This window comes from Onychostoma macrolepis, chromosome 02 (assembly GCF_012432095.1).
Source record: "Onychostoma macrolepis isolate SWU-2019 chromosome 02, ASM1243209v1, whole genome shotgun sequence".
Taxonomy (NCBI): domain Eukaryota; kingdom Metazoa; phylum Chordata; class Actinopteri; order Cypriniformes; family Cyprinidae; genus Onychostoma; species Onychostoma macrolepis.
The window spans coordinates 4,607,495-4,679,583 of record NC_081156.1 but is presented as its reverse complement, the minus strand read 5'-3'; the positions used below and the strand labels follow the sequence as shown (position 1 = coordinate 4,679,583).

Below are 72,089 nucleotides of genomic sequence, written 5' to 3'. Positions count from 1 at the left end.
CTCATATGTCTGATGAGACTTTATTAGTCAAAGGCTTTGAGGCAGAAAAACATGTCTGTTAGATGCAATGTTTTTGCAGTTTGTCACCTTTAGATAATATTAGATTTTATTTCATTTTGTGCCAAGTCTACAGTGCCAAATTCAGCTTCACCCCTGTGATTTCTGTCAAGACATGATGACCTTTATTGCAACTGTGCGCTGTGTGAACCATGTCTCTTCGCAAATCATTTACAGTCATTTGCATGGATCTAAACAATGACAAAGACACATGCAATTGTTGTATTTCTGTTGTATTGTTATTCATTATTATTGTTTTGAGTTACTGAGCTTTTATTTGTACTGTATATGGGTGATTGGAATTGTTGGCATAACTTACTGTATGACGATACATCAGATATATAAAGTTCTGGCATGAAACTCTAGATGGCGCAGTTCGAAAGATCTAACTCAATATGACATAATGACATCATTATCACATGTCACAGCTGATTGGTTCTCTCCTGTATTGATAGCCAAAGAGCTCACTGCTCAACATTCAAATACTTGGCAGTGTGTGCTGTAGCAGTAGCAGCGCACTTCAGAAACCCTCCACCTTCCCCAGCTCCACCTGTATAGATCTGCTACGGGGGGATTATGCATGATAGGGGGGGTTATTCATATATGTAATATGTGCAGAAGCAATGTTCCTTACATGCTCGCAGCAGCATGTTGTGGATGTATTGGCAGTAGCAAGTCTCATGCTCTGCCACAGCAGCAGCAGCTGCAGCGTAGCAGATCTATTTCGCCAAGACAAAATACATTAACATTGTTATGTATATTACCATGCAAATCACTCCGAGACTTGTCTTGACAGAAATATTGACAGTCAGATTACTAGACATTTAAGATTTATACACCAGATCAGAAGTTATTGAACGTTATACTTACTTTACTCTCGCTTAATTGGCACCATGTTAATTTCGCCCCAACCTTTCCTTGTAGAGTGTGTGAAGGTGACATAGATTATGGCAGTATGCCTCTGAGGGGAGCATGTGTCATGTTTTTCGGCTGGATCAGCCTAAGAGCCGTCCTCAGAGAGATCCTGCCGTGTCTGTCAGCCTGGCCATTTATCTGAGTACAACTCAAACCTCACAACTGATCTTCAACTGGGTTTCAAAAGGAAAATCCTTTCTATTAAATTGCACTGTAACATGGCAAGTGTTTCCAAATCCAGAGGAGATACGGATTTGGACTCCGGCATTATCAAAAACTGCCACATTGCCTTTTTTTTTTTTTTATTTAAGAAGCTCAAATGAATTTCAAAGTGCTCGCGGAGAAACTTCTCTGGGGCTTCATACTGTCAGTAACATCCAAACACTTAATTTAATTTCAAGTTGCATTCTTGCAAAGATTACAATGCCATCTGTCAAACTGCCTGCTCGCCTATTCATACTAATATCATCTAAAAGGACTGGAGTTTGTTGAACCTGGATTGTTTGACAACAACGTTCATAAAACTTAGATCCCTTTGCCCCATCATAGAGTAAGTACAAGTGTGAATATAACATATAAAATCTATCATCAATTGGATGCAATTATTTTGTACAATTGCTTGTAAATACATTTTATGTTATGCCTGCTTAAGTATTTTAATAAACATTAACATTTATTGCTAAATATTATTGTGAAATGTTTGCCTAATTGCTCACTATTACAACATCAGTAAATAAAAAGAAATACTTTTTCAATGATAGGACAAATATCTTTAAATAGTTTTAAATGCATAGGACACCATAAAGTGTGACAAAAAAATCCATTCACACCATCTGAATATAGAGAAAAGTTGACATTTGTGTCTATCAGGTGATGCTTTCCTATAAGTGCTTGATAATGAATGGTTTCCCACTGTGCTTTGCATCAAGACATGCGGGGTATTAACGGAAATTGCTCTTTAGTGGTGATTTTCAATCACATTTGCAGTCCCTGACGTATCACAGCAAGAATATACTGTAGGTAGGGACATTTCACAGCACCATTAAATGGCAACTTTCCCTTTACTGAAATGCTGACCTCCAAAAACTTGGTGATATTTTACAGTGTCGCCTGAAAATTAACCCAGAACTTAAGCGAGTGATCCGTAAGATGGATCAAAGGGGTAATGAAAGAGCAGGGAGGCCTTTAATGCACCGCTGCGAACACAATAGCAAGCATTCAAACGGGCTCATAGCATTCCCAAAATTGCCCAATTGAAAGGAAGCCAGGTTCTAAAAGAAAATTACCACCGCAGCAAGTAAGCGACAAAGCAGGTAAAGAAAGAACACAGTGTATTTTGCATTGATCACATGAAATGTCCCAGTAATATCAAGTTTCCTGGGCCTAAAGCACTGATGCTATTCTATAAAGAATTTGTCAAAGTAAATTGGTCGGCTGAAGCAAGATATCTCAGTTCCCAGATCCTACAGGATAAATAAATTCAAAGTATGTCAGCACTTTTGCTGACGTCTAAAAGTACTTTGATAAAGCATCTCGGACAGTCAAATAAATAAATAAGGAAGTGAAGACAATAGCAGTTAGAAAACACTAACAGTCAGTAAACGCACAGCACATCTATCCAACATCAAAAATGAGTCGCGTTCATAGGGATCTGATCCAGCTCAGGTTTATTTTTGTACAGTCTCTGATGCTAAGTATGCACGGGAGGATATTTCAAATGCCCAGGAGGATTTCCACAAGCGGAACACAGTATCTTGGGTTTCTCAGGCTTAGACAGAGGAAAAAGGTTTATCCAGGCGCTGAGATTATCAGGGCAGATTACAGTGATTGTCTCTGCACCAAACAATAGTCTGGGCACTGTGATAAGACTCCGCCAAATCGTCAATAACACCAAAAGATGATGGATGAAATGTAATATGACCTATACTGTGTTTAAGTCCTTTCGCTGCCACAGTGAGTTTCCAAAATACATTTACGCAGCATAATATACAGTAGTATTCCACTCTGTTTCGTTTTTCTTAAAGAGTTACAGATGTGAAATTTTAAGAACTCATGGTATTTAGTAATGTTTTTTTTTCGTTTATCAGAGCTTATTTGTCCTAATGCAGAATATATGTAGCCTATAAAGTGCTGTTTTTCCTCTGTTAACCTGTGATATAATTGCACATCTGATTAAATTCACTCTATTAAGATGACTGTTAAAGGAATATTCCAGGTTCAGTAAAGTTAAGTTCAGTCAACACAATGTGTGGCGTAATATTGATTAAATTCCTTTTACCCTTTATTTTCTTAAAAATAAATAAATAAAATAATAATAATCTGGGTTACAGTGAGATACACACAATGGAAGTAAATGGAAGCAATTTGAAAATGTTAAAATACTGTTTCCATTCATCCACAAGACATTAACAGCACACATTATTTTAGTGTAAAAAAATAATTCAGGCTCCTAACCTGTGTTGTTATATTATGTTTGACGACTTGACAGTGGAACACTCTAAATACTCTAAACAACTGGAAAAATAATAATTTAAACAGATTTGCACCCTGTATAACATTTAAACCTTCCATGTAACAGAGTTGCAAGATTAAACTGGTGAACCATTCGAAAATATGGATCTCTGCAAGGTTTGATCATAAAATGTAGCCTGATCTTCATGTAAAATACAATTTTTGACAAACACAATGTGAATAAACTGTGAATAACACACAATCAGCTGTACTTTTTAACGTCTTTTTGAAGACGCTGTTACCATTGGCAGGGCAGTCTGGACAAAGTGAACCTCTCTGTCTCTAAAAGCTGAAAACGTTCAATAACTGAAAATGATCATGAAGAATTGTGTGAACCATGTCTCAATCAAAAAGATTTCACAGGTCCAGAAAAAAAATTTATTTTTTTGCCACTAGAAGCTCATATAATTTTTTAAGAATATATATATATTTATACAATTATAAGATTCACATTTCTGCTTTTAAATCCTCAAAAAAAGGAAAAAGAAAAAAAAGAAAAGAAAAAGTCCTGATTCACTTTCATTACTTTCAGCTGTAACCCAGCTTTTTTTTTTTTTTTCAATATTCATTTTTATATTATGCCACAAATCCTGTAGATTGAGCCTAACTTGTATTGAACTCAGAATATTTCTTCAATGATAACCTGCCTTGATTCTGTCTACATGAAAGAGCACTACATTGTTGTTTACTCAAGTTAATGCAATCACGTTCTTCAGGGTTTTTTTTTTTCTTCATAGATTTTTTATTTTTTTGTGTGATTAAAGACATGATCAGAGTACAAATTACACAATGATCTTTAGAGAAGGGCTTGCATGATGCCCATAATGAGCACAAGGTCTCCACTGTGTGTATGTCTGTATATACGCAAATAAACTTTTTGTAGCCAGCTTTGATTTGTTTACTAAATGCTAAATGTCTCCAGCTAGAAACATGTTCAGCGATTTTTCAATTAGCAACACAGGAAACATCGATTTGTTGTTGTCTGCATCATGCACAGTTTCAGATTATTGTTTGCCTCTGAAGGAGAAAACATCTTATAAAGAAAGAGGTCTTTCATTTGAAGTGTTTTTATATAATTAGAGACATTCAGACCCTCGACATATAACACAAAAGCCACAATAACACTGTCCATCAACAAAAACATCAGTAAAGTAAAAAGATGAGATGTGAACATTACCGCAGCAAAATTTGTGAACTCCCTGTTGGGCCAGCATTCACGGTCATTCACATTTCCTAGCATTTAAGATTCTCTGTGTAAACTTCGCATGCGCAAAGCGCTCAGTTGCTCTCAAATAGTATCAACATATGTACAAAGGCTTGTTTTTGGAAATGTATTCTCAACCAGGGGTCCCAAACTATCTAGGAGTTGCTAAACAAGTGGTGTTCTCCATTGGTGCAATCAAACAGGTACAATCATACAGTTGGCACAGTTATTTGTAAGGGCAGACTTTTGAGATTTGAGCAATTTATCTCTTCCTCATCCATATTGCTTAGCATGCTTAGTGAACTAATGACTCCTGAAATTGTATTTCTTGAGAACGCCATTTTTTTCATGCAGGCAGGTAGCTGCTTAGAGACCAGGAATGTTGATTTGGTTTTGATGTGACTGTCTGTTGTTTATATAAGGAGTCAGGACTAAAAATATATCAGTCCATTCAAACAGATGATGTTTGAAAATAAAATATTTTTATTTCAGATTAACAGGCAAAATAAAGAGGCTGGAGTATGATGAACAGAAATTATGGATTTAGAAACCTACGTTAACAGAAAACTTGAGTGTATGGTCGAAATTTGTGTATTTTATGCACAATTATGTATTATTATTTACACAATTATTTGTTTTATTGGGCTTTTCAAACAAAATTTCTTCAATTTTATAAATGGATTGAAATTATACATAAACCTATTGGAACAATATATATATATACAGTATATATATATATATATATATATATATATATATATATATATGTAATAATGTCATTATTTAAAAAACTAAAATATATGTATTTTTTTTCTGGCAGCTAATATTGGTAATTATGTGACTATGTAATACACTTTGCTTATGTGGCACTGAATAAAATAAATAAATAAATAAATAATTCCTGATCTGTAACTTACCTTCTGGCAGCTAAAGTTGTTAATACTGTGAATATATAATATACCCTGTTCTTGTGGCACTGAATAAAATAAATTATAATATAATAAAATAAAATAATAATGAATGAATGAATGAATGAATGAATACAATAGATCCATGCTGGGAATTCACCTTCTCTGTATCTGTGTGTTCAAGACACACTGTAATTTTTGCTTTTTATCACGTCTCTTTTAGGTTTTGTTTATGTCTTATATATTGAAGTTTGTCATAATCATGCTAGCTGTTTTGTCATTTTGTCACAGCTCAAACCAATGTGCTCATTCTCCTCTGATCTCTGGCATCAACAAGGCATTTTTACCCACAGAACTGCCACTTACTGCACATTTTCCCTTTTTTTGGACCGTTCTGTAAACCCTAGAGATGGTCATGCAAATCCCAGCAGATCTTAAATATCCAGACCAGCCCATCTGGCATCAACAACCATGCCACGTTTAAAGTTGCTGCCATGTGATTGGCTGATTAATGTAGATATTTGCGTTAGCAAGCAGTTGAATAGGTGCACTTAATAAAGTGGCCAGTGAGTGAATAGCCCTCATGTTTCCTTTAGGCCTGTCCAAATACCACAAGGTGATATAAAGTCTTTGCACTTGGCTACTTGTCTACTTACATGAAGTATGTCTTGTATTTGCCCCAAGTGGGCGTGAAGATCACAAGTGTGTGTAGAACACAGCTTTATTTGAATTTTTAATACTTTGCATTTTAAAATAAATGCCTAAATGTCTGTTCAGTAGTCCACAACAGATGACACAATATAGTAATTGTGGTGGTTATAATTAAGTAATAAAGAGCAGTTGCAAATGTTGTTCAAAATACACACTCATCTTTACATCAATAAAATGTGCACCACTTTATGTTATATTACTAAATTATATGCAATATAATTATTATTAATATTTAAAATACACTACATTGGAAAGGTTTCGGTCATCTTGTGAGAAAGTCTCACGATTTATTTCCAGAACATGATGCATGATGGGATACGCTAAGCCTTGAATGCCGCTCTGTAGCTGAAGTGTGGATTAAGAGTGTATTAAGGGCACTGCACTTTGGCATTTTGAAGACCTGGGACTATTTTTTGCACACTTCATGTTGTGGCCAAGACCGCAAGTCTGGGAATTTAGACAGGCTGTTGTTTTTTTTGTTGCTGTTGGTGAGTTTTGTCAAACTGTTCAAATCAAGTTCCTGTGAACTTCACAGTGTGAAGCTCAAGTCAGTTCAAGTTGCCATGAGTTAATTTAGCTTATTTTGTACATGCTTTACTGTCTGTTAAACAAACTGCATAAGTTCTCAACTCTGACTTGCCATCAGTGGATAAAGTGGGGCACATATGTGGTGACTCCTTCACAAATCTGATTCACTCAGAAACAAAACAAGAGCCTGAATTTATGCACGAGTCATTGAATCATTCTCTCAGTTGATTAATTTGCTCAAATGGCTATTTCATTCAGGAACTGCCACTATTGTCTGTTTCTTACAGACATGCAAGGGCTCTGCTGAGGTTTTGTTTAACGTTTTTTTGCATTGATTGAGCAAAAACTGACAAAGTAACTGGCATATTTGGGGCTAAAATTTAGGCTTTAGTTACTCAATATTACCTTCTTGTTTGTTTTATAAAAGCAACTTGGTTTTCTGAATATCAGAATGCCTGTGATTACCAAAGGCCTTGCATTCTGATATTCAGAAATACAGCACTCTTGCTTCTGTAATATTGCTTAAATATACATATATTAGCCTGATATTTAATAGAGCCCTAGAGAACTGCAATGAGATAACATTAAAGCTGAAAGGTTGAAACCGCTAGCCTAAACAGATGGGCAAATCTGCTGGCTGGCTCAAAGTTAAAGTACCCTAATGTATGATATTGTTTGCAACTAATGCAAAAATGCTCATAAGCACAACAATTATTTGTTGGATTGTTTACTATAAAGTTGCAGTCATATTAAGAAAATGCCATTGTAAATTGTAAATTATTAATAGTGTAGCAATATATGAAGTACTGCATCTTATTTCCAAACTGAGCAGCTATTTATTTATTTGGTAAATGCATAACATTTCTGAGTCTGATGTGAAATGCACACTTTGCCATACAAAGGTAATGCGACCACACTAAGAGTGCCAAGAAATTTACCAGCTTTTCTATCTCTTTTTAATCTTTTATCTTTTTCAGATCTGTCGTAATCATTCAAAAGAGTGCTTTGAGTGTAACTCCATCATTAATGCATCTCAGATGACTGCAGTACCGCTGGCAGTGTGCCTATGGAGCACCTGCGCTGGAACACCAGAGAGCGAAGCGAGAAACTGATGTGTGCCGACCCCTGGGGGAAGCTCACTGCTTTTACCTTTGTTCTTGTTGTCAAATTTTCTAATTCATTTGACAGCACACCACTTTCTTTTCTCTTCCTTTTAAATGAAAGCTCTGTCTTGATTCATCTTAAAGTTTCTTTTTTTCTGGGGCCCCATTTCACAGTCTAAACTGACAGTTACACAGAAGTTATTCAGTGCTTCTGGCAAAGCTGATTTTATGAGAGCTTGCAGACTTTTCTTTCTTTCTCTCTCTCTCTCTCTGCTCTTGTAATAAGTAATGAATAATCAACAGGAAACGGGCCTTGAACAAAAGGTAATAACCAAAAGGGTTTCATCGCTAATCATTTATCATTGTAAGTTATGACAATAGACCATGATTGCATGTTTGTTAGTTTTCTGCTGCAATAATTCGGATGAATTTGAACTTTCAGTAACGAGAAGCAGTTTTTTCAATCAGCCAGAAGCTTGTCTTGTATGTTCTACTTATATATTACAGATATTTAATAATCTGTTATTTAGATATTTCTTTCCAAGCTGATGTGCATAATATTGGTGTCTTAAGGCATCTTAAAGTGCAGAAACAACAGCGACTCAACCAATGGTGTGAGTTTGGAGGTGGGACTATCTGTTTTTTGACCAATGAAAGATGGTTCCTTTTAAAAACTTCCTTTATTTATTTATTTTTTTGATATAACCAACATAGAAATGTTAAATATTAAAGAACAGGTCACTCACTCTTTTATCAGAATATCAGCTGCCATTGATTGGTATTTATCTTCACTCCCAGATCTTGGCACACTGTTATTCTGGAGTTTTCAGCGATAAAGCACGGTTCTGTTTGCTTGATTTAACGGCAGGCTCTGGGCCAGTCCACTGAAGGGAGTTTTATAGAGAATGAGAGAGTGAGGTTTTTATCGCTTCACCTGAGTGATGGAGCTGCATGATAAAGAACCAAAGATGATTTGTTTTCAAGCGTTTCCCATTCCGTCACTCTCACTCAACGCAGGAAATGTATGAGTCATTCTGCATCTTTATGACACCTAGGTAATTAGCTGTGTGAGGTTTAAATCATTTGCTTCATCTTTTTTCATAAGTAGTTGGGCAGTGAGAGCTAAAACGATTACACTGAAACATTTCAAAATAATCTTGTGTCATTACTGTCAGAATTTCAAGAAAAAATAGGTTCACTCAGAAATGAATATTCCGTCATCATTTAGGGCATTTTCAGACCTGTAGATCATTTGCTGTTGAACATAAAAGAAGATATTTTGAAGAATGATGGTAACCAAACAGCTGCCGGTAGCCATTGACTTTCATATTATGGAAAAAAATAAAAATAATACTATGGAAGTCGATGGTTAACAGGTGTTCTTCATAAAACCTTTTGTATTCAACAGAAGAAAGAAACTCAGGTTTGGAGCAACATGAGGATGAGCAAATGATGACACAATTTTTGGGTGAACCCTTTAAATTGTTACATTTTCATCGTCATTTGAGACGCTTTCACAGGGTAACATTTTAAAGCGTAACAAAGTGTGTTAATGCGAGTAAACATTTGAGTAAAACTGTCCTTTCATTGGTCAGTGTAATCCATCAAGACGAACTGACATGTTAACTCCACTGGCTTATTTTAGCTTTATCTGTAGCTGACGTTACACAAACACTTACATGAAGTTTTGTATGAGTAATGGTTCAATAATGTACATAATTATTCAAATATAATCTTGTTATCTGACCTCTTGATGCAAATATCCAGAGAGAAAGAGTGAATGAATCATTTATATCAGTATTGTAAACTGGATCAAATGATTCAAGGATAAGATCTCACTCAATAGAATGAGTCATTCACAAATTGGCTACTTTTCTTAGGAATGTGTGAAGGACAGGTTGCGTGGATGTCAATATTTTTACCAACTAACCATGACACACAGAGCCAGCGAGCTGACAGTGTGTTCTGCACTAGTTGGACCCCCATTAGAGGCTTCACGGCCAATTGAGCCTGTTGAACTGGCTGCGAGGCCCAATGTTTTTACTTTGGCTGTTTAGCTTAGCCAACTAGAAAAAGAGCAAACAAATTCAAAATTCAAGAGGTTACATACAGACAGCTCTTCTCATTTTACATCTTCATCTTATTTGTGTTGAGTGAGATTGGTGAGAAAGTGATATCTGTAGTCTTAGCTTTTCCAGTTTCCATTTTTAATGACAAATATAGACTAATGCCATTTGCTGGTATGGAGAGTTATAAGGAGTTCAAGCGTGTAGTGCTGTAACCCTCTTGTAATTGTTGAGATTTTCAAAGATCAGCATTATGACCTAAAAGTGATCACGCAGTCCAAACTGTAAGGTGTAGAGACCTGAAACTTTGAGGGATGGTAGTACCCACCCCATCTACAATGTCACCAGTGCTCGCCCTGATCAGCCTGACAGGGGCGCTACTCATAACTCCTAAAATGCTTGTCGCAGCCTCAAGAGTCTTATATTATTGGAATCCTTGGGTTAAGACAAAATGCATGTGATTGGTTCAATCACCACTCAGCAAAATGTTCAGCAAAATGTAATTATCAAATAAAATAAAATAAAGTATTACAGTATTCTCTAACATTTTCAAAACTATAACAGGGTCATTTGGAAAATGAGCATGGCCAAGTGTGCCCAAAAGTCTGTTATTCCTAAATGAAAACTCATAACTTTACGAACTCATCGTAACTCATGCAACGTGCGCTCATTCAACTACTAAAATAGTACTTTTCACGGGTTTTGCTTTTGGATTCATATTTATACATTAAAAAAATCACTGTTATAACATTTAAAATTACATTTTGTCAAAGTTGGCCACTTCATCTGCAATTGAAAAATCAGATTTTGCAATTATGCAACATGATTACAGTGAAACCTGAAAATGTTATATAAGAAGACTTGCAGTAAGTATTTTGTTTGTCATTTATTTCATATATAGATTTATATCTGTAACAAAATGTGTGTGCATGTGTGTGTTTGTGTGTGTGTGTGTAAGGATGCTTAGCTTTAACTATTTTATTTGTGAGTGTTTGTGTGTGTGAGTGTATTCTCCATCATGGATATGTTTTAGTTGCAACCATACATTTCCGGTTCATTCATTCATACATTCAACAGCATCCATGTCATAAATGCCATAAAGCACTTGAATGTAATCACTGCTTGCAGCACATTTCTCTCACATTCTCACATCCTCTCACATTTGCTAAATGGCCACTGACTGTAGTCTTTGCAGCATTTAAGTGCAATATTTTGGCCCAGATGCAGGCAACACCGTAGTCAGCTTTCGTTGCCATAGTTCTTTGATGTCAGTTTAATGTTTCTTAACTTCTTAATTTTCTTAACTTAAATTTCTGTCTGTTCTTCACACAGTGTAGATATCATATGGCTTCAGAAGACTTGCCATATACAGTAGATCACAAGTCAAACAGTTCACTGTACTTTTATGATACTTTGATACTGCTTTCTGATTTTGTACTATTACACTACCGAGTCCCCATTCATGATAAATGCATGAGAAAAGAGCAACATTCTTCAGAGAAGATAGTCTTAGAAGCTTAGAATGACATGAGGAATTTTCATTTTGGAGTGAACTATTCATTTAAGCCTATTCAACATACTAATTTGCTGATACCACTTAAAGCAGAGTTTTGTGATCTCTTTAATATAGCAAATGCCTTGGGGAACAAATCACTCATTAATATAACTCCGTTTTGACGTGTCGTTCAAATCTGCAGGCTTGACAAGTGAGAACATGCCTGCAATTAAATGAACTGACAGCTTTTATGACGTCATGGCGGATGTGATAAGAAACTTTTACCTTGGCTGTAATTATAAAACTGTACTTGCAGGTTCTTTTGCACAGTAATCTTATTATTAGGTGTGTTTTCACAGCTCTGCAGCGGTCTTGCTGGCAAAGACTATAGTCAAACATTCTGTAATCTAAATCCAGCAGAGACTAAACTGTTCCCAGCACAGCGTGGTATTAGGACCAGTCCCCTTGTATCTACTACTCAAAGAAACCCACCTGCTGAGAAAAGATCTGTGAGTTTCTGAATAAGCCTAGCTGGATTTTCGGTGACGCTGGGCTGTTTTTCAAGCCTTTGTATGTTCTTTCTTCCAGCACTGTGGGTGTTTCAGTCATTCGATGAAAGTGCATTAATTGATTTGGTGAGTGCCTAAATACAGGTCCTGAAGATGTTTCATTGAAAGGTGGCCATGCAAGCCTTGATACTCTTGACTAACACAGCCAGAGTCCAAAACCTCTAAGAAATGTTTGAAGTTAAATGTTCCCAAATTCCCTATTTGGAAATCCGGTTTGGTAAATTCAGTACTGTGGCAGTGCATTGTATTTCACTTAAATGGTTAATTTAACACCTAAGAACATCAGAAAAGAAGTCCACACGGCTTGCCAAACATTTTCCAATGCGCACAATGCACGAATATAGAGTTTCCCACTGTTTGCACATCATAATTATATTGATAAATATTACAAATAAACCACTGTGTCATGCTTCTTATATTTATCACGCATTAAAAATGCCCCTCCCGCGCCCAAAACTAGTCATCTGTCATCTTTATTCAAAAGGAAGAACCGCTCGTTCCACACATCATACATCATTACGTATTTCTACGGCATTGCAAATGCACAGTAATTTCAGTTTAGGTTTTCAATCTGATTAAGCTTTTACATGCACTCTCTATCGTATTAGAAAAGGAATAAACCACCCCTTTAAATCCGGTTGGAATTTTGTTCAGATCGAGCTCAATCGGATTGATTAAGGTGTTTGAATGAAGGCTTTTAAGTGAAAGCGAAAGTGAAGTGACGTGTGGCCAAGTATGGTGACCCATACTCGGAATTTGTGCTCTGCATTTAACCCATCCAAATGCACACACACAGTAGTGAACACACACACCGTGAACACACACCTGGAGCAGTTAGCAGCCATATTTCTGTGGCGCCCGGGGAGCAGTTGTGGGTTCGGTGCTTTGCTCAAGGGTCTCAACTCAGTCGTGGTATTGAGGGTGGAAGAGAGCACTGGTTATTCACTCTCCCCACCTACAATTCCTGCCGGACCATTAGGCCACGACTGCCACCAATTAGTCATATTGAGCCATCAATTCGATTAAAAATTGATTATTTGGTTGCATGTAAATGTAGCCAGTGTGTTCCTTGCTGTTTCTTTGTAATTATTTGTGAAAGTTAATAGACATTTCTGTGTGAAAATAGTTTCAAAGTAAATCCAACACCATTTTTTTTGTATAAAAAAAACCCAACAAAAAAAACATGGCATACTCCAGCCCAGTAGGTGCTGGAAATGCACCGTTCACCCTCATTAACACAGGCATGGAATAAGGGTTAAAATGAACTTGACTAAGAAATCATCATAACCTATATCTGAGTGAAATGGCTCTTGAAAAGTAGAAAAGAAGAATGGGACTTGATTTTATTTCTTAATTGTTGAATGGATTGTGAAAAGTGAGCGAGTGTTGCACACTGGAATGAATGTGATTGGCTCAAATGCAGCATAGATTTGCCTACTTCAGCAAAGAGAAATTATTCATATCGAAGTAAGAACAAGTTTTGATGTTTTGGTTAAAGATTATGAGGTCCAAAAAAAAAAAAAAATGCACTGATGAATAATTTACAGCAAGAACAGTAGCATGCATGAATAAGATAAATAAACACTGAAAATGACATAGTAAAATGGTGCATTTGCAGAATTATTGGAAATAGGATTGAATTCACAACCAAATTTTGACAGCTTTGTATTCCTGAACAACCATTAAATAATAATGGAAAAAATACCCTAAACAAATGTAAATAATTAAAATAATAATAATTAAAGAAATAAGCACAGTTTTGTGATCCATCATTTGTAAAATCTGTGATAATACAACATCTGTGAATTCTTTCTTTCACACAAAATGATTATTATTCTACTGGACGTGGAGCCTAAAGTGCCTGAACAACAGCAAAAATGATTTGCATACATTTATGTAAACTCTCTTCTGTCATTTAGCACTGCTGAGTCTCCATTACTGTGTTTGTTCCATAGTTTTGAAAGGTCCAGGCTAGGCTGTGCTAGCTAACCTCTCCACCCATTCTTAAATTTGCTTCCATTAAAAATGCATTAGCACTGAAAAATCCTACTTAGTCCATTATCAAATGGGACTCAACGGATCCTCTGCCATGTATTTCAAACTATCCCACCCATGATAAATAAATGAAAGCACAGATAAACAGCTCTCATTTATAACAATGCCTCAAACAAATTGAGGGAAATCAAAGCTGCACATGTCAATTTGCTAGAGGGGGTTTGCTCGGGAAGCCTTTGAAATACAAATGGCATGTGGTGGCTTAATGGTTAGGCATCTGGATTGCTAACACAAAGCCCATTTTACACCTGCAAATAACATCCGTCAGTGATACGATCAGTGCTACAGTAAATACAGGTGTCAATTTTGTGATTCAAACCCTCAAACCACATTTCTAAGTAAAAAACATGTGCATTTGTATTGTACACAAACACATGCTGGAAAACTCTAAAAGCCTACTCACCTGTCAACAGTGGCGTACCGTGGGGTTTCAGTCAGGGCCTTCAGTAAGCAAATGTAAACTATATGTACACATCTTATACAGCTCTGTTACAGCTAACGCAGCCATATACATATAATGCACATATTATGCCGCACACAGGCTCTCAACAACAATGACGGCTGATCAACAATTTCAACAGTAGGCTAGATTAGGGTGGGTAAATTTCCCTACATGGTCAATAAAAATAATCCTCCAAAACACGGGTCACTGTGCACATTCACGTCACTCTAAAATGACGGCGCGCCCAAAGCAGCAAAACTGTACAAATGCTGGACATCCACACACCACACCACAGTATTATCAACGCACCACGTACACCTCCATAACAATGTGCATGATACAAAACTCATCAAATAATAAAGCACTCACCTGTCACTTGTGAATAAAGTCCATGGGTCTGTCATTCCGTCCCTTTACTCGTATTAAAAAGTAAACACGGCCAACAAAATAACTTGTGCTCGGTGCTAGCTGTTAGCCACTCATAGCACTCATAGTTGCATTCTTTGAAATGGCGCATAAAAACTTTGCTGGCCTTTGTTAGCAAATTCAGTGTAGGTCTTCCTTTCTCAGTTATTCTCTTTTGTCTGCAAAAGAGCGCCTTGAAAAAGGCATTTTTAGTAGATCGGCAACAAGATCTGGTGTAGGCGCCGATGACTGCGGCTGTCATTTTCTTTTCGTTGAGTTTCACTTTCGTACCTTGGAAATCCCTGACTAAAGGGGCGGTCTAACGCTGGGGGTAGCACTGGGCACGTAGCTAGGCCCAGAGGGCGGGCTGTCATTGAACATCAAAATTTGATTGACTGATGATTCTGTCACTAATGCTCATAACAAATCAGATGTGATGTCTTTCAACAAAAGGGTAGCACTATCTGTAGTGCTGGGCTCATACTTTTTTATGTAGGATATTCCAGTTCAACCTCAATTTTGTGGACATTACACAAATTAAAATGATACCTAAATAATCAATAATAACATTTTTCACACAATTTTATTTTTTATAGGGCCAGCAGAGAAGGCCCTGCTTCCCCTGACGGCCCACCACTGCCTGTCAATCAATCACTGTGTTAAAACAATGACTTAGAACTTCACTGGTATACAACTTTATTTTTTCATCTGACCCTCCATAGACAGCAAAGCAACCACGTTCAAGGCCTGGAAAGGTAGGAATTGTTTAAAGTCATTATTATTGTTATTATTTATAAGTATTCTTGTCGCTTCATAACCACTGATGTCACATGGACTATTTTAACAATGTTCTTACTACCTTTCTGGGCCTTGAATGTGGTAGTTGGCTTGCTGTCTATAGGGTCAGAAAGCACTTGGATTTCATCAAAAATATCATCATTGTGTTCTGAAGATGAACAAAGGTCTGACAGGTTTGGAATGACATGAAGGTGAGTACTTAATGACAGAATTTACATTTTTGAATGAACTGTTCCTTTAAAGTAACTTGCAATTATCTTTGAACACCAGCAATAATGATTTTTGACATAGCATAGCAATTCAGTATATACCTGTTACAGTCAGATGTGCCTTGATGAAAGCTGTGAACCTGATTACTCAATTAAACATTGCCCAGCTTGCTTTTATGAAGATTATTGGGTCGGCACCCATTTTTACTTTACTGATTGATTCACAGTTAAGGTTAGTACACAACAGATCAATCAGAACACACTTTATTTTGACTTTATACTTCTCTGATGCAAGAAACCCTTAGCTGATCTTAGCTTGTTCAAGATGATGTCTCAGCCAGGTCAGACTGGTGTTTAGCTGGGCAGCCAGCCTGACCAACTTAACAGTCCTCCAAACCCCTTTAAAACCAGCCAACAGATAAAGATTTTATTGTTGTTGTTTGTTTGTTTGTTTTCTTTTTTTAAAATTTAAATATGAGTTATTTATCGTTTAAAGTTAGTTGTCATTTTCCTGAATATCAGTTTTTAAGTTATAATACATTACTTTGCCTAGGTGGAGATAATGCATGTGGGTGACTGGGGAATCAGGTCCACACATTACATGGCGGGGAAAAATATATACCTTGGCATATATGTGGAAATAAAGAATTCGTTCATACAAGTTATTAATTTGTTTACTTGTTTTAGTAACTCATGGCCACATTGTACTATTTTGTTATCTAATTTTGTTTTAAGTAAAACAAAGAAACAAATTAGTACAGCATGGTCACTGTTTTCTTAAATGAGATAACAAATTCTTAATTTTTGTCCACAAGTCATGTGTGGGGCTCTGTAAATAATTTCATGATTTAATAATTTATCATTTAAATCTATATTTTTTAAATAATTTAAAACAAAATATTATGACATGTTAATTCTCAGCTTTTTCTGAAAATTACTTTTGCTGAATGGTGCCTGTAGTTTGTCAATAAAATATCACCCACAACATTACACCAGTCAAGTCAAGTCAAGTCACCTTTATTTATATAGCGCTTTTAACAATACAGATTGTGTCAAAGCACTTAACAGTATCAAATTAGAAGATAGAGTGTCAGTAATGTATAATGATAAGATTAAACACTCAATTTTCAGTTAAAAGCATTTCATTATTGAATTCTGAGATGTCATTGTCTAGCGCAGTTTAGTTTAAATAGTATATGTGCAATACCAAATTCGGTCCCACTTTATATTAGGTGGCCTTAACTACTATGTACTTACATTTGAATTAATCATTTGGTACAATGCACTTATTGTGTACATACATGTATTTACATTGTACTTATATCTTTAGAAATACCTATATGTAATTACATCTGTAATTAATTTCTGTAATTACATTTATAATTACACTGTTGACCCATCACTTACACCTTAACCCACTCTTAAACCTACCCAAACCACCAAACCTGTCCCTAACCTTACCCATATCCCACCTCAATAGCAGCAATACTGTTTTGCAATACAGTATGAACACAATTTTTTGATGCAAGTACATAGTAGTTAAGGTCACCTAATATAAAGTGTGACCCCAAATTCTAACTCTACCATCCAAATGTTGCAGCAGAAATCGAGACTCAGATCAGGTGACCTTTTTTCCTATCTTCTATTGTTTAATTTTGGTGAGCCTGTGTGAATTGTAGCCTCGGTTTTATGTATTTCATGGCACCCGGTGTGCTCTTCTACTGCTGTAGCTCATCTGCTTCTAGGTTTGATGTGCTGTGCCTTCAGAGATGCTCTTCTGCATGCCTCGGTAGTAATGAGTTTGAGTTTCAGTTACTGTTGCCTTTCTATCAGCTCAAACCAATCTGACCATTCTCCTCTGACCTCTGGCATCAACAAAGCATTTTCGCCCACAGAACTGCTGCTCACTGACTATTATCTCTTTTTCGGACTATTCTAAACCCTAGAGATGGTTGTGTGTTAGGATGTCTGTATATCAGCACTTTCTAAAATACTCAGACCAGCCTGTCTGGCAGCAACAGCCATGCCACATTAAAAGTCATTAAATCACCTTTCTTCTCCATTCTGAACTTCAGCAGATCATCTTGACTCAATGCCTAAATGCATTGAGTTGCTGCCATGTGATTGGCTGATTAGATATTTGTGTTAACAAGCAAACAGGTTTACCTAAAATAAAGTGTCTGGTGAGTGCATATAAAGCTACTTTTGGGGTTATTTTTTCATGAAAAACAAACAGTTCTGGGCGATCACTGACACTTGAATTCATAAAAAAAAAAGAAAAAAAAAAAGGAAAACATGTGCACAGGGCAAAAAACATTGTGGCCCTCAGCCCGCTCCAGGGGACCAGTCTCTCAATCACTCTACAGTGTGTTGCTGTTAATAAAAAAAAAAAAAAATAATAAAAATAAAAAACTTCTTCTGAATCTAAAGTAATCAAGTAACAGATGTATTTGGATTTTGGGCTCAGCATGCTTTTTCATTTCATTCCTAGTCGCCTCCAAAGACTATTCACCGCTGAAATGAATGACCGTGTTCTGCGATGATTGTGTGATACAATCACATCAGATTCCAGATGTCTCAACTGCTGCTGTATCATTAGAATAGTGCATGTGAAATGAATAAAGATAAAAGAATGTAAGAAATCCCTTATGTGTCTATTCAAAAGCATGGACCGTGGGAGACAATAATAGTGAAGAATTCATTTTCAGTCATGCAGACGCTGCGGAAGTGATGCTTGCCCTGCTGAAGGTTAATAACAACCCATGGAACTACATAGGTTATAATTAAAGAACTGGGACTTGGCAGTATTCCAGTACAAAACATTATGAACCTGAAGAGAAAACTACTATTATCAATAATTATCCAGCATGTAGAAGCCAAATTATTTTAGAAACACCCTAAGGCAAAAACAAAATGATGATGGTCATCAAACTGTCTGTTCTCAGATTTTTGCTAAGCAAAACGTACTGTAAATCAAGAAAGGAAAAAAAAAAAACTCCTCTTTTTCATTCTGCAGTAGCAGTTAGCATAGACTGTGAGCTTTTCCAAGAGCTATAGCCTTCAGATGACTATTCCCTCTAGTGACATTGAGTTGTAAATCATTCTCATGTTACATATTGACCTCTATTTTGACATAACTGCATTTACATGAAGTTGTTATCTTCAGATAGACATGTCCCTTGGGAAAGTCAGCGGCCGTTCTACAATGTGGTCAGCACTGATATGAAGAAGAATATGGCTGAGTGTGTGTTGAATATTAAGCAATGCAGCATATGGGCTGTGAATTAATTCAAATCACACATTGTGAAATTACAGTTTCATCTTAAGAAAATAGATTAACACTACATCAGATTTATATCAAATACATTGTTAAAACCATTGGTTAGCAGCCTGAGCTAAAATTTTTGAAAAATAATAAATATGTATTTCAACCATTGCTCATGGACAAAAATGAATACATATAAGCTGTAGGATTTATGTTATGTATTTAGTTTGTGTCATATTTAATAAATGAAAAGAATGTTTTTAACCTGTGTTAAATTCCGTTCTTTGTAATTGTAAATTTCTCTTCCTGTGTGTCACCTTGAACACTTTTTTCAGTTCTGAATTTTATATACTGTAAGTTAAAAATAGAAGTTTATTCTTGTTTTATTTATAAATTAACTTTTTATTGTATTTATATAAAATTATTTAAATATTATATATATTATTTTACATTTTATTTATAATATAAGAATAGACAATAAATACAATAAACATACATAAATATAATAAAAATAAGTTATTGAGACCAGTAATTATTAATGAACTTGTAACAAAAGGGTTCAAATTTAAGTTTATTCTTATGTTTCATTTATAAAATTACTTTTTATTGTATTTATATAAATTAATTTTAAAATTTTATTTATCAAATAAATTTTTTTTTTTTAAATTTTAAAAAACCTACCTTAAAAAATATTAACTGGAGTAATAAGTGTAGCCTTGGCATCCCCAATAAGCAGTTCATACATTAGCATTGGTGTGGGTGACTGACTCATATTGCCGGGAGGCATGATTAAACACCATGGCTGAACGCTGACCCACAAGCAGCCTATGGCGACCGCTTCAGTAATGCTTTCTAAATATTTTGCCATTAATGCCATGTAGTGCAGACTCTTGATATTTATCCTAACATGCAATGACAATAGCTGACCTTCTGCATGGCCCTGTTACTCAATACAGCCAGAAGCACTGTTCATTTGATGGGATTGTTTTGTAATACAGGATTATGTGTAAAATTACATGTCTCATTTCATAAGATGGCACTCCTCACCCCAACTCATCAGAGGTCAGGAGTCGCCAGTGATTTCATGTGTGGCAGACAACACACAGAATTTGATAAAATTGTACTCCACAAGGATAATTCCATTTCAAGGTATTGTTTTTTAATACTTCATTTTTTCCTCCAGGCTTCGCTGTGTTCATTTCGCCCCCCAAACGGAGGCTGAGTAAGCAAATCGATACGGTAGCCCAGCATGTCGTCTGGGGTTTAATTTGCTGTACCGTTGTAAGTAATCGAAGAATCTAGAAACAACTATTCAAGGTAAACAACCAAATGCATTAAAATACCAGAAAGACCCTACAGTACTGTACTTCATGAATACTGCAAGCTGTATATGTCGATCTGAAAGGACTGCATCAGATCTCATAACAGATCTCATAACTCATAACAGATCAGCAATACCAGACTCCACTACAAAGGGTATTATGTGCATTCATGTCCGTTTTGAACGCTGCACACTGAAATCAAAGAAATTGTGTCAACTGATATAACAGAAAAGAGGTGATTGTGATTGTGAATGCTCTCGTGTTTTGCTCCTCTGCCCACTGTAAAATGTTCTCGGTCAGCCCTTTACTGTGGAAATGTGACTCAAGGCACAGAGGGCATGAAGACGTGTGCTGCAGAAAAAGTAACTGAGAAACGGTGCCGTGTCAGAGCTGTGATACACAATGTACTGTTTCCGCTCAGTACCGCTAATGAGCCAAGTCAAGACGAAGGGCTGGAAAATGATTTCCTCTCCGTTTGATTGTCCAGCGTTTCTGAGGACAAAGCTCGAGTGGAAAAGGGGGGGGAGATTTTCGTGATGGGAGAGAGATGTTCACAGACTAACATCCAGCCAAACTAAACAAATGTTTCAGCAGCCAGTGATGTGTTTCTCAAAGGCATAGTTAGCCAACTGTATCCGCAAGTTACGTCATTACCATTACCAACATAGCTCAATGTTTGGCATTTGACCATAGTTCCAAAGAACATTTGCAAACAGCATCGCAAACTTGTGTGGTTAGAACTACAGCTTTTGACCTGTGGATAAAACCTGTGGAAAATAGTTTCTTCTTAGCATAAGATCATGCTCTTGACCACAATTAGCAAGCTAACATGCAGTATACATGGATACTAACTGATTACATGTTTACATGTGATCTGAATTACATAATCAGATTCCAAAATTAAGTTCTTGTAATTAGAGTATTACAATATAAAATGCTCATAATCATATCACAGTTACTTTTTATGGAATTACATGATTACGTGTTATTCACACAATGGCAGTAAATTATTCATAATTTCTTGATTCTTCTTTTTTCGTCTAATTTCTAACAATGCTGATGTGTGTCATACCATTTAGCTTTGATTATATTCACAAATACAGAAAGAAAGAAAGAAAGAAAGAAAGAAATATTTCAAGGAATATATTTTCTTTCTCTTTGCTTTTCTATATTAACATGGTATGCTTAATGGAAAGTTTAAAACAAGTTTGAAAAAAAGTAATCTAAAAGTAATTAAAAAATGGTAGTTAAAACACATTACCTAAAATGAGTAACCTAGATTATGTTACTTCCAGAGGTGGGTATAATGCATTACTCATTACCTTTAATAAATCACTGGAGATTGCCAGCTAAAATGGAGAAGAGTCCTACAACATTTAGATGCAATGAAAGGTTGAAATCATATTTCAAAATGTTGCACTCGAATTCACATATTTTAGTCTGGCATTATAGTTTTGGAAAAGTTCAGCAAGTGAATGTGTACAAGTTTATGTCACAGTAGCATTAATATAAGTATAAATGACTAATCAGAATGAGATTCTTTGCTGGATTAGGCCGCATCGCATCGCATTCTTCTTCTGAGGTAAATTCAAGTCCTCACAGTGCGTCTTCTTCCAAAAACGAAAAGTAGCCGAGATGAACTTGATGAATCTTTATTTGTTTACAGAGGTGATGTGGAGAACATTTACATGTTTGCGCGTCTCAAGCTTGGTTTGGCGTTGATGATTATCTTATAGCACGATGTGCATGGGCATGATTATATTATAGGTGAGATCAGACGGGAAAGACTGTACCTTGCGTCGGTTTCATACGGATTATTTTATCAGAGAATATTTGTTTTCAACATGTCTAAAGCCCAAAACACACTGCACGATTTTAGCAATCCTATAAGATCGCTGCATGTCACACTGTGCGACATGGATCTAATAAACTTGGCTACGACATGTCTGTAGATTGTACGATGACTCGTACGATACGACGCACATTACTATAGAAGAATAAAACGTCATCAGTATGTGTTAGTGCTAAACAAAAAGAGCGTGATAAATCATAGTTTAGCAGTTGTTTTTTTTATGTGTGCTGAAGCGGCGAAAGAGGAAGGGATAAGAGATTTAGGTAAGCAGATTTATGTTTTAGCGCCATGTCGTGTTGATTTCATGTCACATTTTATTGGCTGGTCAGTAAACGTGCATCGTTCCAGTTAACACACAGTGAGATGATCATTCTGTATCGTATATCTTTGATCGCAAGACCGTGATACGGCCGTCTTTGAACTTCTCTCACTGTACGACACAGTGAAAATCGATTAGGAGCCACGATCACAGAAATTGCCACGATTGTTTCACAATGCCAATCTTTCATCTGGGACAGCCGAAAATCATGCAGTGTGTTTAGGGCTTTACTTTATTTAAAAATAGACAATTCAAGCTTTCTTTAGATATATTTATCATGTTATTTTCGTTCATTTTAGTGACTCCTACCAGGAAGATATTCGTGGAGACTGAGAATGCAGAAAGTGCACCCTATTTGTTTTCTTTATTTTACAAAACCAAAAAAAAAAAAAGTGTTGTTGATATTGCAAGTGTATACAAATAATACTTATGTATTTTTTCAGTCAATATTAAATTAATGAAAGAACAATGAATTTTACTTTGTAGTGTATTTTTTAGGTTTTAACTTGAAAAGTAAAGTAAACTTGAAAGTAAGTTGAAAGTAAAGTAATTAGTAATCTGATTCCTTTTTAAATGCAGTAATCATTAATGCAATCAAATTACAATTTTAAAGAAGAAATTAGTCATTTGTAGTGGATTACTTTTTTTGAGTAATTTACCCAACACTGGTTACTAGTTTTTATCATGTAATCTGTGATCAGTAACGGACTAAAATTTTGTAAGTAATCTACTCAGCTCTCTCTCTCTCTCTCTCTCTAGCAACAGTAAATAGTTAAGAAGTCCTTAGATGTCATGTTCATTAATAGAATCACAGAAAAATTGTGTTAAAAACTGCTGACTGAATGAACCACATTACTATGTGAGTAAAATGTACACCATTTACAAGCTGCGTTATTTAAAATTAAATGGATTGCTTTTTTTAGTTTTATGCAAACTTTTTTCTAACGTTTACTTTTCTAACCTTACTATGATGATAGAAGCAGTGAAACTATAGTTTATAATCACTAGACACCATGATTTCATTGTAAATAATATCAGCTGTGCAGCTTTAATGGCTGTACTCATGCCTCAGAGGTCAGGGGACAACTACGAAAAAAATAAACATTAGATGCTCAGAGGGCCAGGTCTTCTATGTGGCTATTACTGTTTCTTAACTGTGCATTTCAAATCACAGACTTCCTAAAGTGTGTCATCTCTCAAAAAGTCATATCCATTTTTATCACATCCATAACGTAAGTGGATTTCTCGATTTAAAGTGAAGGGAAACTTGTCTAGATTGACATCTGGACTGTACCTGCAGGGGGTTCAGGTTATTATGCATAATAATAGCTCCACATACTAGTGATTTCTTTCTCAGTGAAGTTACATTTAACATTTTCACTGCAAATGTTCCGTCCGTTGATGGAATTGTTCTTTATTTGTACCTAACTGCTGTTCAATTATTATTGTTAAAAATTACCTTCTTTTTGAACCATTTGTAAAAGTGCGTTGAGGCACTGTCTGATCTCTAGTAACTAGGGGTGCGCCGATCCTATATTCAGTATCGGTATCGCTCAGACCGATCCAAATCCGATATCGTGCGTATACTATTGTGTTATTGTTAAGCCCCACAAAAGCCACGAACACATTATAAAACACCATAAAGTTTCCGTGCACTATATTTCAAGTGTTCTGAAGCCATTACATAGTTTAATGTGAGGTACAGATGAATATTAAAATCAAGTTCACAAACTCTTCTTCCACTGCGGCTGTCTGTCATCCTCCATTCAGCGTTCAAACTGTGTGTCGCGTTGGGTTACGGGTCAAGACGATGAAACTCTCTGCACAATTATTAAATGTTCCTAATATTATACTTGATCTGTAAATAAAGATAAATGGTCTTGCATAAAATGACTTTATCTTGCAGGACTTTATCTTCGTGCTGTTTTCAAAATCGTGTTGGTGTCTATTAGATCACAACACTGGACTAGAGAGCACTATGTTTTTCATTAATGTATTTTACAACAATACAAAGAGCAATGTATATCATTTTACATTATCATTTTAGATTTAGTCATACACATATCACTTTTATTTGTTCCCCACTAAATAATGTTTTTTTTTTCTAATTTTAGATTTTATTAAATTGTGCAGTCATGATTTTTCTAGAGTAACTTTTGCTATTGAATTATCCTCTAACCTAGTTTATAATAGCATTTTTGTCATAGATTATAATTATATATGCATTCATTTGTTGTTTTTCTTTACAATAAAGTTGTCTATATTTAGTAGATTGTGTGTAGCACAAAAAAAAGTAATGATCAGGTCAACACACATTGAGGTATAAAAATTCAACACTAATATAAAAAAAACTGCCCAGGTATCGGATCGATATCGGTATTGGCAGATACTCCGAATTTTTGGTATCGGATCGGATCGGGATCGGGATCGGTTCTGAAAAAGTGGTATCGAGCCACCCCTACTAGTAACTCTCATTTCTCCAAGTAAACAATGAAAACACTGTTCTTTTGTCCTCTGGTCTTGCCGTTGGACAGTATTACTTTAGAAAATGAATAATTTACAAATTATTTCTTCAAATATTTACCATGTTTTTTTACTCTTATTTCCTCATCTAAATTTGAGGCACTGCTTTCAGTATATCTTCATCTCCCCTGCACATCTGAACTCTTAAGGACCAACACAATCTCATGGCACATCATGAAATATAATTTTACAATATTTGTAAAATTTAATTTGTGAGTTTTCATATGATCCACTTGCATCCCAGTGATGATTATGTTTAGGGTTGGGCTTTCATGCTTGCTTTTTGTAAAAAAAAACAACAAAAAAAAAAACATCTTAATGGGGAAAAATATAATGCTGGATATCTATACTGATATGGACTGGGTAATGTGTTAGGAACAAAGGGATGCCACATTGTTTGATGGAAATGAAAATTATCAACCTACAGAGGGCTGGATTTAAAGACACCCTGAAAATCAAAGTGAAAAAATGATGCAGCAGGTTAGTCCATTTTGCTGAATTTTCATTGCAGCAACTCAAAATGATACTCAGTAGTTTGTATGGCCCCCACGTACTTGTATGACAACGTCGGGGCATGCTCCTAATGAGACGACGGATGGTGTCCTGGAGTATTTCCTCGCAGATCTGGACCAGGGGGCGTATTACAGAAATATCCTAACTTTAAAATCTCATCTTATCTGTTTGGTAACCATGGTAATTTCAGTTAGGACCACATTTAGGACAAAAGCTATTACAGAACAGCATTCCTAAGTGCGTTATCCTATCTTAACTACAGACAGGAAGGGGGTATTACAGAAACCTTCTAACTTGACAAAAAATCCTAAAAACTGTCTTAACTTTAGGGCAACGCCACAGCTGTCCTAACTTCAAAATCATTTGAAAGCTAACGGAAAAAACTGCTTACAGTTGCGCTGTCCAACAATGGTATTCTATTTATTAATAATCGAAAATGAAGATAGGAGATGTTTAGTGGTAGAAAGACTCTTGGAAGACCCTGAAGACATTTTGATGACAAAACACTTATAAAAGTAATTACAGACTGCCACGCAACAGGAACTGCAGCCAGCATTACAGAGACCAACAAAAGCGTCACGGAGCATTACCAGGTGTAATGCAAGTGACTAATGCCTTACGTTTTTTTGCAAAAGGAGATTTTCAAAGTGAAGTAGCATTTGTTTACCTCATCAGCAGCTCGCGCAGTGTTGGTTGCTTGGTAACAGACCTGAGAGTGGATTGTCGAAACTAGAGATAAGATACGATTTTGTAAGATAAGATAAGAATCCCAAATCAAGTTAAGATTTGCTTCTGTAATACAAATTTGCAAAAAAATCCTAATTTAACATATCATATCTTAAGTTAAGACCTAAGATAAGAAACTTTCTGTAATATGCCCACAGGGCATCACTGAGCTCCTGGACAGTGCTGAGGTGCAACCTGGCGGCGTCAGATGTCTCAGAGGTGTTCTGTTGGATTTAGGTCAGGTAAACGTGGTGGCCATTCAATGGTATCAAATCCTTCATCCTCCAGGAACTGCCTGCATGCTCTCGCCACATGAGGCCAGGCATTGTCATGCACCAGGAGGAACCCAGGACCCACTGCACCAGTGTAGGGTCTGACAATAGGTTCAAGGAATTCATCCCGATACCTAATGGCAGTCAGGGTGCAATTGTCTAGCCTGTAGAGGTCTGTGCGTCCCTCCATGGATACGCCTCCCCAGACCATCACTGACCCACCACCAAACCGGTCATGCTGAACGATGTTACTGGCAGTATAACGTTCTCCATGGCTTCTCCAGACTCTTTCACATCTGTCACATGTGCTGGGTGAACCTGCTCTCATCTGTGAAAAGCACAGGGAGCCAGTGGCGGACATGCCAATTCTGGTGTTCAATGGCAAATGCCAATTGAGCTCCACGGTGCCGGGCAGTAAGCACAGGGCCCACTAAAGGATGTCAGGCCCTCAGGCCACCCTCATGAAGTCTGTTTCTAATTGACCGTTCACAAAACCCGCCCACCCTTAATTACTGTTGCCATGACCGACAAACAATGCCGCTCTCACACTACACTCATGTTCTCACGCAGTTAAAAATACATTGCAGAGCAAAGAGGAAACTGACAACACACCGACAGAGAAGACAGAGCAGGTTACTTCTGATATGAAACAAGGTCTCAGGACCCTCAGCTTTTAAATTGTGTAATTTTTAAAGAAATTCAAACAATAAATACCGTTTTGTGGCTCTTCAATGTGTCGTGTATTGCCTCAGTTCAAACATGTGAACCGATCGTCTTTTCATATTTACTTAAAGCACGAACATGAACATGAATAAACATCAGAAAGTATTTTATTTCAACCGCGGAACACACCATTTTTCAAGTTTAAGTCTACTGAAGTTAATCTGCTCTTCTGTCTGATAGAGTGTCGCAGTGACCGTCTTTTTGCAGTAAAGGACCTGTCATAGTTTAATGAGTGGGAAGATGACATTTGACATTTGCATTGAAAACAGATGAGCGCACATGCATAAAGCCCCCGATCGGGGCAAAGTTCATGCAATTTTGTCCACAGAATGATAAGAACACACGTTTTAACATTATTTTATTATTTAACACTCAGTATTTAACTTAAGCGCTGCAAGCCGTGCATACAGCGCCGGACATGACATATTTTCTGGTACGCAAAACAAGTACTTTAAGGAATACCTTAGCTTATTGCCGTTATTGTGGCAGCCAACAACAGCACAGCTTAACCCTCCGCACATATTTATATTTAATTATACTGAAAAAGTTTCAGTTCAGTCAATCTTTTTTACCCCGTTTTAACATGTATTTCTATGGAGACAGGCCGTAGCTGTCGGGCAAGATGGCGGATAGCAGCAGCGGCACATAATATCTGCCTTCTGATTGGTCAGATCGACTGTCAATCGAGATCTTTGCAAACGGTCAATTGTTTGGTCAGAGACATTCACACCAGTGGCCTGCTGGAGGTCATTTTGTGGGGCGCTGGCAGTGCTCATCTGTTCCGACTTCCGGCTGATTCAATTAGAAACTAAACTCACTCGATTCGTTCAAAAAATGTATTCATTCAAGGAACGAAACACTGGCTGCACCCGAAAACTCAGGCAGCTGCCTTACTGCCTCGCTGCCTTATGAGGCAATGACTTTGCAGGCAGTGTTAATGCACGAAGGCACCACACAAAACTAATTTCAGACAGGCTTCTGAGGCAGCGTAGCGGTTTAATGATCTACAACAAAATAGAACGAGTTTTGGTGATAACTAAACGAATATTTAATTACTATAATACTAATTTCTCGCTAGAAATAACATCAAAAGTGCAAAAAGTTAATCAGAAATATACATTTACACACAAACTAACCACCAAACGCAACTTCCAGCCACAATCTTTATTTTTTAGCTCAACCGTCTCGGAATGGAACGCACAGGATTGTGGGATATCAAAGGCAGTAAACGATACATCTATGCTGCCTTCAAAAATCGATCAGATGAAGGCATCTCAGGAGACAGGAAGTGAAGCTAACTTTGGATTCGGACGTGCCTTGATTCCTCCGAAGGCAGCATTTTTCAGTTTTTGGATGCAGCCTCTGATTAAAAATTGAGCAGTGTATAAAAGTATGCGAAATTGTCACCTCATAATGGTTCCTGTGAGATCAGGTTACAAAAGACCTAAAAAGAAAATGTTAAAAAATCAAATCAAATCAAATCAAACAAGGATTTTTGAATAGTGCTTATACTACAATTACACAGAGCTAAATAACTCTCAGTTTGTCATGACTCAGCAATAAACTACTACTACAGTAAAAATTAAAATTCTGTCGTGATTTAGACACTCTCACACAGAGCCTTAATCAAACAGGGCAACACCTTAATAACATCAAACTTGATTCTCGCATGTCATGTGACGTTGTGACACCAACACCTGTAAGCTTTGATGTTACTGATGTGTCACAATATTTGCTTAAATATGATTTTTTTTCAGTTGTTTTTGTTCATAGAGTGAAAGTCAGTGGGGTCCAAAAAGGACATAAAGGTAATCCGAACAATTCCAGTGGTTTAATCCATGCATTCTAAAGCGATACGATCACAGAAGTAAAGTGGTTATTCACTCGCAAAATAATTCAAATCACTGATCACATACAGAGCCTTAAGAGTGCATGAAAAATTGCTGCATCAAGTTCTTGCCATGGTTCTTCATGAACTCAATTTAATGTCATGCACACAGCCATAGTCCCGCAGTGACCCAAACCATCAAACCTATTTCCTGGAGATAGAAGGTTACACATGCATCTCCACATTCTTTTGGCTTGGTTGAAAAAGAAAAAAAGTCTTTCCTCCGTAATGGAGGACGTACCTCTGCGACCGGTTCATCTATGCCGGCTGAGCGACTGAGGTGCAGGAGATGATTACCACACAAATAACTACAGTGACTGAATCCCTCTGCTCTGCAGGCAGCAGGAGGAAAACAACGAAAGAAATGGAGCAACAAAGAGACGAGAAGGAATGGGGAGTAGAGGGTAAAGTGAGGAACAGAGAGTGAAATGAACAGACAGAAGGAATGGGAAATAGGGAAAAAGGGAAGAGTAAGGCAGGCCAAAGGTTTAGGAACATTTCAATTACTGTGTAAACAGACAACAAAGACCCGGAACACTGGAAACTATAACAGTCTTTAGCCTCAAGGGAAACTCATTTCCCCTCCTCAACTCTGCTCTTCACAGAAATAATGTCAGAGACACACAGAGCAAACATTTGATGTTCTGCCTCTGCTGACAGACTTTCATTACATCTGAAATTATCTTCAAAAGCTTGAGGGTAATGAATTGCCCGTAAAGATTAACTGTGAGCAACTTTCCCAAGAGTGGAGATCACTTTTTAAGTTTTCGTGGAGAATATTTCTAAGTGTCCAGAGTATTTTTAATTTCACTTTAATTAATGTTGTAATTGCTTTTGTAATTGGTTGGAGCTTCACTTGGAGTTTTAGGTCACACACAGCGAATAGTTCACCGATTCTTCAGACATGGGACAGACCACGAAACACAACTTTACCTGCCGTTCATTTTTTTAAATGGCAAATCTTCCACTGTGAAATTAATCAGAGATGATCACTAGAGTGTTGTTAACAGAAAAGTACAATTTTATTGGATTTGCTTTATTTAATTTAAATGATGAAAGCACATTTGCACTCTTTCTATCCAAACCACCTGTCCACCATTATTTCTGAGAGTAGCCTATATACTGTATAAAGCACAACTGTCGATAATATGAAATGTTTCTTGAGCACCAAACCATTATATTTTAAAATGATGACGAAGGTTCATGTGACACTGAAGACTGGATTACTGGTTGGTGGAGATTACATTTTAAAGTACAGTATATTTGTATAAAAAAACATAAACATTTAATTGATTCCTATTAGCAAAACAACAGAAAACAAAATTGCTACTTAATTTACTTAATCGCTAATAAGTGTGAAAAGCAAAATTTGTCAACTCCATAAGATGTCTACACTCACAGATTTTCTGTGACATTTATCATGTGACTCACAAGTTCTTGCTTCCACTGAAGCTCAATATGCTCTTTGGAAACAAAAGGGAACATACCATTTCTGACATTTTTCAGTTATGCTGATAACATATTGCAATAAAAACTGGTCTTAGACATTTAAACCCCACTGTATCTGTCAGGAATTCACTTGAAATATTAATAATACCAGACGGTATATGGTAACACCGTATCTAAAATGTATCACACGTTTGGAAGTAAAAACATTTCCAATTAAAAATCCAGCAGAGTAGCACTAAAATAGAATGATGATATTCCAGCACTTACAGATATCCCATGCATGATTGATTTAGTCTCTTTGTGAATATGAAACAGTTCTCCTCTAATATTTCCTCTTTTCCCCACAAACCTAATATTCTGGTGTGTTTTTTTTTTCTTCATCATTTTGTAATCAATGCTTTTGAGACTATTTACAGTGCACAGCAGAACAGAACACAGCTCTTATGTGTTTTGTTGATATTGACTTTGTGTGTGTGTGTGTGTGTGTGTGTGTGTGATCACAATTTATATGTAGGCCTATATATATATATATATACATGAAAATTATTTCATTTATAATTTAATTTTGTTTATGTAATTTTGGAGGATGTTTAAAGTATGTTATCAAGTTGTTTAAGTATAGTTTATACTAATTTCTCGTAAGATACTGTACGTAAAAAAGGAAGGAAAAGTCATTTTTTGTATTTTTTGGGCTATTAAAACAGCTGGTGTCTCAGGCCCCCAACAGAACATGAATGTTAATGTAACACCATCATGTACAATAAACTTATAGCAAGTGACTTACCTTATTTAAATTCTGTTACTTAGAGGAAATAAAACCACATCATAGTACATTTTCCAGGGCACATTCTCCAACAAAAAGAAGTGAATGCGCAGAAGGAGGGGCGTACAGGGTGAGAGAAATAGAGAAAGGGTGGGGGCACGAGAGTTATGCTTTATATGTATTGCTCAGTGTGAAAGTGTTAAGGCAGGAGATGCACTCGTGGGGAAACCGGCATTCATGCTCCATCATATTTTACAGCCGATCAAGACCGAGAGAGCATCCAACCTGCTCCCCCCGAGAGAACAGAGGGATCTAAAGAAATCTCTCTTTTTATTCCCGCGAAAAGCGTTTCCCATAGAACATTTTTTCCTACCTCTGTCAGATGTGCGTCAACTTCTTCCATTGCGCGCCAGCTTGGATTTGGGAACGCGCGCGCACCTGCTTTCGCCTGATGTGAGAAAACAATTGATCGACATACTTTAGACCTGTTCCGAAAAGGATCGCTTTCCTGGGCGGACAGTTGCTCGGAGGATTTCCAAGTGTTGTCTTTTATAATTTCCTCCGTGTCTCGGATAGCCGAAGTGTAACTCATGTCAGGTAGTGCCTGCTCCTCTTTCCGAAATCTGTGTGATGGTGATGTTAACTTGAGATCGCCGTTTGAAAACAGCTATTATTTTGAGTTGCAGGACACAGCGGGGATTTGCGAGGAGGAAGCATGTATGGCTGAAGGATGTGGGCTCGGAGCGTTGGTCCTAGACCGCCTGACCTGATGCTCTTATGGGAGGGGATGGTGATCTGTCTCCGCTGGGCTTGTGTGCTCGTCTCTCTGGCTGTGTATGTGGGCTCCGCGGAACCGCTCGGATGGCTGCTGTCCGATAAAGGTCCTTTCCATCGCTCTCAGGAATTCATCGAGTTCACCGAGCGATACCAACACGGCTTTACAACCAGATACAAAATATACAGGTACGACAGGTCTTAGAAACAGTAATGTGGCAGTGTAATTCATTTCGGTTATGTGTGAGTTCAGGGTCAGATTCCAGCACCCTTTGGCCTTTAAACCGTTCTTAGGTGTGACGGGTGTCTTTTTTAACCCGGGCTAGAGTGCTGCTGTACTACCGAATATCATCAGCATGACTGATTCGCCTTAAGCTCGAGCCCACAGGTGACTCGAATGTTTTGATTCTGTTCACTATAAAGAGTTGCTCATATTCCTATCACATTCTTATAGCTACAGCATTCTATAAATAATGAATATTGAGAACTTGAGTTGGTTGGTGTATTTCTTCTCTGCCAATGAAAATAGTTCCAAAAGAAGCCCAAGCTTCAAGCACTGAAGCTGGAAAATGATAGCAGATAGTGTTCACTTAGTATAGGATCACATTACCACCTATCTAAGGAAAACAAATCCTGCTTAATTATATATTTCTAACAAATTTAGCTTTTTATAGAGAGAAAAACTGTGTAACTTTTAAAAATTTTTATTGCATTTGCATTTGCTAAATTAAATGAAAATGCCAAGAGAACATGAAATGTACCAGTAAGATAAATATAATTATATACTAAATTTTTTTAAAAAAACCTCCTCATGCCTTATTCCAAGTGCTACACTAAAAAAAAAAAAAAAAAGGTTGAGCCAACTTAAAGTTTTAAGGCAACCAGCTTCAGCAGATTTTTGAGTTTTCTCAACTTGTCATTTTAAGTTCATACAACAAAAATTTGAGAATCTCCCACAAAAATAAATTGAGCAAACTCAAAAATCTCCTGAAGCTGGTTGCCTTAAAATTTTAAGTTGGCTCAACTTTTTTTTTTTTACAGTGTATGAAGGCATACAGTTTGTGTGAAAAGCACGGCAAAATTTAAGTTACGTTTCACTGAAAACTTATTTAAAAAGATACATCCACACATTAGCATGTTGCAATCGGTCGCAAGACGAATAGATTTTGATCCAATAGATTTGATGTCACTGATGTCCAATGTGTCACAACACTTTCTGACACTTTTGGGTGTTTAAATTTGAGACTTCAGTTAAATTCATCACATTTATTGCTTAAATCTGGGTCTCTTCTTTAAACAAAGCTGTTATATTACTTCAGAACTAAGTGGTTTTATGGTGTTTTTTTCAGCGATTACCCCCCCACCACCACCACCTTTTGAGTTCCTCAACAAAAAGTAAATGATCATAATAAGTAAATAACATAATTTGAATTAATTTAATTTGAACATTTTAAAGTTTTGTCATGAGCGAAGTAATGGAGTCCTCTGGAAGGAGTACCAAAGTGAAATTTTCACAGTGCAGGATAAAAGTGGTTAGAGTGATGTTTCCTCTTGAAAGTGTGTTAGTGAAATGACACATCTGAATATGTGCATGTCTGTGCATGTTCCTTTCAGTGGAGTGTTTTCTTTCTAAAAATACAAAATCTATTGGATATTTTTCTTAATTCATGGTTAAGTAACTGGGATTTGCTTCCCCCCACACAAAACCACGCAGGATATTCTAGCCAAGAACTGCCCACTTAAACAACATGAGACTGTCTGACTGACATGGAAAACAACCAACCACAGGTCATCTGTACAAGCTGTTCAGAGGCAGGTTTATCAGAAATGTGGGTTGCACTTTATTTTGTAGTACGTGCACTTACAGTGTACTTAACTAAGAAAGAACTGGGTAATATAAGGTAACTACCTGGGTTAAGGTTAGCTTTAAGGGTACATTCAGGGCAGTGTTGGGTAAGTTACTTTCAAAAAGTAATTAATTACAGTTACTAATTACATCATCAATATTGTGTTTAAATTACTTTACTAATTACTCTGTCTGAAAAGTAACTTAGTTACTCAATAAGTAACTTATTTATTAAAATCACTAATTAGGCTACATCTTAAAATCCCTATAAACCTTCATAAAAAATTAAACTCTTTATTCTTTCAATTTGAGTCAAACATAGAATAGTTTAGCCTTTTAGCTTTAAAACAACTGTAATACTTAAACATTTTTATAAAATATGTAACCTTCTTTGGTTAACAAATAGAAATACTCTGAATAACAAAAAAGCTTAAAAGTTAAACAATACATTTCAGTTTGGCAAGATGTTCAGGAAAAGCCCTACTAGTAAAATCCATACAGGTTTATGTAAAAAATAACACGTTAACTAATATAGGTAAGAATAAATTACAGAAATGATCTTTGCTGAATAAAGCCGTGTCAGATCGCGCTGTTCTTATGAGGTAAATTCCTCATAGCAGGTCTTCTTTCAAAAATGATGAAAATTATATGAATCTTGATTGTTTTTTGAATCTATTTTTTTTTTTTTTGTATCTAAGTGTGGGTGTTTGTGCGCAGGTGATTGCATATAATGAGCTCAGATCGGGGAAATACTGTACCTCAGTTTCATACGGATTACATAATCAGATAATATTTGTTTTCAATTGAAATTCGTTCATTTAAAAGTAGACACTTCAGGCTTTCAGATACGGGAAAGACTGTACCTCGCTTTAGTTTCATACAGATTACATAATCAGATAATATTCGTTTTCGATTTGAATTCATTCATTTAAAAGTAGAAACGTCAAGCTTTTAGATACGGGAAAGACTGTACCTCGCTTTACTTTCATAATCAGAAATATTAGTTTTTGATTTGAATTCGATCATTTAAAAGTAGACACTTCAAGCTTTTTAGATTCTATTGATTTTAGTCTTATATGTATCTGAGTATTTAAGGTTTCTCTGCGAATCAGGAAAATCTGAAAGTGAACGAGCCGGCGTGCAGAGGGTTAAAGCCGCTGCATTCAATTTTATCTTTAGACGGTAAATTTAGATTTCAAATTCAATATTGTTTTTAGAACTGTTGAAATTATTTACTGTATGTAACGCAAGTACTTTATAAGTAACTGTAATTAAATGACCTAAAAATGAACAGTAATCCCTTACTTTACTTTTTCAGTGGATAAGTCATTTAATTACAGTTACTTAGTAACGCGTTACACCCAACACTGGTTCAGGGTTAGTATCTGGTTATTACCCAATTTTACTATAATAAGTGCATAGTATGTATGTAAAACAAGATTGTAAAATATGTGTGTACACATTGCTGTAGAATCAGAAATGTTAATACATGCAAATTATCTTGAAGATCACTCTTAAAAGGAAAGGTTCCAAAAGGGAATTTTCTTTCAGAAGAATATTTTAAAAATCGAAGGAACTTTTTTCAACTATTTGGAATGGAACGTTTCCATAGAGGATTAAGGCTCTTCATGGAACCATCAAAACCAATTAATAAGTTGTTTTTTATTTTCATTATAACTCAGAAAATAAAGTGGAATATACAAGTCGAAAATGCCTAGTTTACTTGATTTTGAGTTCCTCAAACAAAACTCGTATATCTTGTAAAGATTTCATCCCACAGCCTTACAAACTTTGGCAATTATAAGGTGATTTGCTCATTATAGCAACCTTATGCCTTCCAAACATGACTTTTTGTGCACCCCAACTGCTGAAAATTGTGTAAAGTCAAGCAGCCAATCAGATTAGAGCTTGCCAGATCAAGAAAGTACTAGCCATTTTTATTCAATATGCAACAAATGGACTTTGGGTGGTTTGAGGGTGCCGTTTTATGCCTTTTTTCTCTCTCTAATGATACGAAAACCCACCATACACTATTACTCAGTTTGTCAAGTGGTGGTGTGCCAACGTTCCTAATGTTTACTGAAGTATGTATTCTCATGGGCTCATGTATTAGCCATAACCAAACAAATCATAACACAATTCTGTATAACATCCCTGGTGAAAAGACGTCAAGTATCATAAACTCAGCATAGCGCCTCAGAAATCACCAATAAATATCTTCTCCAAACAAGTAATAATGCATAAACACACCTCCACAGCCTTCATGAAGCCTTGCAGCCGAACTCTAGAGTATTATTAGCGTAATTTTCCTCTTGATCTCATCTTCATTTATGCCTCTGGTTTCTGCTTCTGATTACAAAATAGCTTGTGGCTTTTGATTACATGGTGCCCTCAGGTCTGCACCGCAGGCTCTCAGAGAGCTCTCCAGTAAAGGAGCGTTTTGCCCTCTCTGGTTTGTCGGTGGTGATCAGTGGCTTAGGTGCTCAACGCTAGTGCTCATCAGGCGCCTCATCTGATACTTACACCATCCCTCGTTGGGCTGATTGGTGATAATGACATCCTCCATTCCCTTCATGATTGTTCTCTGGATAGGGCCCTTCATGTGAGTGATTGGATTGGTTCCCATGAGTTTTAAACTCTCTCACTAGTATAGAGGGCTGTGGTTTAATTGCTAATCTCTAAAGAGAGATTTCTTCAGCCAAGGTTGGGGAAACTCCTGTGTTTTCTCCGGTGTTGGAGACTAATAACCTTGTAATGGAGATAGGGAATGTGGAAAATAGGATGAAAGAAAATAATAAATATTGATCTAATGGTGTGGTCTTGCGGAACCTGAGAAGAAGAGGCATGTTTTTTTTTTTGCTTGCCATGCAATTTGTACACTGCCTGGATACCAGTAACTGGATTTGTATATAAATTATGAGATATTTTCCCATAAGGCGAAAAGTACTGGCTACAAATCGAATTTGCTGTTATTCGACACACTGATATTAAATGATCTTTTACTGTATGAGATGCATGAAAAGACAGATATAAGCTACTATTCAAAAGTTGTGGGTCGGGAAGATTTTTAAACATTTATGTCTCTTATGTTCACCAAGGATGCATTTATTTGATCAAAAGTACAGTAAATTTTTGAAATGTTATTTCAATTTTAAATGACTGTTTTCTGTTTGAATATATTTTAAAATGTAATTTATTCCTGTGATGCAAAGCTGAATTTTCAGCATCATTGCTCCATTCTTCAGTGTCACACAATCCTTCAGAAATCATTCTGATATGCTAATTTGCTGCTCAAGAAACATTTCTGATTATTTCAATGTTGGAAACAGTTGTGCTGCTTAATATTTTTGTTGAAAGTGATAAATTTTTTTAGGATTCTTTGATGAATAGTAACTTCAAAAACAGCATTTAGTTGAAATTTAAACCTTTTGTAACATTTACTTGTCTTCACAATCAATTTAATGTATCCTTGCCAAATAAATGTATTCATTTAAAATTTAATAAATAAATAAAATTAGCATATATTGCATATATTGAATCAGCATATATTGAAATGTTAATAAATTAACATTTATTGATTGATTCAAGCAGAAAGCAAGCGACTTGCTCACAAGTCTTTATGAATGAGTCACTGAATCGTTAGCTCGCTTGTGGATTCATTAACAAAATGCTGCTGTATGTTCTCAGAAAAGCAGCTCTGCTGTGGCTTTGTTTGGAGCTCTTTTCATTTGTAAAATTGAGCAAAACTATGATATTGACAATAACGTGTCTAAATTAATATATACACACGTGGTCAGAATTGTTGGTACCCTTGGTAAATATGATCAAAGAGGCTGTGGAAATAAATCTGCATTATTAATCCTTTTGATCTATTATTTTAAAAATCGAACCTTCCATTGGAGAATAAGAATTTAAAATGGGGAGAAATATCATTATGAAATAAATGTTACTCTCTAATACACATTGGACACAATTAACGGCACCCTTTTATTCAACACTTTTTGAAACCTCCATTTGCCAAAGTAGTATAGGAGTTTTGTGTCCAGTGACCCACAGAGTCTAACAGAGTCAGTCACTTATTGATTTTTTATCTGTTGGTATTTGATAGAATCAGTGATGCCATGTGTCTAAACAAGATGTCCAGGACCTCCAGCAGAAATATAGGTCCACAACATTAAAAATACAGCAGTATATTTCATTGTACACATGGGGTACTTTTTATCCCTGTGTTCACCAAACCCATCTTGAGTGTTTGCTGCTAAAAACAAAATTTTAGTTACATCTGACCATAGAAGCCAGTCCCATTTGAAGTTCCAGTCGTGTCTGATAACTGAATATGCTGGAGACTGTTTTTTGGTGAAAGCATTTTCTTTTCTTGATTTTTTTTTCTTGAAGCCCTCCCAAAAAACATGTGGTGATTTAGGTGCTGTTTTATATATATTTTTTAATGTTTTCTGACCCCGAAACTCAACCTTTTTCTGCAATTCTCCAGCTGTGGTCCTTGGAGAGTCTTTAGCCACTCAAACTGTCCTTCTCACCGTGCATTAGGACGATATAGACACACGTCCTCTTCCAGGCAGTTTCGTAACATTTTCTGTTGATTGGAAATTCTTAATTATTGCCCTGATGGTGGAGATGGGAATTTTCACTGCTCTAGCTCTTTTCTTAAAGCCACTTCACTAATTTGTGAAGCTGCAGTTATCTTTTTCTGCACATCAGAAATATATTCTTTGTTTTTTCTCATTGTGATGGATGATTAAGGGAATTTGGACTTTGTTTCCCCTCCTATTTATATTTCTGTGAATCAGGAAGCCATGGCTGAATAATTTCATGTTCATAATCACGCCGGAGTGCTCAAAATAGTGAATATGAATGGGAATATATTTCAGATATATTTTACTCATAAGAATTTCTAGGGGTACCAGTAATTGTGTCCAACATTTGAGAAAAAAAATATTTCATAATGATATTTCCCCCCATTTTAAATTCTTTTTCTCCAATGAAAGCTTAGATTTTTGTGAATTAAAAAAAATTAAAGATCAAAAGGATTAACAATGCACATTTATGTTCACAGCCTTCTTTGATCATATTTACCAAGGGTACCAGCAATTCTGACTACACGTGTATCAGTTTATTTCTCGTTTATTTTGTATAAAATCAATATTACATTTATATCACAATGTCACATTATCACTTCATGCAAATATTCAGGAAAAAATAGGCTAGTTGCTCTTGCTCAAATGATATTGCTAAACTGTATTTTTTAATTTTATTTTTTACGTATAACTGCATTATCATATGGCTATACAGCATGCACTGAGTCATTGCTCTGCATCATGTTCGTCATTAAGCAATTGCATGCAATGTAAGATAACAAACAGGTCTAGGCCAGGCCAGGGTGTGGTACAAATGTAAAAAAAAAAATCTAAACATTGTTTTTTTTTTTCATAATCAATCAAACCAAATTAACAAATGAAATCAACAGCCCTAATAATTATATTAAATTGCATGTAAACATTATGATATTTTCCCCAAAGGCAAAAAAGTACTTTTGAGTATCACATTTATTCTTAATTGCCTGTATGAAATTCTTATTATTATTTCTTTTTTTATTTTTACACAGACATATGATCATGAATCTGGAATGTGATGCTTAAAATGAGTGTGTTTCCACACAAAAAAAGTTTTGAAATATAAAAATAAAAAAAAAAGAAAAGTTTAACATTCTCTCTCAAATTTTGCTACAGCGTTTAGGGACGCACGAGTGGGATGCTTTGTTTGAAGATCTACCATCTGAGCGTTAGCTTCAGGGAATGCAACAAATTCTGTCAGACCAGATTAGAACAGAATATCAGATGACTAAACTTTGAAACGGAGCTCTCTGGCTGTGTAATAATATATGCAAATGTATTTAAATGGAAAGAAACTAGATTCCATTCTCCATCCACAATACCTATTTCATAGTTTAGTGGGTGTACAGTATACATTTTAGTTTACAGTACTTCCTTTAGTCAAGCAAGGGATTGCTGTTATTCTGTGTGAGGGCATAATCAGATAATAGTTCTGAAAGGAAATGTAACTGACATTATAACACGCCGTATCACCTCAGCATTTGGTTAGAGCGGTTAAACAGACATTTACAAGCTTTACCTTGTTCAATGTACTAATATGCACAATTCGAGATGCACAGGCACCACACAGAGTTTAAAGGAGGATCTTAAGGGATTACATCCTCACATTTATTTGTAGAAATGGGCTCAGATTGTGCACCTGGCTCCCTATGGAGGCTCTTCAAGCCCCTAAACAATGAAATACCACCTACCGTCCTGGCTGCTCTGTTGAGCCCAAAAGAGCTTTTTGGAATAGGAATAGAGCAAGCAAACATGGAGAGAGGGACAGATGTGGAGAAGAGCCAGACTGAGGAGAGGGTGACATGAATGTGACTGTAATGACTAATGCGAGCGGATGTGCTGATTATTGTGCTCCAGTATTGGCTCATGCAACGTCTCACGAAAATGATTATGAACTCACAGGGAGTTCGGCCGATGGAAGGTCAACAGCCTTGCTGCGGAGAGACAAGAAGGCAATGGGGTGGCTGTGCCCTTTGACCCCGACTTTATCCATAACATCAGGCTTCTGGGGAGAAGGCCAAGCTTGCAGAAAATTACCGACACCATCATTAAGAAATACGGGACTCATTTCCTGCTCTCTGCCACTCTGGGAGGTAAGAAAACTATATTATGTGTGAGCTAGTAATTATCCCTGCAAAATAGATTTTCATTCTCGCCTTGTTCCTGAGTTGCAAGGACATCTTTATATAGTCTCAGTAGAGGCTGACGTGACATTATGCATTATTGAACACTGGGGTTAGTGTTGTCTAATGGATATGACACTCATAACTTCAGTTCCTGGATTAACTTAATAGGTCAGACTACAAACTCAAAATTCAACCCGTTTCATTTATTAATGTACATTTCATCGGTGCATGTTATTCCAAAGAAAAAAGGCTTGTCTTTGTAACCTTTCTTTAAAAATGCAGTTTTGTTAAACTGAAATGCCTACATCTAACTTGCCAATCAAATTTTTTTTTTCTTCAATAACTATAGTTTTTATTGAAGAAAATAAAGTTATATTGTGAAATATTTGAATGTATTTTAAAATGTAAATTATTCCTGAAGTCTCATGATCCTTCAGAAATAATATGCAGATTTGCTACTCAAGAAACATTTGTTATTATCATCAGTGCTAAAAACAGTTATTATTATTTAATAGTTATTAACAGCTATTACTATTTAATATTTTGTGGAAACAGCAATATTATTATTATTATTATTATACTAAAACAATCTAATTTGATCAAAATGCTAAATAAGCACAATCAAGATAATGTTTCTCCCTCAGTAACATTTTATTGAAGAACAATTGACATAATCACACAATGAATTATGCTTATATATTTATAGTTATGGTTCTGTTAACGTTACTGTATGTTATATAGGGGGTCCTCAGATATTGTGTTAGACAGTTGAGGCCTTTGAGTCAAAAGGGTGAGAATCACTGACCTATAGGCCATGTGGGCTAATAGTTAATAGTTAATGCTAACAAATAGCTTTGTTTGAATTTTTTTAGGCTGTTGTTGTAGGTAATTCAGCCCTTCTGAAATAGTCAACACAATACATGCAATATGTAATTTACAGCAACAATAACCATAGGCTTCCTTTACAGCAGCAAAAACATTTCTCACTATATCACTTTTATATTGTTTAATATTCATTTTAAACACATTCGATATATAATACAGACATTTTTTTTTTTTTTTTTTTTACAAATCAGAAGTTAGTAAGGGTTTGAGGAAAGGGGAGGGGGGTGGTGGTTTAAAATTCTTATTATGGGGAGATAATTGAGAGAAATTAGATTCTAAGTGTAATCCAAAGAAATAATTCAATAAATAATAGGAAATTGTTGATTGAATTGGGTGAGAGCAAAAGAGTGCAGTGCCTGAGTGTGAAAATGATGAACTGAATTTTTTGCAGCCCGACCTCATCACATATTACTTTCATTGCTGCATACGGATAACGAAAAATACATTTGCATTTACACCTTCATTTAAATGTAGTCAAAATCCATTCCAGACCACTTCAAAATGTGTTTGCAGTGATCCGATCACATTTTTTAATGTGGTGAAGTGTGATCTGATCATGACACAATCACAGAAAATGCATATTAATGCTGGGTGTACATGGAACCGTTTTGCTTTGGCTCATGTTGAGATGCTCTTGACATTAGCACCAACATCAGAAGTTCTGGTAACGTATCAGGAATCTTTTCCCCTTTTCACTGTCCAATCAGTTTCCCATGTGTAAATAAAGACCCTCATAGTTTTTCTCCCTGAATATTCTGTTTCACTCACAAAAATGTCAATACAAAAGTAAAATGGATTGCGACTGCCTTGTCAGTTTCCATAGGCAAGATGAAAAATGTGGACAGGTACATTTCTGTTTGTTTAGCTGCTTTTCAGCTCTGAGAACTCGTCTTCATTTGTAGATATATTGGAGAGCAGCAGTCTCTCTGTTCTCTATAGTCCTTTATACCTTGCCTGCCGAGAGATTGTTTACAGTATACACCTCTTCAAAAGAGACATTCTCATTCATCAATATCTTGCTCCATAAATAAACTGCTTTTATGCTATGCCTGAGGCTGAAAGTGGAGATCATTTGAAGGTCTGGCTAATGCTCCACAGGACACCTTTTGACTCTAACATTTTTTTTCTTAGGCATTTATTCTCTCCAAACAAACCCACCAGCTGAGTCAATTGATTTTCATTGGATCGCTCTCACTCGGAGATGAAGGATACTCTCATCTGTACCATGCGTGTAATGAGAGCTGACGCGTCAGATGGGGAAGAGCTGCATGGCTTTGTGGTCCCCCGACGGGCCGAGACGGGGCGAGCTCATGCTGTAGATGATTAGGGTTGATTAGCTTCTCCAGCTGAGATGATCATTTTTGTCTGGCTTTTGATCAGGCGAGGAGTCCTTGACCATTTTCGTGGACAAAAGCAAGCTTAGCAGAGGTCAGCAGAATGGCGTCGCCTCCAACGCTACAGCCGGTTCGCTGACCCTCGAAGCCCTCCACCAACTGGCAGCATCCTATTTCATCGACAGAGACAGCACACTCCGGAAGCTCCATCACCTCCAGATTGCCTCCACCGCCATTAAGGTATGACCCCCATGCTACCGACCAGGTTTGAAATGTGATGGCAGTGGTAAATAAATGCAAAAATCGATTTTGCATCTATGTAGTAAATAGGGCTGGGCAATACATTGCATATTAGGGATATTATCACAATATATTTGCTGATGATATAAAATATGGAAATATCATATATATATATCGCAATACATTTTTGCTTATAAATTCAAGTCAATTCCACCCCCTTTTTTGACCATCATAGCCGATAGGCGGCTGCTTTCGAAAATTTATCTTTGCACGCTTTGTGTTATAACATACTCACAATTTGAAAAAAAAAAAAAAAAGTTTTATTTTTCAGGCTGCTTGCAGCACACTGCAAATATTCTGAACTGACAACTGTATTTAAATGCAGGATTGAATTTAAAAATGAAATGATAGGCAGTGCTAACCATGGCAATAAACAGTACCAAAAACTTGATAATGTATGTCAAAACATATCTATGCATAAAATCTTGTGTGAGTGTAAATGCAAACTAATAGACCTGACACTTGTTTGTGGTGGCCAAGAGAGCTCAACCCTCTGCAACTGCAAATAGACAAAACACTTGCAAATTAAGAAAGCATATTAAAATATATAGGTATATATATCTTTGAAAACACAAATACTCACAAGGCAACACGCTGCAATGCAACCAAATTGCATTAAAAATTAAAACTGCTGCAAATAGCACAGACTACAACAACAAAATGTTATTCATGCCATCAATCTGCAGTTTTGACTTGGTTTTAACCATTAATTTAAGCATTATGGACTTTATTGATGTAGAAATAAACAAAACTCACAGTTCATCGACAACTCCACGGATGAGTAGACATTGAACAGTAAGCATGTCCCAGACAGGGTAATCACTTGTTGGGGTCCCCTATAAACATTCCCATTTTATCTATGCTATTCGCACCATGTTTCTGTATTTGGTTGCGTTTTGAGTATTTCCAGCATGTTTCTGTATGAGTATTTGCAGTGAATCTGGTTTTTTTTGCATCGTGAGTATTTGTAGCATGTTTCTGTATTTGGTTGCGTTGTGAGTATTTGCAACACATTTCTTTTTTTCATTTTCATTTTGTTTTTTGTTTGTGTTGTGAGTATTTGTGGATTTGGTTGCATTGAGTATTTGCACTGTGTTTCTGTTTTTGGTTGCATTGTGAGTATTTCCAGCACATGTGTTTTCAAACCGAAGAAGTTTTCTTAAATTATAGTGTTTTCTTCAGTCACAGCGTGCTGAGCTTTCTCGGCCACTGTACTTGTTCTTTAATATATATTTCTGTTTTCTTAACATGTTTCTTTGTTCTTCAAAGAGCTTGCTTGACTTTTAAAAATAATTTTTATATATTTTTATATTTCATATTTTATATTTTTTGTATCGCTCAGTCCTAGTAGCATATCAATCACACACAAGTTCTTTTTCCATGCTCTTGTGAATCATGAGAAATATGTGATTAGTCGAGCCGGAGGTTGACATTTTTCTCCTTATCAAATCATCCTGAGTTTAACCCATTTAATCCCACCGGTCACGATAGTGACTGTAAAAAAGTTTTTCATTTATAAAGCTCTAAAAACCATACCGACTGATGTTTTAGTGCACTTCCTGCAAATATGGAAAAAATAAAGGGTCTCAATTAAATATGTGCAGTTTCACATGATTAGTGCAAATTGTCACATGACCAGAGCAGTTTATTTCCTGTTTGCACCTTGAGATGATGATGTATGCATCAAAGCTCCAAAACGAAAGGCTAGTAAAGTATGTTAACATAAAGATATGACAAAGGTTTTTGGTACACATTATCTTTAGGGTGTCTAGTATTAATATATGCATTTGCATATATTCAGTTTTGTTGAGTGTGGTCACAGAGTGAGTAAACATGTTGATGGTCACAATAGTGACCGGTGGGATAACGGTGAACTTTATTTTACAATATAATCCAATGGCAGTTGCTAGTGAAAATGACAATAAAATGTTGCAATGACAAAATATTGCACTAAATTAAAAATAAAAAAAAATTACAATAATGATGTTGTAATACTCATAGCATTGATATAAAAATTTGATGTTATATTTTTGAAAAAAGTAACAATTCTGAAATGCGGTGATGGTTGAATTTTTTTTATTTTATTTTTTATCTCAGTGTTCCTATCAGTGTTGCATAAGGTTTTTTTATGCATAATAGTAACCCTAGATCACACTGTGATCAGTTTAAAATAGATGAGCTAAGATATATAACAATTTTTATGACTGCAGAAATATGTGATTTCATTACTCACCATATCCCACCGGTCACTATTGTGACCAAATATAAAACACGATTTTTCACACACTTTTCCAAAAATAAATGTCAAAAAAATAATTATTGATTATTACAAAGGGTTACTAATGACACATCATTTGGATATTTTCATGTCTGGGAAAAATGTGTGATTAAATGGGTTAAATCCCCCATTAGTACATTACATTAATAGTGCATTAACTTTTCATAATCATCTAAAAAATATATAAATGGAACAGGGTGTGATTTAGCTTCATTTTAATTAGTGCTCTTACTGATTGACTAACTTGACATCAAATCAGCGGTGGACTGTTTGATTAAACCTAATCATGCATTAGCTGTAGGTAACTATGATCCAGAACTCTTGAAGTAATAATTTTCCCTGTGGTGTAGGTATAATAAAACATTATTTCACAGAATTTTCTTATCATTCTTATCATAACATAAGTCTAGGAGGTTTTACTTGAATCAACAGACCATTTTATCGTAATACCGTGTACTTTTAAAATGGATAGTTTATTCATTACCCATTATCCAAGTGAGCAAGGGAGCAATTAAAAATGAAAACCACTGAACAATGTTCAGACATGGCTTTTCTTTCCCTGAATGCCCACTCATAATCTTTCTTTGTTTTCCCTATAGTACATAAATGGATAACTGTGATAACAGGGATTTGTTTTCCCTCACGCTTAACCAGAATATCGTTATATCTACAGCTACATTTAACATTATGAATGATTCTGTATTTCTAGCACGTTTTATATGGTGAATGTTCCACTGATATGCCAACAGGAGCCTGGTGGGGAACCAAAAGTGTTGTCTTATTATGAATCAGTTCCATTTAATTTAAATACCATTGTAATCTCTTTCCTGAATTAATAATGAAAAAGTTGGTCCTTTAAAGTAAACCAAAAACATGCAGTGCAACTAGTGTGGCCTGTTTCCCAAAAGAATGATTCTTATTATTTGGTTATTTTAAATGAATCAAAAACACAGCACAACCAGTGTCTGACTTCCAAACGAGTGGCTCTTATGATTCAGTTCTTGTGGGTGAATCAAAAACATACTGTTATAGTGCAGCCAGTGATTCTTGATCAAACGACTTTCATGAACTGGTAAATCAAAGACACAGCTAATCCAATGTAGTCCACACATTCTCAAACGAGAATGAGCCAGTTCTTTTTTAGTGAATCAAACACATACAGCTTAGCTTTCTGTGCACTTTCAGAAATAAAGGTACAAAACTGTCAAAAGGTACATGTTTGTACCTAAAGGGTCCATTTTGGTACCTTAAAGGTACATATTAGTACTTAAAGTGTACATATTTGAATCTAATAGGTACAAAAGTGTACCTTTTGAAAAGGTACCGCCCCAGTGACAGCTTTATTTCTGAGAGTGTGTAAAGTTGTTCTTAAAGGGTTAGTTCAACCAAAAATTTAAATTCTGTCATGATTTACTCACCCTCAAAATGTTCCAAACCTAAGATTTTCTTTCTTCTGTTAAACATAAAATAGGGCCCAAATTTCGTTTTATTTTCTTTCCAAATTCTTTTTTTTTTCTATTTTAATTATTCTGGATTATATTATTCCGTTTTTATTGTTTAGATTGTTTTAATGGTTGTGGTTATTAGTCAAAAAATGCATGTCTAATTAATTCAAATCATGAAACTTACAATATTTAACAGCAATTTATTAAAAGTTTAACAAAAATGTAATTTTTAAAGCCCTATGAATTTTTTTTCTTCTCAAATTCAGTTTTACTTTTTCCAAATTCTGTTCTCAATTAATTTTCTGGATTCCATTTTAGCATTTCTAATTAATTGATTTTATTTTTTAAAATATTATTTTATTTATTTATTTATTTTTCCAGAAATACTGTGTTGTCATTTTTCTGCTAAATAAACTCTGGTAAATAATTTTTCTGGTAAAAATTCCTTTACAAACAATAATTTCATAATTGTATTAGTAGTACTAGTATTATCATTACATTTAATAATATTTCTGTCACGGTTTCTTCAAGTGAAATCAAACTTTTATTTTGACAGGTTTCACAAGTTGACAGGATATTTTTTAAAAAAGGTTATAATTAAAGAATATCATATATATATATATATATATATATATATATATATATATATATACATACATACATACATACACATATATACTCATATATAATCTAATTCAAAATATTACAATGATAGTAAAAAAGTTACTGTCTGGTTATGCATATGACAACATGTTATTATGATTATGAGAAATTATGATTTATAAAAAATTATATTTTTGGTTTGTTTAGTATTGTTATTTAATACATATTTAAGGCCACATATTGGCATTTGAATTGATCAGTCAATCAATTATTATTAAAAGAATCAATAAAGAACCAGAATTGGAATTGTTAAATTCCTCATTTCTGCAAAACTGTGTCGCAATTCAGAGAAAACGTTTCTTTTTAAATCCTGCAAAAGTCTCTAAATTGGAATCCAAGTCAAGTCTTTAATCACCATTTTTGCAACTTAAGACACAGAAAAACCGGGACTGATATTCAATGTGAATTTTCATACGTGCAACCGCAGGCGGTACATACGAGCAAACGCCTTTCTCTTGAATACAATTATTACAGCCTCAGAGGTGAGTTCATTATTCAACGCGCAGTTATCAGCAGCATAACCTCACGCCTGCGGCGTCCGTGATAGACTCCACACTGATCTCATTTGCTCAGGCTTTGTTTAAAGCGCCAGCGCCAAGCACAGCCTTTAAATATAAATCCATGCTTAAACCACTCTTGTGCTTCAGATATGAATGACCCGAGGTTTCCTTTGAAAACGTCTCAAACAGTCATCAGTAAAGCAGCGACTTAATCCCAGGCTGCAGTTTTCCATCCGAACTCGGCCCTGCCACATTCAGTCATTCGCAATCTCACTCAGGCAAACCGTTTTGGGGTCTGAGCCCGTTCGCTAAGAGGATCCCGGGCTAAGTTGCTATTAATGAGGACAAAGCGCCTGTCGGTGTTAGTCGCAACATGCATCACGGTGATGTATCAGCCTGGCTCTTCCATTTACATTCCTTTCTGCGTTGACTAATTCAGCTCATTAGTTGCATCTAGCATGACGTGAGCTCTGAGGCACGAAAACAGATGTATGGAAGATGCATTGTAAGGTTAGCCGAGGTGTTAAATGGAGCTAGTTGGATGATTCTTCAGTGTTAGTCTTATGGATGAGCAGGTGAGGGAAGAGTGTTTGAGGGCATAAATTAGAGGTTTGATTATGATGCACTGCTGCCGAATCTCTCGGCCTCATTAGTTTAGCTGAGTCTTCGGTAGAGTCGCAGATGGCATCAGTAACTGACCTCATCTGTGCTTTGAACAATTATCTGTCTCTACACTAATTAATGGTGTTAAATGTGTTTAGAAGAATAATGATTTGTCTGTGTGCAATAATAGTTTTATAATGTTATATGCTATCCGTTAAGAGTATCGATTCTCTTATCAGGTGGAGATTTCTTTCTGTTTGAATTAGCTTTTCATTTTAAAACGGACAGTAAAAGTGGGGGTGAAATACTCGCTCTGCGTTTGTATTAATCAAAGCGGTAAATCCAGAGTGTTTGGAGAGAGACATTATAAGCACAGTCACATTATTCACAGTTTTTTACTCTTCAGTAAAGCGGAAGAGAGAAGTCCAAAGAACATTAACCTTCACATGAACTCACAATGCTTCTTTCTGGCACCTAAATTAAATTTGACCACAGGATGCCATCGTTTAGATAGCGGAAATCAGTTTTCACTAGTAAAGTGTCTCTAAGTTCACCGGGAATGATTTGTTTTGGTGTTGTCTAGCCAGTGTTTGGCCATATGTTGTCATCTAGTGTCAATCAGTGTTTTTAAAGGAACAGTTCACACAAAATTGAAAATTCTGAATAAACTGATACATCTTTGACCCTCATACTGTATCTTACATAATTTCATAAAATTTAAAGTCGCATTCAAATAAGCAAATTATTTTATTTATTAACCATTTATTAAAAAAAATAGATAATGTTTTTAAACAGAAAGTAGACTGAGCGAAAAGAATGAGTATTTCCCACAATCATAGAGGACCTGGAAATATGGAGAATTTAAAAAATGTCCAGTGTCGAAAAAGTCTTAAATCTTTTTTTTTTTTTTAATTAATGCTCACATATAAAATATTAATTTTATATAAAGTGTATTAATGTTATATAAAAGTAATATATTAAAAGTATGGTATCATCCAATGTCAATAAGTGGTTTGAAAGGAACACAAAATTAAAATAAAAAAATTAAAATTATTTGCACCCTTATATTGTTCCAAGGGTCAATGATGTGACACTTTAGTAGCTATATTAATAAGAATAATTAAAAAAATTATATTAAATTTCAAAATAGATTAAAATGCAATTTATACATGCAGTGACTTTCTAGGATACAGGGAAAAAAAATAAAAAAAGTCAATAAATCTCAGAAATGTCAGATTATTTTACCTTTTTATGACCTTTTTACCTTAGGCACAGTTAGTTCACAATGTTAAAGTCCCCTTAAGAAGTAATATAAATTAATAATTCATAATAATTCATTATTTAAAAATGAATAATTCATAATAATTTTTCAAAATAAAAAAGTTACTTTTTTAAATTAATTATTAATATGTGGACACCTACATGTATTCAGGGTGTAGAAAAATATTGCATTAAATATAACGTTTTTTAAAAAGCATATGAAGTACAGCTTTGTATGAGAAAATCTCCCCCTCCTCCATATTCACAGTTCATAACAAACCTTATGTTTGTCATTTACAAGGTCTTGAATACAATTTCTCAATTATTTATTTGATGTACAATTAGATGCAGAGTGCAACAACAGGCCTATTGTGTTTTTGGCCTTTGCAGGGACAATGAGCTGGCTCAGACCTCAGAGAGATTTTTTTAGGATTTAATGAATATCCCTCCAGCAGCATTAACAGAAGCGTAAGAGCCTGCTGCGAGTGTAATGAAGTTGTGATTTTTCTCTCTCTGTATCTCTCACACTCGGCTGATTCTTGCCCATGACTTCATGCCGTTTCAATAATTTTTATAGCTTTTTTTCATAAATGATGAACTACCTAAGCTTTTGAATTATTTTGACGGATAAAATCCATAGTGTTATGCCACAGCAGAAGACAGAGATGAACAGTGCTCGCTGGGCTGCACAAAGATGCAAAGATAATAAAAATGTTAATTAAATACAGTGATGTTAACCTAATTAGTTTCATGATAAATTAGGACCAGATGCAACCAGCTCTTGCATCATTACACAAACAGAAGTAGGCCTGCATAGTTGTCATTGCTGTTGCTGGTAAAAAGTGCTGATTTTGTGTAATTTTTTTTCTTTTCTAAACTTTTAAAAAATAAAGTGATTTAGACAATGTTTAAAAATAGGCAAGTGTAGCAAGATTATTAGGGAAATATATATATTAAAAAAAAGAAATATTAGGAAAATTAAATTTCCAGTGCTGAAAAGTCAAAAAGTCCAGTAAAAAAAAAAAACCCTGTCATGCAAAGCTGAATTTTCAGCATCATTACTCCAGTCTTTAGTGTCACATGATCCTTCAGAAATCATTCTAATATGCTGATAAATTATCAGTGTTGGAATCAGTTGTGCTGCTTATTTATTTATTTATTTATTTATTTTTTGATGAATAAAAAGCTAAAAGACCAACATTTATTTATTTTTATTTTGAATAAATGCTGTTCTTTTTAACTTCAGTTCAGTATCAGGCTCCAAAATATAAATAAATAAATAAATAATAAGAACAAGAATAAGAATAATACCTGCAAATCAAGCAACACAACTGTTTCCAATGTTGATAATATCAGATAAAAAATACTATCTATCTATCTATCTATCTATATATATATATATATATATATATATATATATATACACAGGTGCATCTCAATAAATTAGAATGTCGTGAAAAAGTTAATTTTTTCTTGTAAGTTATTTCAAAAAGTGAAACTTTCATATATTTTAGATTCATTGCATGTAAAGTAAAACATTTCAAAAGTTTTTTTTTTGTTTTAATTTTGATGATTAGAGCTTACAGCTCATGAAAGTCAAAAATTAGTATCTCAAAATATTAGAATATTTACATTTGAGTTTCAATTAATGACCATCCCTACAGTATAAATTCCGGGTATCTCTTGTTCTTTGAAATCACAATAATGGAAAAGACTGCTGACTTGGCAATGATCCAGAAGACAAACATTGACACCCTCCACAAAGAGGGTAAGTCACAGAGGGTCATTACTGAAAGGTGTGGCTGTTTACAGAGTGCTGTATCAAAGCATATTAAATGCAAAGTTGACTGGAAGGAAGAATTTGGGTAGGAAAAGGTGCACAAGCAACAGGGATGACCGCAAGCTTGAGAATACTGTCAAGCAAAGCTGATTAAAACACTTGTGAGAGCTTCACAAGGAGAGAACTGAAGCTGGAGTCAGTGCATCAAGAGTCACCACGCTCAGACGTCTTCAGGAAAAGGGCTACCAAGCCACTTCTGAAGCAGAGACAACGTCAGAAGCATCTTAACTGGGCTGTGGAGAAAAAGAACTGGACTGTTGCTCAGTGGTCCAAAGTCCTCTTTTCAGATGAAAGTAAATTTTGCATTTCATTTGGAAATCAAGGTCCCAGAGTCTGGAGGAAGAGTGGAGAGGCACAGAATCCATGTTGCTTGAAGTCCAGTGTGAAGTTTCCACAGTCTGTGATGATTTGGGCTGCCACGTCATCTGCTGGTGTTGGTCCACTGTGTTTTCTGAAGTCCACAGTCAACGCAGCCATCTACCAGGAAATTTTAGAGCACTTCATGCTTCCTTCTGCTGACAAGCTTTATGGAGTTGCTGATTTCATTTTCCAGCAGGACTTGGCACCTGCCCACACTGCCAAAGGTACCAAAAGCTGGTTCAATGACCATGGTGTTGGTGTGCTTGACTGGCCGGCAAACTCGCCTGACCTGAACCCCATAGAGAATCTTATTGTCAAGAGGAAGATGAGAGACACCAGACCCAACAATGCAGATGAGCTGAAGGCCACTGTCAAGGAAACCTGGGCTTCCATACCACCTCAGCAGTGCCACAAACTGATCACCTCCATGCCACGCCGCATTGAGGCAGTAATTAAAGCAAAAGGAGCCCTTACCAAGTATTGAGTACATATACAGTAAATTAACATACTTTCCAGCAGGCCAACAATTCACTAAAAATGTTTTTTTTATTGGTCTTATGAAGTATTCTAATTTGTTGAGATAATGAATTGGTGGGTTTTTGTTAAATGTGAGCCAAAATCATCACAATTAAAAGAACCAAATACTTAAACTACTTCAGTCTGTGTGCACTGAATTTATTTAATACACGAGTTTCACAATTTGAGTTAAATTACTGAAATAATAGTAATTACTGAACTTTTCCATGACATTCTAATTTATTGAGATGCACCTGTATATATATATATATATATGTGTGTGTGTGTGTGTGTGTGTGTGAAAATATTTGTGCTGTTTTATTTTTTTGAAATAAAAATGTAGAATCCCTGGTGCTGATCATTCAATTGAAAAGCTCTCACCCACTGATCAGATGTGTTTGATATTTACCAGTCACTTCAATTAACTTATTAGACAAAGACAATAATTGCTTTTGTCTCTCTCTCCAGGTAACAGAGACCAGGACCGGCCCTTTGGGCTGCAGTAACTATGACAACCTCGACTCTGTCAGCTCCGTTCTGGTTCACAGCCACGAGAACAAAGTTCAGTTGCAAGGTAAAGGAGTACACAATCCCACACTTCCTCTCGTCCTAACGCTAATTCTAAAGTGTTTTCCAGAGGTCGTGCTTGTGTGATGAGCCATGGTAGCTACACGATCAAAGCCTTGATGCTGCCGTTGTCTAATTAGCTTGCTAATTATACACAAATCTTGAATGTTGATAGTTGACTGTGCTTGCTAATGAGATTAAAGGATTTAGCAACTGACAAGAATAAAGCCGTACTGGAAAAGTGGAGGCATGTGTGGTCTACCTCACACTTCCGTCTTTCTCCTTCCAGGACTTCAGGCTATTCTGCCTAGTTATTTAAGGAGCAACTTTGTTCAGGCTGCCTTAGGCTACATAGGCTGCAATGCTGAAGGCCAATTTGTGTGCAAAGACAATGACTGCTGGTGCCAGTGCAGTAAGGAGTTTCCCCAGTGTAACTGCCCTGAGGCTGATCTCCGTTCCCAGGAAAACTACCTGGAGCGCATGAGGAAGGCCTGGAGGCAGGAGAACCAGGAATTTCAAGACTCAGGTGCCAAAACTTCTTGTGTTTCTCTTTTTCTCGTGGGACATTATCGTCCCCATTAGGCTGCTAGCTTGCTTAAATAACTTAACCAGCAAGACTTGGTCAACCAACTTAAATGTGTCCACACTGACTAATAATTTTCTTATGTAAGGGGTTTATTTTGCAGTATTGACCAGGTGACTGTACATTATTCTGCTTATTACGCATCTACCGTTGTTGTTATTGTTAACTAAAGCTTTAACTGAAATATTATAAAATCTTTCATTTTTAATAATAAAATAAAATACAGATATTAGAGGGGGAAAAAATTAAATGAAGAGTAGAAATGTTGCTTTGGAAACTGATTAAAATAAAGTACATTTTAAGTACATTTGAGTTACTGAAAATTATTTACAAAATGAATCATTCATATAATGAAAATAATTTAAAAGCTAAATATAAACGTGTTAAGAATTACAACAGCACAAAACAAAATTACTAAAAATGAAACTGAAATTAAAATGAAAACAAAATAGAAAAACTACAGCTAATGTAAAATATTAATAATAATACTATAACAGTATCTAAATAATACTAAAATAGCACTGATGGCTACTCACAAAAAAAAAAAAATATATATATATATTATTGTATATTAAACTACGGGGCCATTGAATGCTTGAATCTGATTGGCTGACGAACGTTCTAAGGTGTGCAATTATTTTCAGGGAAACGCACAGCGAACGTAGTTCCAGGCAGCTCTTGACCGCATTACATGACCATATCACTTCGCCAAATGATTTCTGTTATCTCAAAGGTCTTCCAACAGCAAAATAACCAAGACCCACAACGACACTGGCCAAATAAATAAATATAGTAAACAATATGATAAAAACGACAGATCATGTCCATGTTTTTGCCACAAAATTGCGCTTTATTATGTACGGAAAGCACATACTCTATCTCTCCCGCTCTCTCTCCCTCACAGCCGCACACACATAACAGTTACAGTTCGCGCTAATGTTGTTAGCTGTACTCGATTTTATCAGTAAACAACTTAAAAACTACATGACTTCTCACAAGCGAGGTAACAACAACGGCGCTGTTCCTGAACAAAAGGAACTAAGTTTCACTATAACTAGAGACATTGCTGCCGAACAATATTGAGAGACGCACAGAGGTAATCTCTCTCTCTCTCTCTCTCTCTCTCTCATAACTTAGTTATTAACTGTATTAACTGCATTAATCTGTTATTAACGGCTCAAGCCTCATTTACTAGGTTTAAAATGACGTTTTGGAATTAGCAACGGAGACGTTGGATGAAATGCGGAAGAAATAATCCTACTCACAATAGCGATTTAAGTAGAAATACCAGACGAATGCCTTGAAATATATCATCTGATCGATGTCTTGAGGTGTGGCAACCGTAGTATAAGCGGAATAATTGACTTCGGTCCCTTGAATTATTAGAAAAATAATGCACACCCGAGGTCCGCTTCGCGTCGTGACCGCATCACCACCTCGGGTGTGCATTATTTTTCTAATAATCCAACGGCCCGTCGTCAATTATTCCTTACATAATATTTATATGAATTATTTTTATAATTTCACCTGTGTTATCTTTAAGTCCACTAGGAAAAACATAATCGGCCTACACTAAAATAAATAAATAAATAAACAATTGAAAAAAACAATTTTACTCAGCTATTGCTAGAAATTTCACAAATACAAAAAAACAAAACAAAAAAAACAGCAAGCAACACATTTAATTAAACAATAAAATTTTAAGTAAAAAACTAAAATCATTTTTTCTTGTAAAACTCCAGAAATAATTTGATTTTCAACTTCGAAAATAATTTTTAACAGTGAAGCAACAAGACAAACAATATATTACAGTAGCCTTCTGAGGTCATTTTCACTATTGTCGATAACTGAGATGCAAGATGGCACCGTTTGTACGAAACTATAAAGAGCAAGTTGGTTCCATTATCTGTATGAGCTTATTGACCAATCAAAATAGAGTATCCCAGAAAGCCATGTAATAAATAATAATGTACAAATTAGCCAAGCACACATTACAAAACAGAAGCTCATCACTTTACGCACTTCGACAGTACTCAGTTAATCACAGATTACGTGTGGCAATAATACGAACAGCTCTCATCCCGAAATTACCTTCTCACTCAAACTCATGGACACAGAAGGTCAGCAAACAACATGGAGGAAAAGCTTGTGGTTGATTTGGAAGAGAAAAGAGTCAAATGGGATGTGGGCAGTGTAGCTGGATTTTTATTGATTGATTTTTTTCTTTACGTTTTTCATGGCTCTTCCTGCACTCGTGCTCACAGAGGAGAACTCTGTTGCTCTGAACTCTGGCTGCTCGTATATATGTGTTTTGGTTTCATCTTTACTCCACACCATTGCAGCTACAGTACATAAGTCATATTTCGTCCTAAATATCTGTGACTTCACATTACCGTGGGTGCAAATAGCTGCACTGTGTGGGAGATGTTATTTGCACCTGGGTACAAATAGATCCTTTGTATTTAAAAATAATTGTTGTCATATGCAAATTGTCTTCATAATCGTACTGTTTGACAAAATATCCTCATGCATTATGAAAAACATTTTTTTAAACAAATCTTCACTTTGGAATAGCATTAACATATGAATGCAAGGCCAAAACACAGAGGAAATTCATATGTTTTAAAAAATATTTGTGTGGACTGGGTCCAAGATTTGTTGCAGCATCTTCGATGGCTGGGATCTGCTTTTTGTATAGTATAGCCTGTTACAACTTTAACCTTTAACTAAATTTTTATTTGTTTGTGCTTAGAAATGATCTTTACTCATTTTGAGCATGCTTTCTGTAAGTGCAATTTTATATATTATTATATTATATTATATTATATTATATTATATTATATTATATTATATTATATTATATTATATTATATTATATTATATTATATTATATTATATTATATTATATTATATTATATTATATTATATTGTGTCATCACTGGGCATTATAGTATTTCGTCAGAACGTTTGACAGAAGCACCCTGTCCAGACCCTGTTATATAGGACATAAAAACTGTATTACTTTACTTTATTTCACATGAACAGTTAGTATTTGTCTACCTTGAAACCAATTGTGTTCGGTGTATGCTAATGCTCAGAGTCTAGTCCTAGTATTGTTATTTTACTGACAAGTACCTTTTGAAGATCTTCACAAAAATGCTGTGTTAATTCAGATCTACTTTTTCATCAGATGAGTTCCAGAGCTTCATGGGTAAACTACCGACACAGAGCGCTCTAAATTCATCAAGAATCCAGCAATTGTGGAGGACAGACAGTGCTCTACAGCAACGCTACAGGCAGCTAGAGAGTCGCGTTAGCCTCCTGCTCTCCAAGACCCGACGAACTGCTAACAAGCTCTTCAGCCTCAGCAAGAGATGCCGCACACAGCCCAAAATAGTGTCTCTAAGGGAGAGGTAAAACATATTTATAGGCACACATTAAACCTGTGAATCCAAATGTTGTGTTGTATAATTATGCAAGCTATGCAAATGGATCTGCAAAGTTTTAGTCTATAAGGAATTCTGAATGTTTGTGCATTAAACTCAGTAGAAGTTTGAGATTCATTTTTGTTTGAGTTGAAATTGTATGTGTTTCCATTCAATCTCTTAGGACAGAAATATCACAAATAAGATTTCTTTAATATCTCAGTTGTTTCTTCTAGACAGTGATGAAATTAAAAGGACAGTAATTGGAGAATGATGACAGAATTCATTCCAATGTCATTCAAACCCGCATGACTTATTTTCCTCTGTGGAACACAAAAGATATTTTGAGACTTTTTTTGCCAGATTAAATTAAATGGTCACACTTTATTTAAACGTCCTATTCTCGCCATTAACAAACCATTAACTACAACTTTTGCCTCAATAAACTCCTAATTTGCTGCTTATTAAAAGTTAGTAAGGTAGTTGTTAACTTTAGGGATTGGGTAGGATTAGGAATGTGGAATATGGTCATGCAGAATATGTGCTTTATAACTAATAAGCAGCTAATATATTAATGATAGGCATGCTAATAAGCAATTAGTTAATAGTCAGAGTTGGTCCGTTAATAGTGAGAATTGGTCCCTATACTAAAGTGTTACCAACTAAATTAATCAACCTGGTCTCATAAAAATACGTACCTCTGCGCACTTTTTGTGCGACACCGTTTTACGTACCTTGCTGCACGTTCCGCTGCAGTTTCAAATAGAAATGTCCACTGAGTGGCGCTAAAACACAGGTTCAATATGTGAACCCTGGCACATTTTTATTACGTAGATATTGGTACGTATTGCTTTTTTTTTATTACGTTGCTTCAGATACGTATTGCGGCGGTTCAGAATTCAAATATCCGGGGACTGTCGCTAAAGGTTAATGCTCTATTGTGTTGGAAATATGCCCTACACCAAATCCAGCCCTAAACCTACCCGATAGTGTTAACAAATGCAAAACTGATATAAAAACTCATTAGATGATGCAACTGTGCTATTTGAACTTCCTTTTATGCAGATTTTAACTGCTTTGTCGAACCGTAGTTACACGGGATTCAAACCACTGTTTCTCGTCTCCTAAGTCCGTCTCCGGACTCTGTGAGCTACCGAACAAACTTATCATCTATGAAAACCCATAGATATGAAGCTGGATGTGTGCGATGCTAACGTTCAAAAGCATCAGTTTTCAAATCTCCCAGTATATTAATATTGTTTTGAAGTCATAGCATGATATTTTTCAAGTAATTGTGGGAAAATTACGCTTTATTAATCGCAGCTCTGTAAATTTGTGTGAACATTTATTTTGGAAACTGCAGTGATATGTACTTATTGGTACGTAATTCATGTCACGCTAAAAAGTGCACCCAGGCACGTAAATGCCATGAGACCAGGTAGAAATTAATTAAACGCTTAACATGCAATAATATATTTTAACACTATTTAGCAAATATTGATTTTACTGTATTACTGTTTTGTCTTTCATTCTTTGTTGTTGTAAATCATGAAATGAATCATTAATTGATAACTATCTAGTTTTAGTGAGATGTATAAAAAAATAACTTAAAAAAAACACCTTCCATTTAACTTTAGCAATATATAGGGAGTTGCTACAGGCACCTTTATCTCATTTACTATGCTCTGTTAAAATGTTTTGGAATTATATTTATTGTGAAATGCATTATATAAATACATTTGAATTGAAAATGTTTCTCTTCAGTTTCATACATCTAACCTCATAGTGGACAGAAAAAGACACTTATTTTCAAGTCCAAATATTTTAATCATTTATTTCGGCTTTAGAACACTGGCAATAAAAAAGTCAGTTATTTAATTTTGCAAACAATATTTGTCTTTATATTGTGTTATTGTTTATTTTTTCTTTATACATGAAGATATATAGCTGCTTTTACATTTTCGGAAAGGAGTTCATCATATTAGCAGTCTTTGTCCTTGGCAAGTTTTAAAACCAACAGTTGTACTTATTATTATTTAATATGTTGATACATAAATTAAACAGAACTAAAATTTCTATTCAAGTCTTTTGAGCTTTGAAAGGGTAACCTCTGAGCAATGCAGTTGTCCTCTGGGATTGTGAAAACACTTCGATGATTATTACACTACTGGATTTTGATTTGAATGCGCCATTGTTTAAGCCAAGCCTGATCTCCAAGTGAGTAAAAAAGACTAATGACTAATCTATTGTTTAACCACCCACTACAGCCTCTGAGGCTATTGCTGCACTAATGGATTACTTTTGCCCTAGCAGTGCTTTCAAAGGCAGATATTAGCAGAGCTCAAAGTTAGAAACCAATTAGTTCTGTTGCTTAAACAAAGCTGTTTATTGACACAGTCACCATTTGTTGCGAATCATTGCCTTATGATCTCTGAAATTATTTGCATACATCACCAGCTTTAAAATCCCATTTTGTCTTGTTTCCTCACTCTTTTATTGTTGGTTTTCACAGGCCGCTGAGGTACTGGCTACAGTTCACCCTGTCCATCCTGTACTGCAGTGAGAATAACCAACTGGGATTTTACGCAGAGGAATTACGTACTTGCGCCTGTCCGTACGAGAGCCCCTCGTGCCAGGGCGTCGTCCCGTGCGAGGTGGGCGATGGCCACCGTTGCGCTTCCTGCTCGGTGGACAATCGCACCCGCTGCTCCAGCTGCAATCCAGGTTACGTTCTCAGTCATGGAGTTTGTAAATACGCCGTACCCAACCCTACAGACCACTACCTGGGCTTTGAGACCGACCTACAAGACCTAGAGCTACGCTACCTACTGCAACACCGGGACGGCCGCATCACGACGCACGCCATCTTCGTCAGCAACGACGTTCGCCTCAACGTATGGTTCGACCCGTCTTGGAGAAAGAGGATGCTGCTTACACTGAAGAGCAACAAGTTCAAATCCAGCCGCGTCCATATGCTCCTGGGCATCTCGCTGCAAATCTGCATGACCAAGAACTCCACCCTTGAGCCTGCGTTGTCCATCTACGTCAACCCTTTCGGCGGAAGCCATTCGGAAAGCTGGACCATGCCCATCAATCAGAATGGTTACCCGGACTGGGAAAAGACCAAGCTGGACATTCCTTTGGATTGCTTCAACTGGACCTTGACTTTGGGCAACCGGTGGAAGAGCTTTTTTGAGACCGTTCACTTCTACCTGAGGAGCCGCATTCGGACCGAGTCCTCTCAGGGGAACGAAACGGTCTACTTCGAGCCGCTGGAAGCTACGGATGCCTCTCAGAACTTTGGATACATGAAGATCAACAGCATGCAGCTATTCGGTTACAGCATGCACTTTGACCCCGAGGCTATCCAGGACCTGATCCTACAGTTGGACTATCCGTACACTCAGGGATCTCAGGACTCTGCTCTGCTGCAGCTGATGGAGATCCGATATCGGGTCAATAGACTGTCGCCTCCTGGACCACTGCCATTAGATCTGTTCTCCTGCCTACTTCGACATAGGCTCAAGCTCTCCAGCTCCGAGGTACAGAGAATACTCACCACATTGCAGACTTTTAGTGCCAAACAGCCGTTCTACAAAGAGTACGAAGCTGCAAAACTTTGTAGTTAGAAAGCGAACCAATTTATTTTTGCCATTGATGTTTTGCTTTACTCGCTGAGAAGTTCATTTAAATGAAAATAATTTTATGAAGGGGAGTCGCTGTTGTTGCTGTTTGATATGAAGTAATTACTGTTACATATTTGATGTCTTTGGTTCAAATGGTACTTCAGATGAAACGTTTTGCACAATTTGATCAATTCTGCCATGTTTGAATTAAATAAAATAGGCAAAAAAGACCTAGTTTAAAAAACCAAACTTTTTGTTATGTTTTTGTAGCACACTGATTGCAGTTGGCTGGATCTCAACCATGCAGTGGAACATTTGAAGTATGCGTTTAACAAAAAGCAGAAAACTTTCCATTTTCTCATTATTTAGAAAAGTGAATTCAAAGTAACTCCTCGAGAACAGTCATATTTCACCCCAAAATAAAAGTAATCCATCCATCCATACATGCAGATATTATACACTACCATTAAAAATTGGTGGAATGTCTTTTATTCAGCAAGGATTCAATAAATTGATCAAAATTGACTTCAACGGTATTTAAAATGTCACAAAGGATTTCTATATTAATAAAATGCGGTTAGAATGATTTCTGAAGGATCATGTGACACTGAAGACTGGAGTAATGATGCTGAAAATTTAGCTGTGCATCACAATTTGTAAATTTCATTTTAAAATATATTCAAATAGTAAACAGTTGTTCTCAATATTACAATTTTACTATATATTTGTTCAAACAAATGCAGCCTTGACGAGCATAAGTGACTTCTTTCGGAAAAAAAAAAATGTCTTACAGAGCCCAAACCTTTGAATGGTGTATATATAATGCTTTGTTGTTGTTGCCATTTTTATTACTCTCAGTGTGGATTTTCATTAAAGTCTTATTGTTCTATTTATATACAATGATTCAGCATAAAAGGCATATTGATGAATTCTACCATGATATATATATATATATATATATATATATATATATATATATATATATATATATATATATATATCAAGTTAATTAATTGGGGTGACCTGTGGCCTGAACAAATTATATCCCTTTTTAATTGGAAAAGACAAAATCTTTTATTTTTTTTACTTTAAAATATTATATGAGTGCAGGAAATATATTTTAAATCCAGGGCTAGACATTTTTAAAGAGAATACTGAAGTACCACATTGAACATTTCCATTGGCACTGACAGCAGAGGTGCTGCTATCCCTTAAATGTGTCATTCCAGTCGAAATCAGGTTGGATCGCATAAAGACATCATGTGAAACAGACAGACTACAAATAGCATTAGGTGTATACAGGATATTCAAATGAATTTACTAAAATACATAAATATGTATTGATCTGTCAATGGAGAGGATGGGTCTTTAACAACATTCAAAGACTCCTTTTAAATTTCACGTCAAAAACAGACATCAATCACATGATCATTAATAAACATTATTTACTGCCTGCTTCACGTGTCATACATCTCCAACTCATCCTTCAACGTTCCATCACACCTCAACGTGCGAAGAGGCTATTAACAACCCCTAAAGACGGACGGCATATGGTCTCCTCCTACTTTCTTTGTGGCAGATTTAGTGCCCTAAATGCACGGTCCTCAAGAGACGAGTGCTGGCACTTATCGGCAGGCGAATAACGATGAGGAGAGTGACCTCCCTCAGTCCTCCGCTCCGTCATCGCTCCCAGTGTGATGGATGAGCACTGAGGAGATGGAGACGTGCGGCGCTCGAAAGGCTGGCACCCTGGACAGAGCCCATTATCTGAGATCCTTCTCCACGGCGGCAGGAGTCTGTTCCAAGCGTGTGAGCTATTTACCTCGGTTGCTAGGGTTCAGATGAATTTGTTTTTGGATCTACGAAACCATCTGCTGCTCCAGAGTGCTGCGTCGTGATTGACAGCAGCATTGTGAAGTAAATTTCCTGTGTTTCTATCTCGCAGACAAGCGTGACTCGTGAGGTGTTGCCACATAAGGTGACCAGATTTCCAGTGTGTCAGTGCGGTTCACTGTGGGTACAAGCAGAAAAGTGATGGCATGCTAAAATGCTGGAAGAAAACATGAAAGTGCAGTGGTCTGAGGCGGTGGGCAGCAAGTCTGATCTGATAGGGTTACGGACAGCAAGGAAAGAACACTGACTACAAATAATAAAATGCTAAATATCTCCTTGTTGATGTCAAAGGCTGTGCACCCAATCAAGCTCTATGGTATTTTGCCACACATTAATCTATCATTCGGTAGAAGCTACAGTCAAATTAGGCTGATGTCAACATGGATGGCTGGTGTGATGTCCTCATTTACACGACAACAATATACAAAACATTTTCTAATGCTTGCACTTTAAAATCCATTTTCAAACATTTGCATTTTCAGGCCCCCAAAATGCTGTTAACATATATATGAAAGGCCAAAATGCATAAAAGGTTTTCGGTTTTTAGTTGATAACAGTCTTGTGTACATTTTCCCTTAAACAACATTTATCAGCCTGAATACATTAAAGAAGGCTTCACTTGCTACAAGGATAAACATAGTTTCTGCTATAACATGTTTTGGGCTGCTAATTATTGGCATCTTATTGGTAACACTTTTAAAGCCTTATAAAGGTATTCAAAATGTACTGTATGTTGTAATGCATTATATCTTTTCATAAATAATTGTAACCAAACTTAAAATGCATTGTAATATTTCATTGTTTTTGTGTGTGTTTTTTAAATGCATTATACTTTCTAAAGGTGTAACAATGAATAGTTGAGTGTATAATGTATTATAACTGTGGTTACTATTATTCATGAGATGCATTATAAGGTGCATTACAAGGCATAACTGATTCATTAAAACTACTTTTATAATACGTTATATATAGGCTTTAAATAAAGTGTTACCATATTATTTTTGTATAACATAAGGGTCAACGATGTGACACTCATCTATCAATTTATTCAAAAATGCATTAAAATTCAATTCATGCATTGATTTTGACTTGAATATACAATGGACGTTTTTAATTCAATTAAAATCCAATTAAAAACATATTTCTCATCAGGGTAATACAATAAACTTGATAGTAATGAAAGCAAAAGCCTAATTAAAAGGATGAAATTATTTCCATGGAGAAAATCTTAAGTAGTTTAGCACAAGCTTTTATTATTTTCTAGAAACAAAAATGATTTTAATAAAATTGCATCACTGCTTATTAATATTTGAAAATCACCAAATTTCAAAAAAGTCAAGTTCAATGTGCACTGTGCATCAAGGTCAATTCATCTTTTAAAGGCAGCATGGAATGAAAATGTATCTATTTTCTAAATGCATGTTATAAATCTTATTGAGAACCATTCATCCGTGCATATGGTTCATTTCTTTATGTTTCGACCTTGTGATGTTTAATCAAAATGCCATAACTGAACCTTCCCATGAAAAATACTCGGATTTACATAACAATAAAGAAGAAAAGATTTGTCACTACTTTTTTTTCATCCTAACTTAAATTAACTTATGACAAATCAAGGTTAGTACAGGTGGTAGGATGTTATGTGGCATGACTTTCTTAATACAGTATACTTTAAAACAGTAACTGTAGTTAATGCATTATTCAACACTAACTAACAATGAGCAAGACATTTGCTACAGTATTTATCATTGCTTGTTAATGTATGTAAATAAAAATACCACTGTTCACTGTTAGTTCATATTAGCTCAGGTCCACAAATATTATTAATAGATACAACATTTAATTTTAATAATGTGTTATTAAATGTTAAAATTAACATTAATTAATAAATGCTTTAGAAGTATTTTTCATTGTTAATTAATACTAATGTAGGTAACTAATGTTAACAAATGAACCTTGTTTTTATTATTGCAACATATAATTACGCCACATTCATAGTTGTCATTAATCTGAAATGGTCTTTTTAGTTTTTCAAAACCATAAACCATCATCGGATCCATCTAAAATTGCATACTCTCAGAGTAGGTTCTTTGCAAGCTTTAAAAAGGTATATATAGTATATGCTATATAGTATGAACTGTCATATGATCTACCAGCATCAGTTGGCCTCATGCCGGACATCGTAGAGTATTTTTTCCCTTACTGTTTTATGAATACTGTTTTTCAACAACTATATAAGTATACATATTTGCATGCAGCCCTATTCTTGTGGGCAGAGTTCCAACTCCAAGAGACGCAGCTGGTCCTTTCAGAACCACGGACCAAAGGCTCAATGGAAATTTGACATCACAGTATATTGAGATGAAACCTGTTTGAAATATATATATATTTATATATAAACAAACATGCAAACCTTTACTGACATCTGTTCTTCCCACAAAAATGTTCACATCTTTTGTACAGGAGGGAGAGTTTTCTACTCTTCAGACAGTGAAAAGAAAACACAGAATGAAAAGATGGCGAGTCACTGAGAAATAAAGTGGACCACAAAACTGACACTTCTCAAATCTTCACTGACAGTACAATGCAGATGGACACAGGTTCTGCTGAATAACAACACCAACAAAACCCACAGAATAATAAAATGGAGACTATGGGGACTGTTCCGAAAATGTACTGAGAAAATAACAAGCAAGTACCAATTAGTTATAAAGATGAAAGACTTCAAAACAGACCTAGCATTATGCTAATATCACAATGTAATTGAATATGCATAGCAATCAGAGAGAAAATCTCAGACGATATTTGTAGACTGCTAAACAATAATCCCATTCAGGGCCCACAGATCTATACTCATATTCATGACAAATGACACAACTGTCGATTCATTCAAGGGTGCGTTAAACTTAGAAACTGTGTTGGATGAGTGTTTATACTCAAAGTTCAATTTTTAATTGTTCTTGTTACATTTTATTACTATAATACATTTTTTGGATTAATTAAAATGAAAAGCATAAATTAATGGAAGTACAATAACTACTACAATGTGATACAAATGTATAAATCATTTCGGTTTTAAATAGGCTGCATTCAAGTAATGACTGCATTCAGTCACAATGAAAACACTAAATTGTCAGCAGATATATACGTGACACAGAGGTAAGTGAAATATTAACTCAGACAGAGGGGAATCAGAGGAGCTGATAATCCAGGTAAGCAAGCGGGGAATGGGAAAGTCTCTCGGGTCTTATTTGAGTGTAAACGTCCTTTTCCTTTCCAGGGAGTCCGAGGGAGTGATGGAGCGGGGAAACGATGGAGCGCAGGAGCAGTGGAGAACGAGGAGTAGATCGTTGGGACAACTCACAGGTAAGTAAACACAGGTTAGGGTCAGGTAAGTCAAGCATGCAATGTTTGAGACCAGACAGTGAGAGGGCGGGCGGAGTGCATGGATATAGTGTTGCTGATGAGTGCTGACAGGTGGTGGTGATCAATAATCAGGGGATTGGGATCTGGTGAGCGTGGTTGGTGAAGACTGAGGTGACTCCCTGACAAAAATACACTTCATTTTCGTTAAGCAAAATATAACATCTTCTTTCTTTCTGTTGGTTTTGGGCTGAAATATGGCACTGACATCAACTTGACAGGTTATATGAGCTTCACCCAAACACTGTTTGCATTAAAATGTAGTCTAGCTTGTAGTATATTCTCTCTTGAGGCTGGTGAAGTACAAAGAGTCATCTATGAAATATGGAATGTCACAATGATGTGACATTTATACTGTAGGCCTATATGTACACACGTGGTCGGAATTGTTGGTACCCTTGGTAAATATGATCAAAGAAGGCTGTGAAAATAAATGTGCATTGCTAATTTTGATCTTTTATTTTTTTTTAAATCACAAAAATCTAAACTTTCATTGGAGAATAAGAATTTAAAATGGGGGGAAATATCATTATGAAATAAAAGTTTGGTAACACTTTAGAATAGGGAACACTTATTCAGTATTAACTACGACGTTTCCCTCAATAAATTCCTAATTTGCTGCTTATTAATAGTTAGTGCGGTAGTTGTAAAGTTTAGGTATTGGGTAGGATTAGGAATGTAGAATAAGGTCATGTAGAATAAGGCATTAATATGTGCTTAATTACTGCTAATAAATGGCTAATATTCTAGAAATATGCATGCTAATAAGCAACTAGTTAAGAGACCCTAAAATAAAGTGTTACCAAAAGTTTTTTTTTTTTCTCAAATACATGTTGTACACAATTACTGCACCCCTAGAAATTCTTATGAGTAAAATATATCTGAAACATATTCCCATTCATATTCACAATTTTGAGCACACCGGCAAGATTATGAACATGAAATTATCCAGCGATTGCTTCCTGTTTTACAGAAATATAAATAGGAGGGAAAACGAAGGTCAAATTCCAAATTAATCATCCATCACAATGAGAAAAACCAAAGAATATATTTCTGATGTGCAGCAAAAGATAATTGAGCTTCACAAATTAGTGAAGTGGCTTTAAGAAAAGAGCTAGAGCAGTGAAAATTCCCATTTCCACCATCAGGGCAATAATTAAGAATTTCCAATCAACATAAAATGTTATGAAACTGCCTGGAAGATGAAGTGTGTCTATATCGTCCTAATGCACGGTGAGAAGGAGAGTTTGAGCGGCTAAAGACTCTCCAAGGACCACAGCTGGAGAATTGCAGAAAATAGTTGAGTTTCTGGGTCAGAAAACCTTAAAAATATATATTAAACAGCTCCAACATCACCACATGTTGTTTGGGAGGGCTTCAAGAAAAGAAAAAAAATCAAGAAAAGAAAATGCTTTCACCAAAAAACAAACTCCAGCATATTCAGTTATCAGACACGACTGGAACTTCAAATGGGACTGGCTTCTATGGTCAGCAGCAAACACTCAAGATGAGTTTGGTGAACACAGGGATAAAAAGTACCCCATGTGTACAATGAAATATACTGCTGTATTTTGATGTTGTGGGCCTATATTTCTGCTGGAGGTCCTGGACATCTTGTTTAAACACATGGCATCATGGATTCTATCAAATACCAACAGATAAAAAATCAAAAAGTGACTGACTCTGTTAGAAATCTTATAATGGGCCATGTTTGGATCTTCCAACCGTACAATAATCCAAACACAAACCTCAAAAACAACACAAAAATGGGTCACTGAGCACAAAACCAAGCTTCTGCTGGCCATTCTCTGACCTGAACCCTATAGAAAATGAGTGTTGTGAACCGAAGAGAAGAAGCACCACCATGGAGCTGGGAATCTAAAGGGTCTGGAGTGATTCTGGATGAAGGAATGGTCTCTGATCTCTTGTCAGGTGTTCTCTAACCTCATCAGGCATTATAGGAGAAAACTTCTATACTACTTAGGCAAATGGAGGTTTGAAAAAGTATTGAATAAAAGGGTACCGCTAATTGTGTCCAATTTGTAGAGAAAAATATTTATTTCATAATGATATTTTCCCCCCATTTTAAATTCTTATTTTACAATGAAAGGTTAGATTTTTGTAATTTTTTTAAATAATAGATCAAAAGGATTAATCAAAAGGATTCCACAGCCTTCTTTGATCATATTTACCAAGGGTACCAACAATTCTGACCACGTGTGTATATATTTAGTTTTTGATAAGATTTGAAATATCTGGAGATCTGAGTATCAGCCCTCTACATGCGTCTTAAAAGGCTCTATCTTCACTCAAAAAAAAAAAAAAATACAGAAGAAGAAGAAGCAGCAGCAGCTAGAGGTGAAGGACATTAAGAAGAAAATACAAGAAGACCAAAAATATTCTTCCACGTTATTTTTCAGTTTTGAAACATCACCGCTTGCTTTTACACTGAGAGGCTGAAACAATAAATCTATTCAGTGGGTTTCTCTCGTTTGCTGGGGTTTAGATGCTACCCTGGGGGCTCGAGGTATGGGCTGGTGTTAATGAACAGCTGAGCTGTAAAAGCGCTAAAAGCCTAAATGATCAATACAAAAAAGCAATGTGCAAAAACAGGAAGGAATGTCTTGCCTGTATTTTCAGCACCGGGTTCCAAGTTATTCTGCCATATCCTTGAATAATAGGAATGCCAGTGATGTCCTACAATTGTCACACAAACAGGGGAGAGAAAATATAAGAAACAGCAGGCACGCACACACACACACACACACACACACACGTACTGTATGCAACAGACGGGCAGCGATACCTGGGGTGTTTTAGTAGCTCTCTTGCTGTGAACTACATATTCAGTGAGTTCTGCCACATTAATGGACCACAATGCAAAAAATCCTGACAAAGAGTTGGAGTCCTTGAAGTGAAATAGACGAGGACTATTGTTAGGTTTGAAAGAACATTCCTCTGGCATTGTATGCAAGTGAAGCAGTCGGTCGGGTGAGGTGCTCCCACTTTAGATGCTGAAAAATAGAGGAATCACTCATCTGCAAAACATTGAAGTGGGAAAACGTGAATGATTTTGACTAAACACATTAGCAGGAACTTCTTAAAGAACACCTCTGTAAAAACAAACGTCTCTGCCAGACAAAAGTCAGGACACCTCATTGACTCTTTATTATAACATTTCACATAATAGTCATCAAAACTACGGAATAACTCAAATGGAAGCACAGAAATGAGTGATCAAAATAAATCAAAACTACCTTATACATCTTTAAGTCGAACGGAGGTTCTGTTCGATGGCAAGGACAGGCAAACATGATGGTGCTCTTGCAAGGAGGACCAATTCCTCTTTTAGCATTTCTATAAAAAAATGACTGGATTTCGTCCACAAAATTTTTGCCAAACAGTGGTAATAGGAAGACCTTTTTTCTTGTTTAACAGTTTCTTAAAGCAATATCACACTTGCAAAATCATGTTATTGGTCTTGTTTATTTCTTCTACACTTAATTAGAGTGATATCAGATGCATACAGCTCAATTTCTAAAGTTAAATGGTTAGTTCACCCCAAAATTAAAATTCTCCATCATTTACTCACCCTCATGTTGTTCAAAACCCTTAGAAAATGTTTCTCTTCAGAGCACAAATGTAGATATTTTTAATCAAATCCACTGGAAATCTGTTCAACCAAAACTCCACGCAAATCATTCATAAAGAGATCAAAGAATTAAACCATACGTACTGAACATTCAAATTTGGTCACGGAAGCTCAAGCATATATAGGCCTACATACTTGATGAGTGAGAACCAATGACTTGGAACCAAGACTTGGAATAAACTGATCAATTCATAAGGATTTATTGATCTCTTTACAAACATTTTGATGCATCAGACTTTTGGATGAAAAGACTTTCAATGGAGGAAAGAAAAACTTTCAGATTTCTGGAAAGATAAACAGGAAAGTTATAGAATCAGTGATCTTACAAAATTCAGATTTGAGGTTCAGGGTTCAGTCAGTTCAGTGCAATAACTGTAAAGTTCATCTATTACAAACAAGTTCAATTCAGCTATAAGAAACAATAATGTTAAGTTTCAGAGTTTGGATATTTAGAGTCAGTTTAATGTTGATTCAATTTAGTTCAGTAGCAGGGCTGATGTTGCAAAATTCTTTTAGATATAAAGCACCTTTACAGAAGACAATAGTGTTATTATTCAATTTGTTCAATTGACCCTTCACAAAGTTCAAGTCCATTGACATTAATCAACTCTCTTGTCTGGTTTGTTTGTTAGACACAATGATTTGGCATTATGATTGGTCAGATACGTACTGAATCTGATCATACGTCATATTCGAAAGTTGGATCCGAACTCAGCTGGGAAGACATAGATCCGACTGCACCCGATCGGCACATAGGCTACTGCACAGCAAACTGCTATTAGGTCAATAACAAGTTGCGAAAAAAATTAAATAAAATCCCTTACTACTGTTAGTAGCCTTCTCCCTGACTGCGATGCATACAATCCTCCTAGCCAATACATTTCCATCCATGTTATCTGTTCCTCTCTCTTCCCAACTGAAAGAGCCTTAATCCACTCATTATTCCATCTTTAAAAGTCTACTTGCTGTCACGGTAGGAGACAGATGACTAATACAACTTTGCAGTTTTTTTTTTGTTTGTTTGTTTTTTTCAGCTTCGACTGTTGCGTTTACCTTACAATAACAATACTTTTTGTTGGTTGTAATAAAGACTCGGAGCAATAATTTTTTCTAGCAAAAAAAACGCACAGAACAAGAAGTGCATTACACTTTACTGTGTGCACATTTAATAACAGGTGTGTCTCTTCAGTTTTGTTTCAGGTTTTTTTTTTTTAAATCACTCATGAAGGAATCTATGATCACCATCCGCTTGCAGTACTACATTAACTCCACCTCGGGTCCTCTGTTTCTGGCGGCTGAGGTAACGTGTTTTTTTTGTTTGTTTTTTTTCACCTTATTTCCCGCTCACACTTTTCTCACCCTAATTTGACAAACTGCAAGTTACAAAACACACGTATGCTGAGTAAACGCTGATCTCTGGCGGGTGCGGTGTTCTCTGATCGACTCGGGTATTACACACAATGTTAAACAGACCCGGGACACGAAGTAATAGATGGCTGACCATTTAAAATATAGACCCGAACCCGTACGGGTCCTGGGTCCTCGGGTCCTCTGTGAAGACCTCTAATATGGTTAACTACTGCCCCTTAGTAGTTAGACAATAAATTTGCATGTCTTGACGTCCGTCTCACCTGGCCTGTTTTAAGACGAAACTCGCACGAATAGCCATCCTAACACAACATTTTTATGCTTGAATGTTTAAATTGACGTCGTGTATTTGTATGCGAAAGAGCGTCAATTTGGTGTTTGCGCGCTGAGACGCAGCACTCTGAGTACTCCGTGAGTACTCAGTTGAGTTCTTTCGCATCTTGTGCTTGAATTTGAATTGAATGTGCTTGAAATCTCTTGGATGTTTTGGCAAGGTTAAAAAACACGCACAAATGATATGCTTTTGTGACGACACGCAGCTGTGGCCCGTCAACTGTCCAGAGTGTCTTTCATGCTGGCCTCGGGCAGTTGGTTGAAATC

At 35.9% G+C, this 72,089-nt stretch overlaps 1 protein-coding gene across 1 annotated transcript; it reads left to right on the top strand.

Annotated features, from left to right (window-relative positions):
• The first annotated feature begins 31,813 nt into the window (after window positions 1-31,813).
• brinp3b (bone morphogenetic protein/retinoic acid inducible neural-specific 3b) lies at window positions 31,814-62,001 on the top strand. The gene is made up of 8 exons (XM_058752247.1): window positions 31,814-32,188; window positions 32,278-32,554; window positions 40,745-40,935; window positions 43,234-43,427; window positions 53,421-53,526; window positions 53,809-54,045; window positions 57,293-57,515; window positions 60,040-62,001. Exons 2-8 carry the CDS (start codon window positions 32,322-32,324, stop codon window positions 61,154-61,156), a joined length of 2,301 nt encoding a protein of 766 aa, XP_058608230.1. The 5' UTR covers window positions 31,814-32,188; window positions 32,278-32,321; the 3' UTR covers window positions 61,157-62,001.
• Window positions 62,002-72,089: the final 10,088 nt, after the last annotated feature.

Bases quoted from the DNA above. Each gene is read 5' to 3' on its own strand.
- brinp3b (XM_058752247.1), top strand. From the start codon at position 32,322: ATGTGGGCTCGGAGCGTTGGTCCTAGACCGCCTGACCTGATGCTCTTA. The intron at 43,428-53,420 runs GTATGACCCCCA...CTCTCTCTCCAG, and splicing joins TTGCCTCCACCGCCATTAAG to GTAACAGAGACCAGGACCGG. The intron at 53,527-53,808 runs GTAAAGGAGTAC...TTCTCCTTCCAG, and splicing joins GAACAAAGTTCAGTTGCAAG to GACTTCAGGCTATTCTGCCT.